The sequence below is a fragment of the Pantherophis guttatus genome, chromosome 7 (genome assembly GCF_059756535.1).
Source record: "Pantherophis guttatus breed Tessera chromosome 7, ASM5975653v1, whole genome shotgun sequence".
Taxonomy (NCBI): domain Eukaryota; kingdom Metazoa; phylum Chordata; class Lepidosauria; order Squamata; family Colubridae; genus Pantherophis; species Pantherophis guttatus.
The window spans coordinates 52,928,159-53,000,247 of NC_142069.1; the positions used below are offsets into that span (position 1 = coordinate 52,928,159).

General features: G+C 40.0%; 1 long non-coding RNA gene across 1 annotated transcript; it reads left to right on the forward strand.

Moving 5' to 3' along the window:
- The first annotated feature begins 30,452 nt into the window (after nt 1–30,452).
- Nucleotides 30,453–31,291, forward strand: LOC148112847 (uncharacterized). The gene is made up of 2 exons (XR_015728809.1): nt 30,453–30,580; nt 31,109–31,291. It is a non-coding gene; the product is annotated as an uncharacterized LOC148112847 (long non-coding RNA).
- The last annotated feature ends 40,798 nt before the right edge of the window (nt 31,292–72,089 follow it).

Below are 72,089 nucleotides of genomic sequence, written 5' to 3' on the forward strand. Positions count from 1 at the left end.
AATGACCATTTATGGCAAAGGACTATTCATAGAGGCCTCTCTGTTTTGAGGCCTCTATAGAGTTGAAAACATTTCCTTAGTTGCAGAGAGAACTGCTCCAGTTAGGTACTGTTTATCACACATTAGTGCTTTCTTCTTGTGAAGAGTAATATAAAAAATAGTTCTAGGCACGCATTCCTACTCCATTTTCCATTAATGAACTGACTACACCTGGTTTTCATAATGCACAATAAGGGCTTTTCTGTATATAGATGAATGTCTATGTGTGAACAAGTGAATCTATAGATACATACATAGATACATACATACACATACCATGTTTCCCTGAAAATAAGACCCTGTCTTATATTTTTTTGAACCCTGAAATAAGCGCTTGGCCTTATTGCCATGCACTCAAAAGCCCAATTGGGCTTATTATCAGGAGATGTCTTATTTTGGGGGAAACAGGATAGAACTATACCTATACCGTCTTTTCCAATATCCTCATTTTTTTCCTTCTGTATTGATAGACTCATGTTATTCCTAAACAAAATTCAAAATTCTTTTAGATGTTGAGTTCAGACTGCTGAAAAAACAGCATTAATATTTCACCCTGTGTTTATACACTTGTAATTTCTTTGAAAATAAATCTCAAGATAACAAAAACAAAAAAGTGAAATCAGAACAGCTAAAATACAAAATTATGGATAGAAAATTAATACAACTTGTTCTAAAATAAATTTAGTAGCACACAGTAAATCCCACAGAAACAAACTGATTCTATGCAGATATGGGAATGCAAATACCCTTTTAAATACCTTATATCCAAGTAATAATTCCAAGATGGGCAGAAAATTGAATAATCATTAATATGTACAAATACTAGTTATTATTTGTAGAATTTATGAAAAAAATATTATTTATATTAATATAAGTAATAATAGACACCCAGAGTTGCTTGCTAGTGAAATAGATGGCACAAAAATAAAATAAAATAAAATAATAAACATTATATGATATTCATAAAACAGTAATTATATGTTATTGCTGTATATGAAAACTTTATTCATTCATTCCAAAGTGTCAGCTTTTGAGGGTCAAAAATATTATACCAGTTCTATATTTAGGCAATGCAACCTAGTGGTTATTTAAAGAATGACTATAAACAAACTGCGACAACCAAAGAAATGTATTCTTTCCCTTTGTTGCTAAGACTGCAACTATTTTAATAATATGGAAGTTTGAATATTCTCTTATTATTGTAAAACTTGACAACATTTAATTAATATGTGCATGTCATTTGAAAAAATGCAGCCCATTTCCATAGAAATAACTATGGCAAAATGAAATCTTAAATATGAGGCATTTTAATCTGTCAGAGACATCATGGTAATTACTTCTCATTGACATCTCATTGACAACTCAATATGTTTTTGCCAACTGAGATTTTCACTAGTAGATGAGATGCATGGACATATTTTTCCAATGCCCCCTAATAATTAGTAAAAAATCATTAATCAGTGTTTGCTTAAAATCCAGCAAAATAAGCTTGTAATAATTTATAGCTCAGAGCTAGGTAAATATTTGATGTGATGGTTGTGAATCAGCCGCTAGTGATAGAAGGGTCAACCAACCACATTTTCTTTAGCCTTTTTTTAGCCACAAGGAGAAGGACTCATCTATCATCCATTGTCTTTCCGTACTACCAACAGATGGTACAAAATACAGTGCCAATCGGAAAGAAATACTCAGCTAATGAATCCTCTGGGGAATAAATCTCCAAATGCAATTGTTTTAGCAAAATATTAAGAGATCATCCTATTTACAATTTCTTGGGAGATTTATTGGAGCAGAACTGAAGAATCCTAAATACGAATACGAATACAAATATTGAAGGAAATGTGATACAATAGGGAAGAAAATGTGATTTTATAATGTATATTTATTCCTTCTCTTACTGTGTTCTCACATAATCAGAAATCATATCATAATGGTGGTGTTACATGAATGTCCTGCAGTGGATAGTTTAATAATTGAAGCATATTTTTCCCCATTGGTAGCTAGAAGTCCATTCCAGATTAGTTCAAGGAATTCAAAATGAAAAATAAATTGAAGATATTCTATGTTCATCAATGCCTCATAGAAACGTAAAAGAAATTATGAAGAATAGTTTTGTTTCTTAATGTAAGAATACATTAATACAACATACTGTATGTTGCTTCTCCCCTCAGTGATGCAATTGACTGTAAGCTTGCCCTTTAAATCTCCAACTTTGTCCTTGGTTGATTTAGACATAAGCAATTTGACAGTATGGGAATGTGGTAACAAATATAGCAATACTGGATGCATTAGTTTGTACACAACATTTCTTCTAAAACATTCAGATGTCATGACCAACTATAATGACCATGGGAATAGAAGGGATTAGTAGAATGGTATTTCAGAAAAAAATAGAAGAATCAAAACCCAAGATGCTATATAAACAATAATTTGTTTTCTCCAAGCAAAATTTCAATTTTTTCTTGTCTTTCTAATTATGTTAGTTATTTATTTGAATTATTAGTTATTAAATTTAATAGTGCTGGCTACTGTTGGAAGTTGAATTCTGGGCTTGTTCTTCCAGCCAGGAAACTAGCAGCAGAAATAAGCAGCCATTAAGTGGAAATCCTTGAGTCTAGTAAAATTTTGGATGGCCTATGGATATGTGGCTACCCTTATGAGGAAGTTTGGTAAAATATTCTTAACCAATGATCCAATGGTGATGCTTTGTGCCCCTTTTCTGCCAGTAAGTGACAGGTATCAGTTCTGCAGTCATCCTCTGTCTCTGAGGCTAATAACAGGCCATTCACATACTGGACAAAGGTTGATTTTCATGGCAGAAGGATGGATGACAGCTCAGTCCTTAGGATCTGGGAGAACAGGGTAGGTGACTCTATAACCCTAGGGAAGATGAGTCCAGGTGTATTGCTGGTCTTCCCATGTGAAAGTAAACAGGTATTAGGAAACCAGGTCTACTGGAAGGCTAAAGAACACTGTGCAGAGATCTATTATTATGAAAATGGTTGCTGAAGCTGGTATTCCAGTGATGATGGTGATGGGTTTGGTACCACTAGAGCCCTAGGTATTATGCGTTTATGAACCTCAAATCATGCAAAAAAAAAAAAAATAGGGTTGCTTTCTGAGTCAGTCCAGGGCTTTCAGATTCAGAAGATCGAAGTATTACAGGGAGAGGTGAACTTTTGAAGGACCCCTTGCACCAGTGGTAGGTTTCACTTACCTTTGATACTGGTTTGCTCGCACACGTGGGCTCACTTCACTCACACACGCGCCACTTCTGCACATGCACAGAAGCTTCTGCAAATGCTCAGAACGTATTTGATGACATTTGGGTGGGTGGGCAGAGCCTCCCGCCACCACTGCTACTGGTTCTCCTGAACTGGGGTGAACCGGTAGCAACCCACCACTGCCTTGCACCATATATGCTTTGATTAATTTTCTAATTGGTTCAATTGCCTCAGCGATGATTCTCTACTGGGAGATGCAGGGTGGTGGTCATGTTTGGACCTGTATCTTGACCAGAGTGGCTTCCTTAAAGAAGCCCACCTCAGTAGAGTCCCAACCCCATAATGAAGGGGGCAGGTCCTGTAGGTCGGGGTGTAGTTGATTTGAGGAGGCTGGACATATCTATCCAAACATATCTATTGCTATTGTGCAATAGATATGTTTGGCCAGGATGTCTAAAGTGAGCCCATCAGGGAAGCACTTGATAGTGGCTCCAAGCTTGCATAAGAGATCCCTGCCTAGTAGTGACAGGGGTGACTGGGGGCAAATGGTGAAAGAATGGTCCAGGGAGAAAGGTCCTATCTCAACCTGCATATCATGGGGAGTATTTTACCCCCTACTCCAATTATATTGTCCCTGGGTCCTGGCACTACCGACCCTCTAAACAGGGGTTCTGTGATTAATGATGAGGTGACTCTGGTATCCACCAGGCATTCATATGTTTTCCCCCCTATCATGAGGAAAAGAAGAGGCTTGCCTTCAGGACCATTCCTTAGGGGAATGGAAAGGCTAGTGAAGGGGACCTGAATTCTGCTGGTTCCAAGCAGAAGGTACTTAAGCCATACTCAAATTGTACATGATGAGGAAGCCTGGGGTTCTCTCTCCCATTTCAGGTGGCAGATCCCTTGGGGAATGAAGCTCTCGGAGGGAGGAAATAATTCCTAGGTCCTGGAAAAATTTTCCCTGCAGGCCCTTTTTAGATGTCCCCTCCTCCCACACCTGAAGCATCTCATTCCCAACTCCCCTGTTTCTTTGTACCAGGGGCATCTGGACTGATTATCTGATGGAGGTGTGTTCAGATGCCTCCTGTCATTTTGCATAGCTGCAAATATTTTTAAATCTTCCATTCTCTCTGTTCTTCTTTTCCTATTCCTTTCTTTTTCTGCTTCCTTTTTCTCTTTCTTTTCTCTCTTACTCTTTCCCTTTGATCAAATACAAATTTTGTTATTCTACATAGTGTAGTTCTGATATCTCCAAACTGGACCAGTTGGATAAAAGTTGGTGGAAATGGTCCCAGATATCATTGGCCAACTGGTCAATGAATGCCGAGGCAAGGATCTGCTGGTCCTTAAGGGTATTCACATCTAAGTGGAGAAAATCAACCCCCACCTCTAGGAGGTGGACCCAGAAGGCATCTGGGATCTTGCTTTCCCTCTGCACTGTGTGCTGAAACTCAGGCCAGTTTAGCAGCTTTTGCCCTATCTTATTTAGTGCTTCTAACAAGTTCTCCTTTACCCTGCCATATTCATCCCAATTGGTAGCTGCATTCTAATCCCAGGAAGGAGTTTAGGGACCAGGCATCTCTCACTGAGGCTACCTGTCCCAGTGTGGTAAAAATTGGCTGTTTTGCAATTTCTTCAGTTTTCTCAAATAATTAATTTAAGATCTCATCCTTTATGAAGAAAATATGAAGCAGTTAGATCATATCTCTCTAGGAGGGATTGTGGCTCTTAATAATGGACTGGAGAGTTTTGATAATAGTTTGGGAATCTGATTGGAAGAAAGGGGGGGTTCTTCTTCCAGATCACCAAATCAGAGGGAGAGAAAGAGGTATGGGTAAGGACATATTCAAACAGGCCCCTACTTTGCCCAAGGATGGGCTTTTGCAGCAGGGGGGCATAAGTTTAGCTTCAGGGTTGTTTTTCGAGGGTGTGTTATCTGTATCTAGATGGGACTCCTCATTCTTCCCAGCCTTAAGACTTTCTGGATTTGACAGTTCCCAACCAGCAGTACCAGTATGATAAATGTGAGGGCTTCATTTTAGACCTAAATGTTTTTAGGACTTTACAATCAAAAGTACCACCTTAAAGCCAAATTTGCTTCCTGGCTTTGTCACTGAGCAGAATCCACTTTTCACATAATCTGCACACATGCCTCTTTTTCCATTCCTGGCTGGATGGACAATTTCTCACATTCCCAGGCTTCCATCAATCTCTCTAATGGAGTTCTGTGTGGGATCCTTGATTCTGAGCTCCCCATATTTTGGGGATTCTCTTCCTACCGTCCATAATGAGACTCCAAGGTTCCTTTCTTGGGTTTCCCACAATCTGTGGATTTTTCTGCACCATGAGGTGATAATACCTTTCAGCCTGAGGTCCATACTCTGAGAAATTGAGAAAACCTTTGGGTTTTCAGGCAAATGGCATGGGAGGGCTCTGTTAGCCAAAATTTCTCAGAGTATGGACCTGTCAGGTATGCCTCCATTCAAAACCCAAGAAAGGAAATTCCCAACTCCATGTTTGTAGAGAAGAGGTACTTTTACTGAGTTTGAAATGATAGCAACAAAAGAAAAGCAAGATCTGAAGCAAAAGGCATGAAAGTTACATATTGAAAGTATCCTCAAATCCCTCCCCCAAGGACCCAGGGTAAATGTCCAATCCCCAACCCATATGATGTCATGTGAGGCATATCTTCAGGTGTTTTCGCCCATCTGGGTTTTTTTTTTAATTATTTGATTTGATTTATATGCCGCCCTTCTCCAGAGACTCAGGGCGGCTTACAATGCGTTAAGCAATAGCCTTCATACTTTTACATATTTTATACAAAGTCAGCTTATTGCCCCCACAAACTGGGTCCTCATTTCACCTACCTTAGAAAGGATGGAAGGCTGAGTCAACCTTGAGCCTGGTGAGATTTGAACTTGAAGTAATTGCAGGCAGCTGATGTTAATAACAGTGCTTTAGTTTGCTGCAATACCAGAGCTCCTAGTATTCATCCAGTATTCCAGAACTGTTGACCTTGACTGAGTATAAACAAGTCCATTCAGCTGCACAGTAGATCATGGGAACAATCCTCCCTTTTGGTTCATACAGAGCATCTCTCTCCAGCTCACATCCCCCCACCCAAATGCCAATCCTTCCCCCCATTACTATGGCAGCCAATAGCAAGCAAACATCATAGAGGCTGACAAGAACTCTCCTTTTTGATCAGAATGCTGCCCTGTGATTCCCAGGTGACCTCCCAGGGTTAGGGTTAGGGTTGAGAGTGAGGTTCTCACTCTCTTTATCAGTGTCCCTTCCACTCAGTCCCTGTCTTTCCCTCATACAAGGTCTTGTGCTCCAACCAAACCCCTTGCTTTCCAGAGCCCTTTGGTCATTGTCCGGTGGGACTGTTGTGGTCCGCCAGCCCTGTGGAGCTGGCAGAGGAGTCGGACAGCAATGAGGCTGAGGAAGAACATGGGCCAGTCCTGGAGTCTGGGGAAGGCCCGGATGGGGGCTCTGCGTCAGAGGCAGAGATGGGGCCAGGGCCATCGGGGAGTGAGGTGCGGAGTCCAGAGCCTCCAGAGACTGATAGGAGTGAGGCAGAGGAACAGGAGGAGCCTGTTCCTAATGCACGCATGAGAAGAGCTGCCAGAAGGCAAGAGCAGCTCAAGCAAAGAGGACAACTCAGGAGTAAGGCCAAGAGATGATTGGCCCTCCCATAAGGCTTAAAACAGACCAGCCACAGCATTTGGGCTTTGCCAGAAAACAACATTGGTAGCTTCATCTTCTTCTTCATCATCTAAGTCTTGTATTTATTTTTGTATCTGTGACTTCTGAACGTTTGCCAAGAAAAGCCTTTGGCAGTTTCCCTAATTGGACCAAGGTTTGAGATAGGACTGAGGAATTTGTGTTGGGAGGAATTTGCTTTAATTTAGTTGAATGATGCTGGGAATGAAGTAATTCTCAGCTGTTCGAATAAAGTTTGTTTTTTCACTGAATCAGTAATCCTGGGGTTAGCCTGGTTGGACAAATGGTGGGAAGGTTGGTACTGGAAGTTAAGGGTAGGAATGGGTCCTAGACCACCCCTGCACGAACAGGTGAGGGGGGACATGGACAATCCACTTCTGACCAGTCCCCACCCTGAGCCACATTTCCACTGGTCTACACAAGTCTACAGACTGCAGCCATCCCAGCCCCCCCGATACTGGTGCTCCTTGGTTGCTGCTATGGCATTCCCGACACCCTCCTTCACCCATGCTCCTTTCTGCCTCAATGTGGCAAGCCCCAGGCCTCGCAGTTTGACGTTAGTGATACTTATGTCCTTTCGAGCAGCCATTGAGTTCAAAGTCCCACAATTCCCTTTATTATCCTTATCCAATTGGGCAGGGTCCAGGGAGCCCAGACAAAGAAGCCTGTTGTCAGCTAGGTGAAGGCTCACCCGGGCTCGGTCCATCAGCTAGTTAGCTGAAAGTCCCTTTGTGATCACCAAAATGGTTGGAAGTTGAATTCTGGGCTCATCCTTCCAGGCAGGAAATGTGCGACAGAAATGTTGCCTTAATAAAAATAAAGAGATTGAAGCCAGCTGTTTGAAAGGAGGTTCAGTTTATTCAGAAGTGAAGTGACAGCATTTAGTTCATGGAAAGCTGACAAAAGGATCTGATGAGTGGATGGATTTTTATGTAGGTCTGGGACATTGAGATTGAGCTATCTGGGTCAATTGTACCATAGAATTGAATGCATTTATTTTACTATTCTAATTGTGGTGAGTTGGCTCCTATTATGATTAGGGATCATGTTCTGCCCTTCAGGTTAGGTGGGGGAATGTAGATTTAAAGCTTATTTTTTATGTTTTAATCCAATTGGTCTTTGGCTTCTTGAGAAACCTTCAGCAGACAACATTCTGTTTATAAATAGGCTATAGCTGGCAACGCTTTCTCCTCCTGAATTGAACTGTTCTGGATACTTGGTATCCGCTCTCAATAAGAGCTCTGCTATGTGAATGGATACAAAGTATCTCATTTATGGATACTTGACTTATTGCAAAAACCCACTTTGGGCTTCTTTCTTAGGCAGTGAGAGTGTGCAGCTTGATTTTTATTTTGTGGGAAGTTTTTCTGTTTCTTGGGGTGACTTTCTTCCCACCTGATTTCCTTTGGGGAGGAGAGGATCTCTACAGTACCATAACCACACAATGACTTTTCACTAAAGAATAACCCCAACTACACCAAAGTGTTATAAAATATTAACATACACTTTCAAATATCATTTTAATTCTTACTGTGAATTGTGTCACATATTTTAGTGACTAAATATTGAAATAAAAAGACAAGGAGACAGACAAATTAAGGTAATGCCTTCTCTTCCTCCACAGTAAGACTGTGAAATCTATATACTAGATTCCAAAAGAATGGATTTTCAGGATCTCCAAGGAAAGTTCAGATTCAATGGCTTGAAATTCTGGGGGAAAAAAATCATGAGAAGAATGGAAATGCTATGAAATAAGTCATTGAAGGTACAATTGCAAACAATCCCTTAATACTGTAAGTTAAATGAGAGAAATCTTGGCACAGTTTTCCAGGGATGTTCTGGTTTGGGTAGCAAACATACTCAGTTCTTCTCCTGCCTCCCTTGCAAGGACTGGCATCTCTCTTTGCCAGACCTGTAGTTTGGCCAGATGGGAGTTGACAAGGCACTGAAGAGGGAATATGCTAAAATGTGAGATAAACCTGCTCACCACAAAGCTTGTCAGGTCTTTACTGAACTGCTTTTAAACACATGTTGACTTGTATTTTGGAACCACACTAGATCAATGTTTTAAAATAACATAAAGCCACTAGCAGCTGGATCAGATTGATCAGATTTTGACAGATGACTTATACCTATGTATTTAGCCATCTATCAAAACTTGTCTGCTTCCCCACATTAGGGATATTCATCATTTCCCTTAATTTGTCCCATATTAAAGCACCACTTGCAAACCTTGTTACTGAGACAAATTAGAGTTAGCCATCAAAGCAATGAATTTATGCTGGCATACTATTCTGGCAACCCAGGGACTGCAGGAAGGCATATTAATGCAGCCATGAATGAGAGCCCATAAAAGTGAGATGGATTACCCCATATCAGTTTTAATTTTTCTAATGACTTTAAAAAAAAAAAAGGGATGAAAGCAAAAGGTTTATAGATTATTTTTTCTTTCTACAGTCAAAGGAAATAGCAATGGTAGATATTTTTAAGACCAACTGTGCAAGCATATATTTTGATTCAGGAATAACTTTAATTCAATTGATACCAAAAGTCTACTCAAAAACCCATTGTTTTAGGTTAATTGGAATCATTCTCCAATCCAAACTGACAGATTTGCTTATTTTAGTAAATGATTTTGTATGCTTTGTTAAGACCAGTTTTCTTTGAGCATCCCTTAAAAGAAAAATGTTCCCTTCTATGTTTAAATTGGTCATGATTTAATTCTGTGGGGTTATGCATTATACATCAAACATTCATTTACTAGCAAGTAGCCTCTGTAATCAGTGTGATAGTTAGGATTGGCAGGACATGGATTTATGAAGGATGGCATTGCTATTGGCAATACTGTTTACCTGCATGACACTGCATGTCACTTTTGAACTTCAGCTTGACATCCTTAAAATTGTATTTTCATCAATCTAAAAGATCAAGCTTCCTCAACTGACTCACTTGGGTCAACATTTTGCAACTGATTGGATTTACCATTTGAACTATAAACCTTTTGTGAATAATTTTATGTACTGATGTATGATAGCCCTAGGGCACAAATCATGGTTTTGAAGCCAAAGAAAAAAACTCAAAGCAACACGATCTCTCCTTCTGCATACAGAATCAGTTATCCCAATGGTTGATTTTTAGCTTGCCTGCTGAAAAATTGAGCTGTTGAATTTTAGGCATCTTCAACAACATACTGGGAACATTTCCATACTTTATTTTTTTTTTATTCATAATTTTAAAACTTCAAGCTTCAACTGTCTGAGATGCCTAACAAGTTTAATTGATACCAGGGATAATTTTTCAGTGCGGAAGTTTCAGGACTGATTCCCAGGTATCACTTATATGGTCAGCTGTGACAGGAATTTCAGATGAAGAAACAGTATATAAAAATGCTGTTTGCTACAGATGACTATGGTGATTAATGAGTTTCACATGTTGTAATACCTGCTGCTTAAAGATGGATAGGAGGAAGACAGAGTTGGATATTTCATTTTGAAAACCATGATACTGACATGCTGAGCTAGAACTTGATATAGAAGTTTTTGCTGGAGATAGTGCTTTGAATCAAATCTACTGTACTGTTAGTCAGACAAGACTCAAAATAGTTTATTGCCAGAAACACCTTTTCCCCAGTTCAAATGCAATTACTGACTGGACTGTAATTTAAATCTTTCTTCAATATGAGCATTGGTATAGTATCTTCTGCCATAGCCATAGCAATAAATTCATTTAGGGAAGGCTGGAAAAATGTGGCATTACCATCACTACTACCACTACAAATATTACTAACCTACCTTTCATTCAGAAGTTCAAGAGGATTTATAGGGGTGTCAGCCTCAGCTTTGCCTGCTTCAGCTGCCATAAGAAACGGGGGAGGGATTAGTTATGGGGCGAAGGGTGGGAAGATGCAGGAGGTGTTTTTTTTTCCTTATAGGACGTGTCTTCATAAGAAATGAAAGTGAATCTTCAAAGGGGACGGCTGACCAACTGCCCTACATTCCTGATGAATGACGCTGCCAGACGTGATGCCACCTGACCTTTGGAAGACCTTTGGATTGGCTGATGATCAATGGACACGGGGGGGGGGAGAAGCTTAGTAGATGCATTTCGCGCGTTTTGCTCACTTCCAGCTTTACCTGGGTTGCGATCATTTCATATTCAGTAAAAGTACTAATCTCTTCAAAATGTTTGAGTTTGGGTTTTCCTTTCCTGGATATTGAAGGAAGCATACCTGACATTAAGCTGGAAGACACATCCAGTCATCCCGGACAAAAACCGAGGGGACTGTAAATCCAAATTATGTCAGATCGAGGGAGTGATGGAGAAGAGAAAATGGGGGAAGCGAGTTCAACGGCAGCCGCCCTCCAAACGGAGAAAGAGACTGCAGAATGGTTGGAACGACTCCGTTTAGAGCCGGAGGAAGCTACATGGTTGAAAGGAGTGGGGAGACTGCCGGACTGGGGGGAGGACCCCCCGGGGAGTGACGACTTCCAGACCCCGTAAAAAGGAGGCAATGTGGATGCAAGAGCAAAAGGAACGTCTCATGATAGAACAAGCCTTGCAGCTTATCCGTGATGTAGAAGAAAGCAGAAAAAACCGTGAGTCTTTTGGAATTCCTGTGGAGAAGGGGGGAGCAGGCCCCAGGGAGGAGCCAGAAGAGACAGCCTGCGGGGGAGAGGAAGAGTTTGAGGAGGAAACATCCCAGGCTTCGGCAGCTCGAGGGAGAGATGCAGCCGGCCAGAGAACCCCAGCCTTGCAGCCCCCCCCCCCGCAGACGAAAAAAGCCAAAAATCCCCCCCCCTTCCTGGGAAGTTTGATGGGAATCCTAAAGCCTTGGGATTTTTCCTGACTCAAGTGTGGAACCACATGCAGGATTGGGGGGAGGACTACGAAACAGAGGCGGCTAAAGTCAGAAGCGTCGCGAATGCCCTAGAGGGAGTAGCTGCTGAGTGGATGGTGGTTCTCCACAATAACCACTCCCTCTTGCTGAGAAATTACAACCAGTTCATGAGGGCCCTTAGGAGGTGTTTTGAAGACCATTTAGCTGAAAGAAAGGCGAGACTCAGAATGAAGAGCATTCAGCAGGGCTGGAGGCCGGTGGCAGAGTATATCCAAGAGTTTCGTGAACTGGCACCCTATATGACAGGCTGGTCAGAGATGGCTCTTTTGGAGAGTTTCAAGGATGGGTTGAATGAAGAGATATATCGAGACTGCAGAAGCATGGGGGTCCCCGATGATTTGGATAGATGGTACATAGTAGCTGAGGATGTAGAGATCGAGCTGAGACGGAGCGAACTCCGAGGAAGGCGGATGGGGGACCAGTCATCCTCTTTCCACCATAAGGGGGCACCCAAGATGACTGGCGGGAAGACCGAATTCAAACCCAAGTCAAAGCCCTTCACCTGTTTCAAATGTGGGAAGGAGGGTCACCGGGCTGCCGAATGTTTCTCCAAGCCACTGCCAAAAGCTACCGGGGCCGACCAAAAGAAAGGTGACAAAATACCCGCCAAAACCCGCGGCACCGCCCTGAAAGGAGAAGTTGTTGAGTTCACTCCCCGAAACCAGGGTGAGTTGGGAACTCCGACCAACGATGACGACAGCGAGACGGACTCCAACTCCGACACCGACGATCGGGTGAGTCACATGGAAGAACCCTTACTCATCCCTGTAGAAATAAGGGTGCCCTCCACAGGGACTCAAGCGCAATTGTTAGCCCTGTTGGACTTGGGGTGCACTAGGTGCATAATTAGCCCCAAAGTAGTGGAGGAAATGGGACTGAGACTAAAAACTTTAAAAAGACCCATTGCATTCTGTCAATTAGACGGGTCGATTGCAGGAGGGGGCCCAGCTAGCTTTATGACCGAACCCCTTGAACTGCAGTTGGGGAATCATGTAGAAAATCTCAGATTTATTGTAGCCCCTGGGATGGAGAGACCCCTCATTCTAGGACTGCCCTGGCTTCGAAAATGGAACCCACAGGTAAATTGGAAGACGGGGGTCCTGCGCATCCGCACAGCAGAACCAACTCCGGAAAAGGAAAGCCCCCCCCCGAGAGACAACATAAAATCAGAAAGGGTGGCAGTAGCCATTAGCCATATTGAGGGAGAAGAGAAAATTCCAAAGGAATATTGGGATCTCAAGGAAGTTTTTAGCGAAAAGGCATCGGATGCTCTACCTCCCCACAGGGCCACCGATTGCACCATTGAAATCCTTCCTGGGGTGAAGCTTCCCAAACCAAAAATTTACCCCATGACACCTCGAGAATTGGGGGAATTGCGAAATTTTATTGACAAAAACTTAGAACGGGGATTCATCGAACGAGCCAAACCCAAGGTGGCGGCGCCAGTAATGTTCCGTGAAAAGAAGGATGGATCCTTTCGTCTCGTAGTTGATTATAGAAATATGAATATGATTTGCGTAGAAAACGTCTACCCCTCCCACTCATGAAGGACATGTTAGCCCATTTAGGGAAGGGAAAAATTTTCACCAAACTTGATTTAAGAGAGGCATACTACCAAGTGAGAATAAAAGAGGGGGATGAATGGAAGACAGCATTTAATTGCCCTCTGGGATGTTTCCAGTTTAGAGTACTCCCTTTTGGACTACCGGGAGCCCCGGCTGTATTCATGCAGCTGATCAACGAAGTATTGCATGAGCATCTGTATAAGGTGGTGTTGGTCTATTTGGATGACATTCTGATCTATTCTGACAACATGGCTGACCATGTAAAGTTGGTATGGATGGTCTTGAAGAAACTCAGAGCAGCTGAACTCTATGCCAAGCTTTCTAAATGTGAATTTCACCAAGACAAAATCGACTATCTTGGATATCGTATCTCGCATGAGGCAATAGAGATGGACCCTGAAAAGGTCCGGGCAGTGCTGGAATGGGCCGCACCGCGCACCCGTAAACAGTTACAGAGTTCCTTAGGGTTTGCTAACTTTTATAGACAATTTATGCCCTCTTTCGCGAAAATCGCACTACCAATTACAGACTTGCTAAAAACCAGAGGGGAAGTTAAGCCCAAACTCTCGAAACCACTAGAATGGACTATGGACTGTCAAGCCGCTTTCGAAAAATTGAAATGACTTTTTGCGGCTGAACCTGGAGATGGGCCATATGGGAGAAAGAGGCGTTTGCAGTCAGATGGGCGCTGTTGACATGGAGACAATTTTTAGAAAGGGCGAAACACCCTTTCGAAGTGTGGACTGATCATAAGAATCTAGAAGCATTAAAAACACCCCGCAAACTATCACCAAAACAGGCTCGTTGGGCCCAACATTTCAAGCGATTCAATTTCACTCTACGTTACCTTCCTGGTGGAAAAAACTTCATGGCAGACGCACTTTCCAGATTGCCGCAGTACAACAGCATCAAGAAGGAAGTGGTTCAACCAATGATCCCCTTGACACAATTGGCTGTCCTCTAAATTATCTCTTCCTTCCAACTATGTAAATCTGTTAAATCTGTTAAATCTTAAATTTATTAATTTTAGAGCCACAGTGGTGCAGTGGTGAGAATACAGAACTGCAGGCTACTTCTGCTGACTGCCAGCTGCCTACAATTCAGCAGATCGAATCTCACCAGGCTCAAGGTTGACTCAGCCTTCCATCCTTCAAAGGTCAGTAAAATGAGGACCCAGATTGTTGGGGGAAATATGCTGACTCTGTAAACTGCTTAGAGAGGGCTGTAAAGCACTGTGAAGTGGCATTTGTCTAAGTGCTATTGCTAAGTGCTAGTGACAACATTGAGAAGTGTATTAAGCTGAGAAATCACCCACCCAGTGAGTTTTCAATAACTTAAGGTAGACTTGAGCCCAGTTTTTCCAAGCCTAGCCCAACACTTCCACCAGTACACTAAGTTCTCCGTTATGAGAAACAGCTAGAGAGTTAATGAAAGTTGCCAGTACTGCTGCACCCTAAAACATCCAATATGGGGTAGTTCTGTCATTCTGTCTAACAGTAGGACCAGGTCTGTACACACTACAAAAACTGCATGATCACTAGGTACCAGCAAAGATTTTCTGTATGTCTTTACTACCATCCAGTGGTCAGCTGGATTTTTAAAAATCAGGCTTCACAGTCGCCTCCTTCTCCTCCTGCAATGTCACAAATGTTCCTCATATTTCAACTAAGACATATTGGCTACAGATTTAGTTGCCTTTCCCATTCAGCAATGGTCAAAGGTGGGGACCATGAAGTATCAGTCAGAATAATGAAGTTTCTTCAAGACACTAAGCTGGAGTAGGTAGTATAAACTCTAAGTCTATATTTAACTTTCACTGTTTTGCAAAGCTTGAAGTCAGACGCCTGAAGGACTGCTCATCTCCATATGCAAATACATTAGTCTCCTATTAAAATATTATGGTCAAATAATCTATACTTATTAAAGAAGTTAATAGCCAAGATTCTAGACCATGACATATTGCAAATATTAATTTAAAACACTTATATATCCCTCCTGTTCCAAAGTACTCTACTGTGCATCTGATTCAGGAGAATGCTCTTTTTTTCTTTTACTTTTTTAAAAAATATATTTTTATTGTTTACATATAAATATATTGAATACATTGTAATTGTCCTGGCATTCCAGTTGCCATGAAACAAAGGTAAAAACAAAATAACATATATACTATTTTAAACAGTGCTAGTGTTGTACAGTTATTTCTGATCATCATATTCTAGAACTGTGATGGCAAACTATGGCACGTATGCCACAGGTGGCACACAGAGCCTTCTCTGCTGGCATGCCAGTCACTGCCCCAACCCAGCTTCACTGTGCATGCACGCGCGCCTCCCACTGGCCAGCTGGTTTTCGGGTCCCTGCCACGCATGCGCAGGGGGTGGGGTTTTCCCCAATCTCTGCAGGTTCCACCCTCTGCAGGTCCCACTCGGTGGCAGATATGCAGGAGAAAGCTAGGGCACGTTGGGAAGGAAACTGTGTAGATTGGGGAAGCCAAAATGGTGCACAGGGGCACCACATGAGGCTCCCCGTGTCCCATTTTGGACCTGGAAAGCCTCCTGCAACAGCCTCCTTCCCTCATTTTGGCTTCTCCAAAACGGGGGCCGGGAGGGGTGTGGCGCATGCGTGGGGGCAGGGGGCATGTGCAGGGGGTGTTTGCACTGCATTTTGGGGATTGGGGCATTCGTGTGTGCATTTGCATGCACAGGTGCACTTTTTGGCACTTAAAAGGTTAACCATCACTGTCCTAGAATGTCAACTTATCTATCATTCTAATACCTACATTCTAATACATACATAGTATCTCTTTCCATGTCCATCTAGCCTGATTCTTTCACATTCCAACTTCTACCTCATGTTTCTAATCAATGGTTTAGAAATGGTTTTTCTTTTCCTTTTTTGTTTAGACAGAGCTATGCACAATAAAAAAAATATCTGCAAGCTCAAGCAGTACCTCAGAAAGAGACCTAGAAGTTTAAAGGCATAAAGATACTAGCAACATTTATTCTCTGCTACTATATGGTGATGATGATGATAATGATGATGATAATTTATTATTTGACCTTTGAGGCAGTACTGAATCCTAGCAGCTACATGAAGAAGTCCTTGACAAGAACTTTTCAAGAGCTACATGAGAAGGAATTTATTTTTTCAGAATTGCAACAGGTTTACATTATTCTTTCTTCTTTGGATGAAAGTTACAATGACTATGTTTCTTCACTGGAGGTTTTGACCAGAGATGAACTAACATTGACTGGCATAACCGGAAGATTGTTGGAAGAGTCCAGAAGAAGGAAAGACAGAGAACAACTTAGAGAGAGACAAGCACAGGAAGAAAAATTGTCTTCAACTGCCTATATTGTTAAAAGATGTTTTTCTTGTGGGGCTAAGGGTCATATAGCTAAATATTGTACTAAGGGAAAGAAAATGACCGTTGGTGATCAAAAGAGAACCAAAAAGAATGTTAATTTAGCTATATCAAGTTCTACAAATGTTAACCATGATTTGTGGGTAGTTGATAGTGATGCATCACAATCCATCACTAGAAAGGTTTATTAAACTGAATAATAGCAAACAACATGTTATATTAGCCAATGGATGGAGAATGAAAGTAGCTGGAGAAGGTATTGCACATTGTTCATTTATTACCAAACAATTACCAATGTTGTATATACCTAGACTGAAATTCAACTTGTTTGTCAGGTGTGCTTCCTTCAAAGTCCAGGAAAGAATGAGCTAAACTCCATATTTATAAAGTAATGTACTTTTACTGGAAGATGAAATGAACGCAACCAAAGGAAAGCTGAAACTAAAGCAATAGGCACGAAAGTTGCATATAGAAAGCATCCCCTCCCACTGTCCATCATCAACCACCCAATCCAAAGGTCTCCCAGAGGTCAGGTGGAAGCACGTCTGGCATCGTCATCAATCAGGAACGCGATGACGGTTGACCCGATAGCCACTTCGGTGCTTAGGTTTCGTTTCTTCAAAATCCACCAGCTTGCTTCCCTCCCCCACGCTCTTCCCTCCCCCGTTTCTTATGGCAGCCAAAGCAGAAAGTCGGAGGCTGACATTGTTATCTGTTAAATCATTATTACAGGTTGGATTTAACCTTCAGAGGAGATAAATGTTTAATCAAAAAGGATGGAAAATGTGTTACTGCAATGTTATAAAATGATTTATTTGTATTAAGAGATAACCTAGCAATAGTGGCTAATACTAACTCAGTTTATGATAATAAGAAGCCACACGATGAATGTATTCATTTACTTCATCGACGATTAGGACATATGAATTTTAAGGTATTGAAAAAGACAGTAGAATTATCTGAAGGGATAAAGTTAAAATCATGTACTAAATATCTGAACTGTAATGCCTGTAATCAGGAGAAAAGCAAAGTAACCCCAGCAAACTGAGTCAATGGATTCAAAACCAAAAGATCATTAGAAATGGTTTTTGCTGATCTAATTGGACCTAAACAACCCAGTTTAGGGGGACCCTGCTATATACTAAGCATTGTTGATCATTTCTCTAGATATGGTTTCTGTTACTTGATGAAAACAAAATCTGAAACATTTCAGCGTATTAACAACTGGCTAAGATTTGTAGAGAGAAAACAGAAACATAAAGTAGTTTGCTTGGTAACAGACAACTGTACCGAGTTTACTAATCCAAGGTTAGAGAATATGTTGCAGGAGGCAGGTATTGAGCATAAACATTCTGCCCCGTATAGACCACAACATAACGTTTATGTAGAATGCAGAGGTCAAACACTGCAAGCTATGGCTAAAGCTATGTTAGCAGATTCTAGTTTGCCAGAAACTCTATGGGGTGAAGCCATAATGTGTGCTAACTATGTTTTAAACAACGTAGTAAATTCATCTACTGGTGAATTACCATTTAAACTATGGCATGGTAGAAAACCTAATCTTAATTATTTGCATACATTTGGTACTCCTGCTTGGATTCATATTCCCTCTCCATTAAGACGAAAAGGACAACAGAGAGCTAGAAAAATGTTTTTTGTAGGATATGAATCAAACCACAGATCATTTAGATTCTGGCGCCAGGAACCACTAGTATCTATTGTAGCGCTAATGCAAAATTCCTGGAACATGTAGGTTGGGATAAGCTTGAGCAAGCTGATTACAGAAATGGTGATAATGTTATTATTGATAATCAAATGTTCAATAATACCCCTGATGAAGATGATATAGATGATGTAGAATCTACTGTAAAAGAAGAAGGTTTAGGGAAGGAGTCAGATTAAATACCACTTATGAGTCCTGTATTGCCTAGAAGATCTACTTGGGTAAGAAATCCGCCCGACAGGTATCAAGCAAGTGTGGTTTGTCAAGTAAATGTAGAACCTTCCAATTATGATGATATCAAAATGTATCCTGAAAAGGATCGAATGGCATGGAAGGAGGCTATGAATAGAGAACTCAAATCTTTAACAGAGTTAGATGTATATGAAAATGTTCAGTTACCACCAGGAGAAAGGTAATAGGTTGTAAACGGGTTTATAAATCAAAGACAGGTATTGATGGAACTGTAACCCATAAAGCATGTTTAGTCGCTCAAGGTTTCGTGCAGTCTGAAAGAGACTACAATGAAGTTTTTGCTCCCAGTTTAAGAGCAACCACATTGAGAACAATGCTAGTGTGGGCAGCAAAGAATAACTATCAGATTACTCATATAGATGTTGAGACAGCATATTTACATGCACCTTTACGTCACAACATTTATATGAAGAAGCCGTTAGGTGTAAGAACGGATGAGTGAACTGATTGCTGGAAATTAAAAAAGAGCCTTTATGGCTTGAAGCAATCAGGGTTTGAGTAGAATAAGTGTATAGTTAAAGAACTGAATGCTATGGGGTTTATGGAAGGTGTAGCAGACAAATGTCTCTTTAAACAGGAGAAAGATGGTTTGATTTCATTTTTACTCTTGTTTACAGACGACATTGCTATCGTAATGAAGATTGAACAGGAAGCAATAGAAATTATTAATTTGTTACAGGATAAGTTTAGGATAAGAAATCTAGGTAATATTAAACATTATTTAGGTCTTGATATTATAAGAACTGCTAGAGGATATAAACTGTCTCAATCTAGCAAGATTAGCCAAGTGTTAAAGTGCTATAATATGGAGTTATGTAAGCCAGCAAAAATGCCTATGAGTCAGGATTTCAAACATGGAGATATACAAAGTCCTGTATTTAGCAAAGAGATTTATCAATCTTTAACAGGAAGTCTATCATATATCAGTAATTGGTCGAGGCCAGATATTTCCTATTGTGTTAATCAATTAGCAAGATATAATGCAGAACCAACAGAGAGGCATTGGCAAACTGCAAAGCGAATATTAAGATATTTAAAACTAACAATGCATTACACATTATATTTAGAACCTAACTATGATCTGATATTGACTGCATATGCTGATGCTAGTTTCGCTACTGATTTATCTACAAGAAAATCTACATCAGGTTTAGTTTAGTTTAGTTTATTTGATTTGTATACCGCCCTACTCCCGAAGGACTCAGGGCGGTGAACAGCCAAACAATAAAATACATAGATACAAAAAATTTAAAAACCAGATAAAATCAAATTAAATACTTTTGGCCCAGACAGATTAAAACACCCCAATAATTTAAAAACAGATTAAAATTTACATATTTAAAAAAGGGAAGAGATTAGGCCAAGCCCGCCTGATGGAATAAAAAGGTCTTCACAGCGCGGCGGAAGGTGCGCAGATCCGGGATCCTTCGTATCTCCGGGGGAAGTTCATTCCAGACAGTAGGTGCCCCCACAGAGAAGGCTGTCCCCCTAGGGACCGCCAGTCGACACTGTTTGGCTGACGGCACCCGGAGGAGTCCCTCTCTATGAGAGCGTACTGGCCGGGGGGAGGCTATTGGTGGTAGTAGGCGGTCCCGTAGATAACCAGGTCCTAAGCCATGGAGCACTTTAAAGGTGGTAACCAAAACCTTGAAGCGCACCCGGAAGACCACCGGGAGCCAGCGCAGCTCGCGCAGGAGAGGTGTTACATGGGAGCGCCATGTCGCTCCCATTACCACCCGCGTGGCCACACTCTGCGCCAGTTGGAGCCTCCGGGTGCTCCTCAAGGGGAGCCTCATGTAGAGAGCATTGCAATAGTCCAGGCGGGAGGTGACGAGGGCATGAGTGACCGTGCATAATGAGTCCCGATCCAGAAAGGGGCGAAACTGGCGAATCAGGCGAACCTGATGAAAAATCCTCCCGGTCACGGCCATCAAATGCTCTTCTAAAGACAGCCATGAATCCAGGAGGACGCCCAAGTTGCGAGCCCTCTCCGTGGGGGCCAATAATTCACCCCCAATAGTCAGTGATGGCATCAACTGACTATATCGGGACGTCGGAAACCACAGCCACTCGGTCTTGGATGGGTTGAGCCTGAGCCTGTTCCTCCCCATCCAGATCCGTACGGCCTCCAGGCACCAGGACATCACTTCAAGGGCATCGTTGGGGTGATCCAGGGTGGAGATGTGCAGCTGGGTGTCGTCAGCATACTGATGGTACTCCACCCTGAAACCATGGATGATCTCGCCCAGCGGCTTTACATAAATGTTGAACAAAATGGGCGAGAGGACCAACCCTTGTGGCACCCCACATATGAGGGGCCTCGGGGTCGACCTCTGTCCCCCTGTCAACACAGACTGCGACTGGTCAGAGAGAAAGGGGGAGAACCGCCGTAACACAGTGCCTCCCACCCCTAACTCTTCCAACCGGTGCAGCATGATACCATGGTCGATGGTATCAAAAGCCGCTGAGAGATCTAACAGGACCAGGACAGAGGAGCACCCACTGTCCCGAGCCCTCCAGAGATCATCAACCAATGCGGCCAATGCCGTTTCCGTGCTGTACCCGGGCCTGAAGCCCGACTGGAACGGGTCCAGATATGTCGTTTCATCCAGGTGCTGGGGGAGCTGTTGCGCAACCACACTCTCAACAACCTTCGCCACAAAACGAAGGTTGGAGACCGGACAATAATTTACCAATATTGCCGGGTCCAGGGAAGGCTTCTTGAGGAGAGGCCTCACCACCACCTCTTTCAAGGCAGCAGGAAAGACACCCTCACCCAACGAAGCATTTATAATCCCCTGGAACCAGCCTCGTGTCACCTCCCGAGAAGCCAGCACTAACCAGGAGGGACACGGGTCCAATAAACAAGTGGTCACGTTCAGTCTACCCAGAATCCTGTCCACGTCCTCAGGGGTCACAGGATCAAACTCATCCCAGATAACATTCTCAAGACCTGCCCCAGTCCCTCCCCCTGAGACTACCCAGTCAGTGTCCAGATCTTCCCGAATCTGAGTGATTTTGTCATACAGATATTGAACAAAATCCTCAGCTCTACCCTCCAAGGGGTCCTCCCGCGCTTCCTGGTGGAGCAGGGAGCGGGTCACCCTAAACAGGGCGGCCGGGCGATTATCTGATGACGCATTAAGAGCAGCAAAATAGCTACATTTCGCTGCTTTTATCGCCACTAGGTAATTCCTAATATGAGATCTCACCAGTGTCCGGTCAGATTCAGAAAGACTGGCCCTCCAACTACTCTCTAGGCGTCTTTTCCGGCGCTTCAACTCCCTCAGCTCCTCAGTGAACCAAGGAGCTAAATGAGATCGGCGCCGGGTCAGAGGCCGCAAAGGCACGACCCGGTCCAGAGCTCCAGCGGCCACCCTATCCCAGCGGCCACTAGGTCTCCAGTCGAGGTGTGTGCCAGAGCCTCAGGAAATGGCCCAAGCTCCATCTGGAACCTGTCAGGTTCCATCAGGTGCCTGGGGCGGAACCATCTTACTGGCTCCGCCTCCCTGCGTCGGGGTGTAGCAGTTCGAAGGTCGAGACAAAGGAGAGAGTGATCAGACCATGACAAGGGCTCAGTGACTATATCCCCTATATCGAGATCACTCAACCACTGTCCAGAGACAAAAACCAGATCCAGCGTGTTTCCCCCCATGTGGGTAGGGCCTTGAATTAACTGGGTCAGGTCCATGGCTGTCATGAAAGCCATGAACTCCTGAGCCACCTCTGGCGCCTCACCCACGGACGGCAGGTTGAAATCCCCCATGACCATAAGCCTAGGGGTATCAACCGCCACCGTGGCGATGACGTTGAGTAGCTCAGGCAGGGCTGCTGCCAGGGAGCCAGGTACGTGATCAGCAAACCCCTCTGAACCCTGTGACCCCATTTCACAAGGAGGGATTCACAGCCGGCCGTCTGAGGAACAGTGGCCTCCCTCGGTCTCAGACCATCTTTAATGATAACCGCTACCCCACCCCCACCCCTCCCCTGTGACCTTGGCTGATGGAATGCGTGGAAACCTGGTGGGCACATTTCAATGAGGGGAACCCCCCTCCTGGCCCAACCAGGTCTCCGTAATACCTGCCAGGTCCGCACCCCCCTCCTGAATAAGATCACAAATGAGGGGGGCTTTATTTACTATGGACCTGGCATTGCATAGCATCAGCCAAAGGCCTGGGCCCTGAGGGTCTATGCAACCTGGAGAACGGGTGGAGCCTTGGGGGCCGGAGCATGCCATCGCTCGTAAACAGCAAGTGCGCGCTCCCCTAACACGATATGGCCCCCTGCTCCCACCATATCTACCCCTCCCACCCACAGTATTGAGCTCTGACACCCCATCAACCCCAGGTCCCCCACCCCCCTTGAGCCAGGCTAAGATTCGATATTGGGATAAAACTTAAATATTAGAAATCCAAATCTTTGGTCAAGGCAGAAGGGCCTCTTCCGTGCCAAAGTGCTGTATTGACAAACGGTATTTGACGTAGGTACAGCACTGTAAAAGGGCAAACTGACCCTAAACAGATACATCCTGTTGTTTACTGTTTATTACACCCCAAATGTCATGTAGATTCTAGAGAAGAAATACTGCTTCCCTTACTGTCCTCTTTACTGCTCTTGAGGCGCCTTTGAGCCCCTTATCTCCTCTTTTGTTATGTCTTGAGCCCCGGAACTGAAAGCCTGAGCCTGTGGGAACCAGGTTGTTATGCCTTTCCTAGAGATAGATTAAAGGGTAACTTCTACGTGTGAAATGTTGCACTCTTCGTAATAACTTTGTCTTTATACTGTATAAATATCTGATTGAAATCAGCCATCACTGTTCAGACCCTTCGCTGTCTTTGGACTGTTTGAACCTTGCGCAAATAAACTCTTTCCTGCACTGAAGAGCTTGTTCTAGTCCGTCATTTTTCCTGTAACACCTTCACTGCACTTCAAGGCCAGACCCGCACTTCGAGGCCAGACCCGACCCTCCCCCTTGTGGGTTTTCCCCCAAACCCACAACCCAAGTTCTAATTCGACCCTCCCCCTCCCTGCGACCCCTTAAAAGTTTAATTTAAAAATTTGATAAAAAACCCCTCAACCCCCTGGTTTTCACATGCCACCTCTCTGGGTCCCAAAACCCATCCTTGAGGTAGGCCCTCGATAATGTGGAGGGCCAGATCTGTGAGAGGGGGGAATCTCGCAGCGCAAGAAGATCACAGGTAGTATACATCTTAGGTTACAACGAGGGAGGCGGAGATCGTAATCAGGGGTCCATTAGATAATCCCGAAATCAGATGTAACACACAGCCATGAGGCTCCACTGGTAAATACACTGTCCTCTCACGACAGTTTGAGGGGTATTGCAATAATGTTAGGGAATTTGTTAATTGGATGGAAATCGATCAGGCAGAAGCATATTAATTTATCCACCATGGAGGCGGAATTTTCTTGTTTGTTGTTAATGTGCACAGACCTAATATATTACAAAGAACTAATGATAGATATTGGCTTAACTGTGAATTATCCAATTGTAGTTTTTGAAGACAATCAACCCACTATAAAAATGGCAACTAATTTGGCTGTGAAGACGAGGTCTAAATATACTGACATTGGATACTTAAATGTACGGCAGAGTATACAGAGTAATATGATAAAATTGGAATATTGTATTTCGGAGAACAATATTGCTGACAATTTTACCAAAGCGCAGGGTGTAATCAAACATAGGACATGTTGTGAGAGTTACGGGTTAAGATTGTGAACCATTATATATTGTCCTGTCCTAAGGGGAGTATGTTAGGAAATGGTTATTGCCTAATTGGTTGGCCAGGAAATATATAAGCCAACATTGTATGTTTGTATTATGTGAATGTATTATGTAGCTTTAAGAACTGTGCTGAGTCATTCTACATCCTGATTGGCTGAGCTCTGTAGCCAATGTATTTAAGGAGAGCTAAATTATGGTTAGTGTGGACACTACACCATTTTTACCTGCTGCTATGCTGTAACTCTTTTTGATCTCTCTATTTGGTAAATTGTTTGATCATGATTATTTATTTACTGCTTTCTGATATTTATTGAACTGTTTTTATATTGTTCCTGATTGTTCCTTGTATTTTTCTACAAACTGGTAAGAAGATTTTATATCTCTGGATTGATCTTATATTACACTTTATATGGCTAAGACTTGGATTATTAAAGGACTATGATTTTGCTTTTCCCTAAAAGTAAAATACTATAAAACCCAGTTTATCTGTACGTTATTCACAATTACTCTCAAAACATTTCCGTGCATAAAACTCTAAGATGTACTCTGCTTTATAAACAACAACTTTGGGTGTAACTCAACAATATCCTTAACAGTTTCCTTGGCAATATTTGCCAAAGTGGATTGCTGCCCCTTCCTAAGGCTAAGAGAGAGTGACTGGCCCAAAGCTGTTCAGCTGGCTTCGTGCCCAAGGCAGGACTAGAATTCATAGTCATCAGGTTTATAGCTCACTACGTAAGAAAAAATTTCATTTACTTCATTAGCTGAGTTGAATATTTTGAGGAAAAAGAGAATTGTAGCAAGAAAGCAGTTTATGAGAGCCACTCAGAGTTTGTTATAAGATGGGTGCCTATATACAGTAAATGAGATGAATAATAACTTTTATTTGCAGTCACAGACCAAAATACAAGTATAATTGCAAAAGGACATGGGGAAAGTAACATCATAAACAGTTGGCTACCAGAAGCCTTGGCTGAGAGGAATTACAGTGTTCTCCTCTAATAGTTACAGCTCTTTAAAAAAAATTAGAAATCTGAAAAGTAATGTGTGAGGAGCCATTCCCTAAACAATATAAGGTCAAATTGCTAGCATTGGATCCAGAGAGATCTGTTTCTAGGAAAGACAATAATTTAGTCCTGCCTGCGTTATACATAGGGTAGTATAAAAGAACATGCTCCACAGTTTCAACCTCAGCTCTATCACAGGGGCATAACCGCTCACTTATCGGGAGCCTCTTAAATCATCTGTCCAGCAATGCTGAGGGCAAGACGTTGAAACGAGCAAGGGAGAAGATTCTTCTATACTTAGGGATGGTTAAAGTGTAAAAATATGAGGCCATCCTCAGTCCATAATTGTTAAATTGGCTGAAGATCAGAGGGGAGCAGGTTTTATTAGCTCTAGCTCTTAGATATTGCAAGTCTATGTCCACAAGCCATTGGACTATCCTAGATTGAGCGTCCTTAAGTCCATAGTCTCCCAAGGCATCCTCCGAAAAACCTAGCAGGTGGAGTTTTTTTGTCAGCTCCCTCTCCCATCGAGAAGTATAGGAGTCAGCTAACACCAGGGAGAGGTAGCTACCAGGGACTGCCAAAAAGAGCGCCTGAAACCACCATTTAAAGGTGTTAATCCATGCCATGCATTCGACTGATCAAAGGCCCAATTCCAGGTACATCGGAGCAAAGCCAACACAGGGAGGGAGACCCAAAAGTTTCCTAAAAAAAACAGCCTGAGTTCTTTCAATACACTCCTTGAAGCCCCGTATCCATATAGGAATTCCGTAAAGAATTTGGGCCAAAGTTTTGGCTTTGTAAATACGCAGAGCAGAAGGGATAAACTGGCCTCCTTGGGTATAGAAAAATCTTAGAATCTGCTGATGGCTACAGGAGGCCGAATTCAGCACCAGAGTTTGATATCTAGTCCAAGCACTGGTGTTCTGAAAATGGATACCTAAATACTTAAAATGGAAAACCTGCTTAACAGCATTACTCTTAATAGCCCAGTTGTATAGCTTCCGGGCACTAGAGAACACCAATACTTTTGATTTGTCATAATTAATGGACAAGTGGTTCTCAGCACGGTATGACCCAAATGCAGAAAGTAGCCTTTTCAGACCAAGCCTTGACAATGATAGGAGGACCGCATCGTCAGCATAAAGGAGAAGCGGGATCTTCGTAGTTGACAACTTTGGGGCGTGGGACTTAGTACGTCCAATGTAAGAGGCCAAGTCAGATAAGAATAAGTTAAACAAAAGAGGAGCCAGGACACAGCCCTGCCTTACTCCACTCTTTATCGGGATAGGATTTGAGAGTTCTCCCTGCAAACTGCACCTGACTTGACTAAAAGTCTGATTATGTAGGGATCTAATTAAGAACAGAAGATGTCTATCAATGGAACTTTTGAGCAATTTTGACCACAACAATTCCCTTGGGATTGAATCAAACGCTGCCTTTAGATCAATAAAAGCAGTAAAAAGTTTACCACCTGGTATGATGGCGTATTTATCAACCAGATGCACTAGGACAAAGGAGTGGTCCAATGTGGCACAGCCCACTTTAAACCCAATCTGTTCAGCACCAATGATGTTGGATTTCTCGACCCAGGAGAGGAGTCTGCATTAGAGATATTTACCATACAATTTTCCAAAGGTGGAGAGCAGACTTATAGGACAATAATCGGCTGAGTTGTTCCTATTTCCTCGTTTAAAAACAGGAACAATGATTGCTAGACTCCAGGAGGTAGGGATCCTGCCAGAGGTATTAATGTGGGTGAAGAGTGTTGCTAAAAGGAATCCACCACTCGGGATTAGATTTTAGCAAATCAGGGGGTATAGCATCAGGGCCAGGGGCTTTGCCTGACTTGAGTTCAGAGATGAGCTCATTAACCTCAGCGTGAGTCATGGGATGCCAGTCCGGAATTGCAGGGGGAAGTTGTGGTCCAAGTCCGGTCGTGACTATTGAAGCCTGGAAGATTGACCCAAAATGGTTTTCCCAATCTCTGTTGGAGATACAACAGAGAGGGAGTTTTTGATGACCAGGCAACAAGCTGGCAACAATTTGCCAAAATAATCGAGTGTTCTTCTGCTGGATGGAGAGGAGAAGTAGATCCCACTTCTCATTTTCTTTAGCCCTCTTTTTCTTAACAATTAATCCTTTATACTCCCACTTCAGGCGATAATAGTCCTCAGGTGGGCGTTTATCCCCACAATTACGATAAAGCAGGTAAACCTGACTAATCTTGTTCCTAAGCAGCAGACATTCTTCATCAAATCAGGGATTGCTTCTTGGATGATATGGGCCACTTGGCCTACAATCACCTCCTAGCTCCCTTTGGACACTATTAATTAGTGATTCGAAGGACGAGATTGTCTCTGAGTCACTGCATGTTAGGGCCTGATTGTATAGGCTAAGACACTCCGGAGATGATAAAAGAGAGTGGAACTTTCTTTCAGTCTTGGAAGACCATTTGATCCTCCTTGAATAAGAGGCCACATAGGGATCCAGTATTTGGGGGCCCCTAGGCAGCTGTATATTTGAAAAGAGCCCAATGATTGTAACCAGGGGGTAGTGGTTGCTCTCTGTGAGGCAGTCCACAAAAAAGACATGGACTGCCTGTCTTAGTAGCTGGCAAACCAGCACAAAATCGATAACACTACTCCCCCATGAGGAACTGAAAGTAAATTCACCCACTAGATTGCCTGGGGTACTCCCATTAAGGAGTATCTTATTATGTTGGGATGCTAAAAGGGCTAGCTGAACGCCAGCAAAATTTGTTAATTCATCCTTAGAATGTCTGGCTGAAATCTGGTGTCCTATGGCCTGGCAGATTTCTTGGGAGTAGAGTGCCTCAATCGATGGGGGAACTTGGCCTCCCAATCGGGCATTAAAGTCACCCCCTATAAAAATATGCAACGCTGGAAATTTGGTTTCAATACAAGTAATATAACTCTCCAGTTCGCCCCATTGAGCCTTAGTGTTGGCTTGCCTCACCGTCGGGGGGAGGTAGACATTGAACACTAACATTTTGCTGTGATCTCTCTTAATTAGGAGTGTCATAGCTAAGGAGCCACAGGGGGGGCAGCTCCACTTTTAAAGAGGTAGAGACCAAGCAAGCTAAGCCACCCTTAGGTCTTCCCATCGTAGATTGTTTGGTAGCAGCCAAAGAAATGGCCGTAAATCCTGTAAGGGATATCTTATCACATGCCCAGGTCTCCTGAAGCAGGACCACATCAAATGACTGAATTTAGTTGATAAATTCTGTGGTGCCACACCTTCTCCCCCAACCTGCTATGTTCCACGAGAGGCATTTAAATGTGCAAGGGGGGAATGCCAGGTTTGCTAGTCATTCTGTATGATTAATTTTTTCCAGAGAGCCCTTCAGATACACCCGTTATTAGATGGGAGTGTCACCCTCTTGGGAGACAAAGGCAGGGAAGAGGGGAAGGGAGGTGAGCCTTGTTCATGAGGCTGTAGGGCTCTGAACACAGTCCAGTTTGTGCTTGTAACATTAGTTGGTTACTTACCTGGCAGGCATTTAGTGACATCAGCAGATGGGGTTTGAAGTAGCCCTGGATCTTCAAATTTACGAATTGGACATTCTGGAGAAAGGGCCAAGGGAACTGCCTCTGGTAAATTGGTGTGGACTCTCTGAAGTCCAAGGGGATCCTTATCAGGTAGTGAAAGACTCCAAAGCTTGGATTTAACTGCAGTCAGATGCTTTATAATTTGGGCCCTTTCTGATTGTGGGAGTGCACGAAAGGAGTCAAAAAGCAGTATCTCCTCCAGATTCCAGAAATTGTCTGGAGATGAATCGATTTCATGGATGGATGGAATCCCAGAGGCACTGGCCTGAGGCTTTTTCACTAAAGAGCCTTGGAAGCCCTGGGCTGGTGTCGCTTCCTTTGGAGCCATTTCTTCCAGGGGTGAAATGCTCCTGGTTCCGACCGGCTCAGGCAAGTAGGTAGTGATGGCGGCGGGCAGTTCGGAGAACCGGTAGCAAAAATCCCTGCCCCCGCCCCCCATGCCCAGCTGAGCTGTGCGATCATCAGAGCTTTTTTTTCCTTTTAAATGGCTCTGACGAGTTGCTAATCAGGCAACTCAGCTTGGATCGCCAGAGCCATGTAAAAAAAAAAAGTTTCTTTTTTTCTCCCCCTGCCCCCCCAGCCTCCAGCTTGCTTACTTTAGCTGCTGATCGCAACGCTGAATACCTGCAATCTATTGCATCAGCAAGCAACTGAATCTCCCTGCCTGCAATCGAGCTCATCGGTGAGCAGCTCTATCTGCAACTCTCAGACTTGTGGACTTCAACTCCCAGCAAAGCTGGCTGAGGAATTCTGGGAGTTGAAGTCCACAAGTCTTAAAGTTGCCAAGGTTGGAGACCCCTGTTCTATTGGGTAAGTTTTTTCCCCCTTTGGGAGCTTTAAAAAAAATAGTTAATTGGGGGGTTTTTTAGTTGTTCTTTTTTTAGATCTAGCCATTTAAAGTTTAGGAAGTTTTAAATTTAGCTGCTTTTATACAAAAATAAAAATAAAATAAAACAAAATAATATTTGTGCAGCTTTCTGAGATTTACACTAGTGTGTTTCTGTAGTGTTTCACTCTAACTACACAAACACACAAAATCTCACAAAGCTGTATGTGGAATTTTGTGTGTGGAAAGTGTGAAAGTTGGTTTTGGGGGCTTTTTGTGGCTGTGTGAGGTTCCTGCTTGTTGCAGGGGCCATTTTGGGTCTAGCACAGCTGCTTTTACATTGTGGGTGAGCCAGTTGTGTTGTGTTGTGTTTTGTAGGTTAAAAAAGGGCAAAGAAGTGACATTGACTTGGCCATGCCCACCCAGTCACTTTACCACCAAGCCACGCCCACTAATTAAGCCACACCCACAGAACCGGTAGCAAAAAAATTTAGATTTCACCCCTAATTTCTTCCCAGCTGATCAAATCATGGCAAACTTCCTGATGAGATGTACCTTGCTGAGGGGTGTTGATTTGACCGGCTGTAGGAGGAACAGCCAAAATATCATCTGACAGGACGCCATCAGGAGGTCTTACAGGTATGGATGAGTATTTAGTAGATGGACTAGTATCGGGGATGGCATTCAAAATTGGCACATTAATATGTGATGCTAAGGGTCTTTTGGGGGCTATAAATTTCCTGATGCTCACAGGTTATCGATTTCTTAAAAGTGGCTTAATCGACATGTCTTTGAAGATTCTACTTGGCAAGATGCTGAAAACTCTTAGCAGAGATCTTCTCCTGAAGAATAGTTTAGGGGTGTTGGGGTTATCAAAATTGAGTAACACTCTGGTACAATATACAGGGGAGGATAAAAGTTCAACCTCCTTCAAATCATCAGCAGTCAACCCCAGTAACTGTAATATATGGCCCCTTGCCAGCTGTATTGAACCCCATTGAGGCAAATTGCCATTAACACTCACACAGAAAATAAACTTCTTGGATCCATTCTTTTAGTAGCAAGCATCAATTTCAGCTCTACTATGTATTGTGCTTGTACAATATTCAATTCTCTATCCAAGAACGAGAGGTAATTCAGTTTGCTTCTTTTCATCATTCCATTCAGGCAAACCTGACTCAGCTCAGAAGAACTAAGATTGGTCAGACTTGGTTAATGCTTGGAGAGAAGACTATCCAGGAGACCCAGGCCTATGGACTAGACTCAGAAGGCAAAATTGGAGGAAATGATAAACATCACAGAAGAATGCAACAGAAAATTATACCTTGCCAATAAAACTACTTGATTTATGACCACTATTGGGATCTATATTTCTGTTGCTAAGTGTGGTTCTCAAGTGAGTCATGTCCAATTTTACAACCTTTTATGCCACAGATGTTAAGTGAATCACTGCAGACATTAAGCGAATAATGCAGTTGTTAAATGACTCCATCTTCCCACATTGACTTTGCTTGTTGGATACAAGTTGGGAAGGTCAAAAATGGTGAGCATAGGCTCCTGGAATCATTACAACCATCATAAATTCATGATGGTTGCCACACATGGAAATTTTCATCACAATTGTGGGGATGCCACAATGATTGTAAGAGGAGGGACAGATCACGAGTCACTTTTTTTAGAGTTCTGTAACTTCAAAAGATCACTAAACAAATGGCTGTAAGTCATTCATTTATTTGGTCTGTGTAATCATCAGAAGTTAAATTGAAATTGAAGAAAGGTTTATTTTACTTTAGTTAAGGACAGTATGCACTTCCTAGATGTTTAGATATGTAGGTGACACTGTCCTTAAAAGAATAAAGAAATCCAGATCAGTTCAGTATACCAATTATAGTAAAGGCGTGTTAAATAAAAATAAAAAGAAGATAAGAGAGAAACAAAATTCTATGCAAAAATTCTCTCTAACTAAATCAGTATTTTACTGGACCTACTTTATCCCTTGAAATTTACTCTATGTCACATAATTGGATGGTCCAGTAAGGAGCCAAGAAGAACCCAAAAGAAAGGATACTTCATGCTTGCACTGATTTCCCTCCCTCAGAAACAATTTGAAGGCAATCATAATTGTCTTCAGTTCTGTTGGTTTGAAATAGAAAAACAAAAAGCTATAATCAACTTTCCAGAACTGAGTAATTACAAGTCCTATAGGAATATTATCTGTTCAAAATTACAGAAATTAAGAAGACAAACTTCCTGATAATTGTCATAGTTGCAGTGATCAATCTAGAAGGTATCCAGATTGGAGAATGCTGCCAAAGATGACCTTATCTCAGTAAGAGTCTGGTCTCAGTCCTCTTTTCCATCTTATCATAGTATCTTATGTTTTTAAAATTGTCTACCAAAAAAATCTTTAAGGTAGAATACCTTTACTCTGGCTGAATCAGAATATAAGATTTGGGTCTTGATAATTTAGATCTAGATAATTATGTAATTAATATATATATTTTAGGGTTTCCCCCCCCTTTCAATATGTCCCTAGAATGAAGTGCAATATAAGATCATCTGGGCTATCCAAAAGTGAATGTTATGTTCCTAGAATTTGTCCAGTGATCTGAATTTAAAATAAGAATGAACCAATCCATTCAATGTCTTTAGTCCCAATAGCTCTGAGAAGTGATTGCAAACGTTTGTACTTTTATCAATAACTATGAACAGTTCTCATTCTCTGAATCTGGAAAAACCTTGCTGGAGAAAAAATAAATCCCCTCCACAAAGAGTGAATTAACGTTTTTCTTCAAGTCTGAGAACCCATGCTATGAGAAAACTTAGTAGTTTGCAAATAGTTTTTCAATGTCACATTTCAGTTACAGAGTTATGGAACAAAGTTAATTGCTGTCTGTAGCGGATGCAATTTTATTCACAGTAAGATAAATTGGATTTCTAAGCTGTGATTTCCATTGTATTACCTCCATGTATCACAAGAGCTATCCTGATGCGCACAGCAGTAGAGCTGCAGTACACTTTATGTTGAATTCATCATCTTGCTCTGTGATCCAGGATAGTCAAAAGAAAAATCTAAATTTAATTATGGTATACACTGCCACCTACTTGAAGGGGTTAATGATTACACCAGCTATTTCAGGTTCAAGTTCATGATATCAGAAACTGGGAGTAACCATTTGTTGTACGGGATATGAAAATAAAACATCCCGTTAAAAAATTGGGTATTTTTTAAAAGTAATCCATGTGGTTTTTTAGTTCGTTCTGAGAGGTTTTGACTGCTAATGTGGAAGAATATGAAATAAAATAAACCTTTCAGCTCATATTCTTGTAATTTTATCTTATAATATTGCTATCTTCTACAAAAAGTCCCTACATCTAAAAAATATTCAAGTTGCACTCGAATTTCTTCTTCCTGAGACCATCGTCTGCAACCTGTCCTTAAATACCACACTTCGATTCTTACATGAGAACAAGTTAACTTCACTACTAACCTGGGCAGCCTCCTACCCACACCCAATAATCTTTCTTGGTGACCTTAACTAACCACTTATTGATTGGACCCTAAATGAATGTACAACTGAACCTATACATGCAACCCTGTACAATACTGTAACTAATCTGGGACTTGATCAACTAGTAACTAACAACACTAGACTCAACAACTGCCTTGATCTCATCTTCTGCAACAGTTTAAATTCTACTTATGCACTACAAATAAAAGAACCATTCTCCAACAGCGACCACAACATGATTGACTTTTGTCTCAACTTATGCCCTCTCAAAAATCATCATAATGATGGGATTCCCAGTTATAACTTTAAAAAAGCCAATTATGATCTCATAGACAATGAACTCTCTTATCTTGATTGGCAAAATCTATTCTCTGGCTGTAATACTGCTGATGACCATTACAACATTTTCTTGCACGAATTCAAAAGAATCATTAAACTTTACGTACCACTAATACCCCCCAAACCAGAAAAAATAAACTAGCAATAACAATAAGGAAATTACAATCCAGAAAAAAAATCTCTTTGGCGAAAAAACAAAACACACTACGTAGCTAACTTCAAAAACCGCTACAAAAACTTATGCCAACAAATAAAGATTGAATGCACCAATTATCACATCAAGCAAGAAGAAAACCTTCTATGCACAAAATCCACCCGTGCCTTCTCTAATTTTGTAAACAACAAACTTAAAGACTCAAGATCCATCCCACCCCTAAAAGGACCAAACAATGAAGATTGTATTGACGAAACCGTTAAAGCCAATCTCTTTAACACATTCTTCAGCTCAGTCTTTGTAAACAGCAACAACACATACCCAATATTTCCCAGTCAATTACAATGATTACGGTGATCTTATACATATTTATTTTACAGAAGACAATGTTGAAAATGCACTACGCAATCTAAAACCATCTCTATCTATTGGACCTGATGGACTATGCACATACTTTTTAAAAAAGCTTTCCACTGCAATTGCAGAACCTCTAAGCATAATTTTTGAAAAATCTTTCAGTACCAGCACCTTGCCCTACCAATGGTCACAAGCCAGGATCATCCCTATCCTTAAAAACGGAGACCCTAACCTAGTTGAAAATTACAGACCAACCTCTTTATGTTGCGTCACCTGTAAAGTCATGGAATCAATCATTATCCAATCTATTACCCGCCACCTAGAGACAAACAATCTACTTTCTAACAAACAATTCAGTTTCAGAAAAAAAAATATCCTGTAATCTACAACTACTACATTGCAAAAACATATGGACTGCACATCTCGATCAGGGCAAAACAATAGATGCAGTTTACATAGACTTCTGTAAAGCATTTGTTTCAGTGGTACACAACAAATTACTTCTAAAACTAAAATCCTATGGCATTTCTGGACTCCTACATAAATGGATAGCTGCCTTCCTGTCAAACAGACAACACGTAGTCAAAATAGGAAGCGCTCTATCAAATCCTGTACATGTTTTTTTTTTAATTTGATTTATATGCTGCCCTTCTCCGGAGACTCAGGGTGGCTTACAATGCGCTAAGCAATAGCCTTCATACTTTTTGTATATTTATACAAAGTCAGCTTATTGCCCCCACAAACTGGGTCCTCATTTAACCTACCTTAGAAAGGATGGAAGGCTGAGTCAACCTTGAGCCTGGTAAGATTCAAACTTGCAGAAATTGCAGGCAGCTGTGTTAATAACAGGGTGCATTAAACCACTTTACTACCAAGGCTATGTTAATAGAGGTGTTCCCCAAGGCAGCGTCTTAGGTCCAACGCTCTTCATACTTTACATAAATGACCTTTGTGATCATATTAAAAGCAACTGTGTTCTCTTCGCTGATGATGTTAAACTATTCAACACCACCGACAATGCAACTACCCTTCAAAAAGACCTTGACTATGTGTCAGATTGGTCTAACAAGTGACAACTTCCAATCTCAACCAACAAAAGCTCTGTCTTGCACATTGGCAAAAAAATCAAAACATAAAATACAAATTAGATGGACATGACCTTGTAGATGACCCTCACTCTGTCAAGGACCTTGGAGTACTCATTTCTAAAGATCTAAGTGCCTGAGCCCACTGTAACAACATTGCCAAAAAGGTTTCTTTTAAATCCAATTCTAAGTCCTTTTCAAGTCAGGGTGTTGTTATTTAAATTAAGAGTCTCTCACCGCATCGGCTTACTGTTATTTCTCTTCCTCTTCCGGAGCTTGTCCCAGCTTCAGCAGCTCAATAGCTGCTACTCCGCTGCTAGAAAAAGGGCTTCTCCTGGATCAATCAGGGACTTTGCGATGTCCCTGAGATCCACAGGATGTGTTCTGTCCCCGCACCAAGCACACACCCAACCAGCCAGCCGAGGGTTAAATAAACTCTTCAAACACACAACGTCAGTGATAAGGAACTTGGCAGCAACTCCGTGGCTGCCTGCCAAGAGCTTTTACTCCGATAACACAGACAAAAATACACAAAGTTTGAATTAAATCCACGGCAAATAGATGTTGTGTCCGAAGGTGCAAGTGCCTCGCCAGAGATTAGCTTTGTCTGTCACAGAGTCGGAATGGCCACCACACTCCCTTTTATAGCCTGTGGGGTGTGGTCCAGTGACTCAGCTAATCTCTGGCACGCCTTCCCCTCTGCTGCGCACGTTTCTCCCTGCACCTCTGGCAAGGGTCCAGCCAGCACTTATTTTCCTCGTCGCTGTCCACCTGTGGCTGCGGGGACGTGTTTGGCTCTGAGCCTATCATTTGGCCTTCGGTGTCCTCCGGAGGCATTGCCAGAGAGGAGGGTCCTGGAGAGGGAGGCCTGGCCGTCTCCTCTCCTTCATGTTCGGAGCCTTCTTCCTCCGATAAGATAGGCTCGGAGGACGGAGCCACAACAGGATGTGCCCTCTGCTAACACAGTCAAAATGAGACTGTGTGGTCCAAAATGGACCGTCCAGCAGCAGAGGTTTCGGCCCAGGAATCACACGTCCATTTCGCCATGACGTCAAGCCCCTCCCCTAAAAGAAACCAAGTGGCAAATTTAACCAGGAACTATTTTTTCTATCTTCTACTTAGTTAAGTTGGTGAGTTTTAAAGTTTTGTTTTACTTCTGACTGGGACTGGACTGAGAGAACTAACTGAATTGAGACTTGTAAGCCTTTGTGTTTTTAAAAGTGAATATTTTTTTTCTCTTGGAGTTAACTTTTTATTTGGACTTAATTCTCTTATTTTTTTTTCTTTTCTTCTTTCTTTTGGGGACTGTTTTGTTAAGAATTTTTGTTTTTTTTTAACAAAGAATTGTCGGACTATAAAAGGGAACTAGGAGAGTGTGTAACATTGCTATTTACTACCATCTGCTGGAAGGAAACGTTGCTAACTTTCCCTTTTTATTAAAGTAACAAGCAAACAATTATATAACATTGTTGCCAACCAGAGACTCCAAACCTTTACTGCTGATAAGAAGTCTGGGAAGAACATCTGAGAGAGCTGGAGCTATCGGTTTTGTTTATTCAGGTGTTTTTTGAAACAGGAGTCTGAAGCAAATGATAGAGGCTTGTTAATGTCTGGGCACAAGTATTATCGTAGAGAGTGAGATACGTTTTCCTTTGACCTGCTAACATTTGGTTTTCTTTTTTCTTTTTTCAATATTTTGGTTAAATGATAACTCTCTGTAAATTCCCTTAGTTTAAGTATTTTTGATGGTACTTTTCTTCACTCTTCCTTTAATTGGTTCCAAATAACTGTAGTGGATTAGGACATACAAGAGTCTGAAGATGAAATATTGATTCCTTTTTCTTTTTTCTTTCTGCTGTTTCCTCAAGTTGGCTATTTGGGTTTTTTTAATCTCCCCTCATTTTGATTTTTTTCTTTTTATTCTTTTTTGAAATTGACTGAAGCTTTGGCGCAATTTTGCTACTATTTGGATTAATTTTTCTTTTTGGTTGCTGATTTTTACATTTTGATTTTTTTTGATGTTTTTCCCCCCTTTCTCTCGCCTATGTTTTTTTTTAAAGTGGATTAGGGTATTGAAGAACCTGAAGAATTGATTTTTCTCTCTTACATTTTCCTTTTTTAAAAAAATTATTATTGCTTATTTTTTTGGATTTTTTCCCTGGCTGTTGGTGTTTTCAACGTTTGGATAAAATGAGTAGAAAAGTAGCAACAGTTGGATCTGCATCAACTAGATCCAATAAAGAGCCTTGGTAGTACAGTGGTCTAAAGCACCCTGTTATTAAAGAACAGCTGCCTGCAATTACTGCAGGTTCGAATCTCACCAAGGCTCAAGGTTGACTCAGCCTTCCATCCTTTCTAAAGTAGGTAAATTGAGGACCCAGTTGTGGGGGCAATAAGCTGACTTTGTATAAATATACAAAAGAATGAAGGCTATTGCTTAGCGCATTGTAAGCTGCCCTGAGTCTCCGGAGAAGGGCGGCATATAAATCAAATTTTAAAAAAAAAACTACACTGGCCTCATCTCCAGCTGGAGGACAGTGATCAATTCAGTTGATGCTTCAGCAGGAGAAGGAGAAGGAAAAGGATAAAGACAAAGAAGTAACATTACAAATGATTTTTCAAACAATGCAGAGGATGGAACAACAAATACTCAAAATAGATGAAAAAGTAGAGAGAATACAAGCAAATGATGGTGAAATATGACGAGAGGTTGCAAAAGCTTGAGAAAAGAGAGGAGCAAAAAGAGGAAAAAATTAAAGTTATAGATAACAGATTAGGTGAAGTTGAATGGGACAGGAGATGATTAATTGGATGGGAGATGGATAAATCCAATTTTTACCTCAGATTTCAAAATGTGGAAGAAGATAAAGGAGAAAATTTGGCGGAAATAATAATTGAAATTTTGCCTGAGGCATTAGAAATTACCAAAGAGAAGATGATGGACGGGGTTGATGAGATATATCGAGTTTATACAAAATATGCAATGCGGAATAAACTACCATGAGAAGTGCATATAAGATTAACTAAGAAATCAATTAAAACACAAATACTGCAAATTGCCAGAGAAAAACCATTGAAGTATAAGGAGAAAGAAATTGTGGTCTTGAAACAAATACCCAGAAGAGTGAGAGAGATGCGGAGAGAATATCAATTTTTGACCAAAGTATTACTCCAAAAAGGCGTGAGTTATAGATGGCTGGTACCAGAGGGTCTTGTATTAATGTGGCAACTTCAAAGATATAGAATTGATACAATAGACAAGGCAAAAGTATTTTATACTGATTTTTTTTAAAAGAGAAAGAAACAGAAATGGAATTTCAATCAACAGTTGTTCCAATTAAATTTCAAGAAGAGGAATTGGCAATGATGGAAAAAGTAAAAGGGACAGTAGGAGGGGCTGTGGAACAAAAAGAACAGCGGGAATTAAGATCAACTAGATCAACAAAGCCTATATATAAAGTATGAATATGGAAGAAAGAAAATTAATTTCAATAAATATAAATGGACTTAACTCAGCAGTAAAAAGAAGAAAGATATTTCACAAATTAGAAAAATTAAAATGTGACATAGTTTGCCTGCAAGAAGTATATATCAAAAAACAATTGAACAGATACTTGCACATTCTAAATTAGAGAAAATCTTTACATCATTGCCACAATGTACAAAAAGAGGAGTGGCTTTATACATCAAAAAAACAATACCAACCAAGCAAGTATATGTGGATGATGAAGGAAGAATTTTGATGATGGAGATTATGGACAATAAAATGAAAATCCTCTTAGTAGCAATATATGCCCCAAATAATAATCAAAGTGATTTTTATAGAAAATTACATATGAAAATAATAGAATTGGAATATGATAATATTTGCATGATGGGAGACTTCAATGGTGTAGTAGATGGAGACTTGGATTATAAAACACACAAAACAAGATATAGCAGAAAGATATTACCGAAATCTTTTTTTAAGATGACCGAGGAAATAAATCTAAAAGACGTACGGAGAGACAGAAATGGTAAAAATTGACAATACACTTTTTATTCGCATAGACATACATCCTGGTCGAGGTTAGATATGATATGGACAACATCAGAATTGACCTTGAATATAGATCAAATTGAGATAGAAACAAGTACTTGGGCAGATCATAACCCAGTGACAGTGAAATGGAAAGGACAAAAAAGAAAATTTAGATGGACTCTAAACAATACTATATTAAAAGAAAAAGACTTTGTACAAAAAATGGAGAGAGAATTGGCTTTCTTTTTTAAGGAGAATAGGAAAGAAGATACCTCGACACAAAATCTTTGGGATACAATGAAAGCCTATGCCAGAGGATTGATAATGGACTATACAAAAAAGAGAAATGTGAAGAAAAGGCGAACACAGAAAACTTTACAAGAGGATTATAAGAGATTTGAAAAAGAGTTTCAGAAATGTCCTTATAAAAAAGATCTTAAAGTAAAATTGGATATAATAAAACATAAAATGGATCTACTGGAGAAAGAAGAATTAGCTCAAAAAATCAGAAGTTCTAAACAGAATTATTTTGAGAATGCGAATAAACCAGGAAGATGATTAGCATATAAATTGAAAAAGAGAGAGAGAATCAAAGAAAACAACACAGTTAATTGATGACTATGGTCAAAGTAAATTTGGAAATATAGAAAAGAAAAAAATTATACAGGATTTCTATAGACAATTGTACGAGAAAGAAAAGATAGAGGACGAAGAAGTGATACGATATCTCCAAAATGCAAATTTACCTAGGATCCCCAAAGAAGTTGAGGAGATGTTAGAGGAAAATATAACAATGATGGAATTAAATGAAGCAATTAAGAAACAAAAAAATGGGAAAGCACCAGGGCCAGATGGTTTGCCAGCGGAATTCTATAGGACATTGCAGGAATCACTGAGTCTCCCATTACTAGAAGTTATGAATGAAGTGATGATAAAGAAGGAAATACCCCAATCATGGTCTGAGGCTTATAACAAATTGATACCGAAGGAGGATACAGACCCACAACAAATAAAAAACTAAAGACCAATTTCCCTGCTAAATTCTGTTTTAAAAAATTCTAAAATCTTCACTTCGATACTGGCAGAAAGACTTAAAAGATATTTAAATAACTTTATACATTCAGATCAAAATGGGTTTCTGCCTAAAAGACAAATTAGAGACAATATGAGAATAATTCTGGACACTTTGGAATATCACCTTTAAAGTGCTCCATGGACACTGTTGGTTATCACCTTTAAAGCGCTCCATGGCATAGGGCCTAGCTATCTTCGAGACCGCCTGCTGCTACCGACGACCTCTCATCGATCCGTGCGCTCCCACAGAGAGGGCCTCCTCGGGGTGCCATCAGCCAAACAGTGCAGCTGGTGACCCCCAGGGGGAGGGCCTTCTCTGTGGGGGCACCTACCCTCTGGAATCAGCTGCCCCCAGAGATAAGGAGAATCCAAGACCTCAGTGCCTTCCGTCGTGCCCTTAAAACCCATTTTTTCAAGCAAGCCGGGCTGGCTTAAGAAGAAATTTTTAAATGTTTTAAATGTTTTAATTGGTAGTGAGTTTTAATTGGGCCAAATTTATATATCTTTTAATTGTTTTTTAATATTTGTATTGCATGTTTTTTAATTCTGGCTGTACACCGCCCTGAGTCCTCAGGGAGAAGGGCGGTATAGAAATTCAATAAAAATAAAAAAAATTTTAAAAAATTAAAAAAAAAACTATGAAGCACATCTGGAAAAGCAAATGGCTTTGATATTCTTAGATGTGCAGAAAGCTTTTGATAATGTAAATTGGCATTTTATGTTGCTTCAAATGGAACAGATGGGTTTTGGAAGAAAATTTATTCAAGCAATTGATGCTAAACAAACAGCAAAAGTAATGATAAATGGAGAACTGACAGATTCCATTGAGATAAAAAAAGGCACTAGACGAGGCTGTTCATTATCCCCTCTGTTGTTTATACTAACTTTAAAAGTGCTAAATAGATGCATAAGAGAAGAAAAAGATATAAAAGGAATGAAAATTTGAAAAGAAGAATATAAATTGCAAGCATTTGCTGATGACCTAGTTTTTATTCTTGAAGATCCACTAACATCAATAACTACATTGATAGATAAAATTGGAGAATTTGGGAAGGTGGCCGGTTTGAAAATTAATAAAGACAAAACGAAAATATTGACTAAAAATATGTTGATAAAGCAGAAAGAAGAGTTGGCGGATATTTCAAAAATGCAGGTCACAAATAAAGTTAAATATTTGGGGATATATCTGACAGCAAGATGTAGCACACTTAAAGAAAATAATTAAAATAAACTTAAACAACAGATACGGATAGATTTAGCAAAATGGGAAAACTTACAACTTTCTTTGATTGGAAGGATATCTACTATTAAGATGAATATTTTGCCCAGAATTGTATATCTGTTCCAGACAATTCCAATTAGATTGGGGAAAGACTTTATCGAAGAATTGAATAAAATGGTGTTAAAATATATTTGGCAGGGAAAGAAGGCGAGGATAAAACTAAAGTTGCTGCAAGATGCTAGAATGAGTGGGGGTTTCGGTCTACCGAATTGGGAACTTTACTATCAGGCGACAAGTTTGATGTGGATCAAAGAATGGGTAACATTAAGAAATACTAGACTATTGAATTTAGAATGTCATGATTTGTTGATGGGGTGGCATGCTTATCTATGGTATAAGGGAATAAAAATACAGGGGTATTTTAGAAGACATTATATACGTGAGGCTTTATTGTTGAATTGGGAGAAGATTAAAAAACAGCATTATTTGAAAATTCCAGTCTGGATCTCAACGATTGAAGCCTTTTCATATTCTGTAATATTTAGAAGAGAACAAATTGTTAGAAATAGTGAATTAATGGATGAAAAGGGTGAACTTAAGTCGAAACAGGAAATGGAAGAACAAGGTTTTCAGATGGATTGGTTTTCTTATTGGCAAATACGTTCTAGATATGAAGATGTTAAACAAGAAGGTTTTTATAATATTATGATTAATTTAGATAAGATTTTATTTTATTTTATTTTATTTTTTTAAATACTTTATTGAATTTTCCAAAATAAAAAGAAAATATATATACAATCTCTATCTCCATCAGAGGTACAGTGTTTATACAATTTGGTGAATCATACGTTAAACAAACTTCATCCTTAGCTATAGAATATTCTATGCAATATAACTCAAATTCAAGTGCATAACAAGTCATATCCTAAAGTCATGTTTTGGTTTTGTTCTTCAACCAATTATACCAATTTCCCCATACTTCATCATATTTCGATTTCTCCTCATTCTTTAACTCACTCGTCAATTTTGCCATTTCTGCGCACTCTAGGATTTTGTTTATTAATGTTTCTTCTGAGGGTGTAGATTTATTTTTCCAGCATTTCACAAAGGCTAGTCTAGCCGCGGTTGTAATCTGGATTATGAGTTGCGTTTTGTTGTTGTTAAGGCCATCTTCAGTCATACCCAGGAGGAAGGATTCTGGGGCTAGGACTATCTCCTGTCCCGTTATTTCACACAGCCAGTGTCGAATTTTTGACCAGAACTTTTTAGTCTCAGGACAGGTCCACCATAGATGATAGAAGGTGCTGACCGTTTTTCCATATTTCCAACATGTGGCTGAGAGATTTGGAAATATTTTCGCTAACCTAGCCAGGGCTAGGTACCACCTGTGTAACATTTTGTAATGGTTTTCTCTAAATGTTGCCGATTTCGTTATTTTATAGTTCCTATTCCAGGCCATCTCCCAGTCGTTAAAATTTAGTCTATATCCCAGGTTTTTTTCCCAAATAGTTAGCTGATTTTTTGCTATGGTCAATGCTTTATCCTCATCTAATAGGAAGTTATAAATTTTCGTTAGCATTTTCTTGTCTATTCCCCAAATAATTTTATCAAAGTTTCCGTGTTTAGCTTCTATACCAAATTTGTCTCTATCTTTTTGGAATCTAGAGTTAATCTGAAGATAGTTCCACCAATCCAAGTTGAAACCCTGGTCCCTCAATAAATCCAAGGGTTTAAGCTTCCCTTCTTCATCAAGAATATCCTTATATGTGCCCAATTTATAATCGTCTCTTCTATTTGGGGCCGCCAACGCTTCCATAATAGATAGCCAGTTGGGTACCTTAGTATAGATCCTCTGTCTAATTTCCTCCCACGTGCGAATAAGAGTCTCCCTAATTTTGTGTTTGTGAAAGTAGGATTTTTTCTGGTGAGCATGCCATCCTTCTAGAAGATCGTGTCCTTCTAATGTCAAGATTCTCCTATCTTGTAGCTTGATACACTCCTTGATCCAGATTATTTTTGCCGCCTTTTGATATATTTCCCAATCAGGGAGCCCAAATCCTCCCAGATTTCTTTTCCCTTGGAGTATCTTAAAAGAAATCCTCGATTTCTTACCTTCCCATAGGAAGTTTCTAATATGTTTGTTCAAATCCAGAAAGAATTTTTTATCTAGAGATAACGGGATATTTTGAAAAAGGAACAGAATTTTAGGTAAGATGTTCATTTTAATCGCTGCTATTTTACCAATCAGGGACAATTTTAGCCTTTTCCATCTTTTCAGGTCTTGATATATATTCTGCAGTAGGGGGATATAATTATCGTCTTTCAGTGAGAAGAATCTCGCAGTAATCCATATTCCCAAATATTTTATTTTCTTAACTGCCTGGAGGCCTAATAAATCTTCCAATTCTTTCTTTTGTGGGTCTGTCATGTTTTTCACTATTATTTTAGTTTTATTCCTATTGAGTTTGAGGCCCGCCACTTCTCCATAATCCTGAATTTCCTTCATTAATTTTAAACCAGTTTCTAATGGATCTTCTATTATGAGGGCTACGTCGTCTGCAAAAGCTTGGGTTTTGAATGTTTCCTTCCTGATCTTTAATCCTTTAATTTCTTTATTAGCTCTGATCTTTCTAAGTAGCACCTCTAACGCCAAAATATAAAGTAGGGGGGATAGGGGGCAACCCTGCCTCACTCCTTTTTGGATCTGAAATACCTGAGTTTTGTCTCCATTCACTAATATGTTTGCCCTCTGATTATGGTATATATTCTCAATCATCTTCCTAAAGTTGGTCCCAAATCCCATTAAGTCGATTTGATTAGTCATAAAAGTCCAATTCAAATTGTCGAATGCCTTTTGGGCATCGACAAACATTAGGGCCAGCTGTTTTTCAGGGTGTTGTTCATAGAATTCTATGGTGTTCAAAACAATTCTCAAGTTGTCTCTGATCTGTCTCCCTGGAAGAAAACCATTTTGATCTTTATGGATCCACCGATTTAAAATTTTTTTAAGCCTCTCCGCAATTATGTTCATGAACAGTTTGTAATCTGCATTCAACAATGAGATGGGTCTGTAATTTGATATCTGCTTCGGGTCGGCACCTTCTTTCAGAATGAGCGTCAAATACGCTTCCCTCCAAGAATCTGGAATTGTTATACCAGCTAGGGCCTCATTAAATATTTCTAGTAATTCTAGTTTCAGGACTTCATCAAATTTTTGATATATTTCCCCAGGGAGACCATCTGGGCCTGGGGTTTTGTTCTTTTTTATTTTAGAGAGGGCAGTTTTTAATTCCTCTATAGTGATCTTTTCGTTTAACATTTCCTTTTCTTCTTCAGAGATTAGAGGTAAGCTGGCTTCCAACAAATACTGCTCTACCTTGTTTGACTCAATTCCTTCATTTTTGTATAGGCATTTGCAAAATTTTCTTATACTTTCTAATTTATCTTCTTCCTTCGTCAGAAGGTTACCCTGAGAGTCTTCTAATACTAGTATTTGATTTTTTTCCTTCTCTTTTTTTAATTTATACGCCAGCCATCTCCCCGACTTATTAGCGTTCTCAAAACAATAATGTTTGGATCTTATTATTTTTTGTGCCATCTCCTCCTGGTCCAATAAATTCAATCTATGTCTCGCCATCAACCACTGTTGTTTAATCGCCTCATCTCCCGGGCATTTCTGGAGTTCATCTTCAGCTTGTAATAGGTTTTTGGTAAGCTCTTCCCTGATCTTTCTTTTTTCTTTATTTTGGAAGGCAGTATATGAGATGGCTACCCCTCTCACATAAGCCTTCATGGTGTCCCACATGATTTCTTTGGCTATCTCTTGGTTCCCGTTTTCTATGAAGAAGCGTTTGACTTCTTCATTCAGTTTCAGTGTAAACTCTTTATCATTTAGTAGATTGGTCCTTAGGCTCCATCTCTGATGTTTTCTCTTGGTATCGTGGTGCCAGCTAATTTCAAGAAACTTGTGGTCTGCCCAGGCATTTGTGCACATATTAACCTTTTTAATTTCTAGGCCCAGTTTTCTGGTAGCCCAGACCATGTCTATTCTAGACCAAGAGTTCTGTGGCATTGAGTAAAAAGTAAATTGTCTATCCTGGGGGTGTAGAGTACACCACATATCTATCAAATTTATCTCATCCACCAAGTCAAAAAAGGTCTTTGGTAAGGGAGCTCTTTTATTCTTTTTAATTTTATCACATTTATAATCTTTGTTTGGGTCAACAATTCCATTAAAGTCCCCTAGCATGCATATTTCGTTATGGGCCCATTTTGCCAGCTGTTCATGCAATTTCCGATAAAATTTCCCTTGTTTTTTGTTCGGGGCGTAAACCCCTACCAATAACACCTTAGATTTACCTCTCGTTATTTCTACTATAAGTATTCTCCCTTTTTCATCTTTATATTTACATTCTGCCTCTGTTCCTTTCTTGACATAAATAGCAACCCCCCTTTTTCTTTTCTCAGCTAATGAAAGAAATACTTTACCAAATTTAGAATAATTTAGATAGTTGGCTTCATCTTTTTTTATGTGGACCTCCTGAATACAGATTATATCAGGATTCTGTTTCACCAATTTTGACAATATTATCTTTCTTTTTTTATAGTCATTTAAGCCATTCACATTTAACGATATGATCTTTGTATCGTTCATTCCTGTGGTTGGTCTCTGATCTCTAGTTCTTATTTACCTTTAAGGTTACTGCTCTTACTGGTCTAGTTTTTTTCCCTTTTTCTTCTGTGTCTTCCTTTTTCTTCTCCTCTTCTATATCTTCCCTTGTGATTTGTTCTTGAGATGTCTCTTCTTCCGTATTCACTATTTCAATTTCCTCCTTACTAGTTTGTTCCTCTTCTCCTCCCCTTAATTGATCTAGGAAGTCTTGGGCATCACTTAAACAGTCGATTTTAATTTTCCTCCCTTGCCATGATATTAACATTCCTTCTGGCAAGAGCCACCTAAATATTATACTTCTATTTAATTGGTTTGTCAGAAATCTGTAGTTTTTCCTCCTTTCCCTCACTCTCCTTGGAATTTGTTTTAAGATATTCACTTCTTTTCCCCCATAGATAATTTTTTCCTCCCGGGCTATATTGTACAGAATGTCTCTCACTTTTTTTCTAGCGAAGCGAACGTGAACCTCTCTTGGGAGCCTGTTTCTTCTCACGTAATTTGTTTGGACTCTGTACACCTCGTCAATCTCTCGAATTATTTCCTGCTTGTCTTGTTGGAGGGTCTCTGCAATCAACTCGGCCATCTTATCTCCTAGGTCCTCTTCTTTATCTTCCAATATATTTTGGAATCGAAGGTAAAACGAGGCCTTATCCATCTTGAGTTGTATCAGGGCGTCTTCTGTTTCTTTGTTCTGCGCCAACAAAGTTTGATCGACTATATCCAATTTCTTCTCGTTTTTTTCAATCCTTTGTTCTGCTTTCTGAATTCTATTCTCATTGCTGGCAATAGCAGTTTGAATCTCGTTCATTTTTGAGTCAAGTGCATGTATGTCTGATTTTAGTTCAGAATGACTGTTCAAGAGTTTCTCTTGCATCGCAAGCATGGTTTCTTGTATTGATAGCAGAGACGATTGTACCGTTTGCAGCGTTGGGGTTACTGGGGGTTTGTCTGTTTTCTGGAGACCTTCTACTGATTTCTGGGTGGCTGGGGATGACATTGCTAAGGTGGGAACAGATGGTGCTTTTTTACCGGTTTTTGCAATTGTTGATGTCAGACTTGCCATTTCTTTCAAAAGCAATTTTTGGTCTCTTATTATATCCTCTATCTTTTTCCAAATAGTCATCCAGTGGCACTTGCCACATTTTGCTCCGGGGTGCTATCTTAAATCCTTATTAAGCTCCTTTATTAATTCCCAATACACTCTTAATAAATTTCAATTTATACTTAATTTCTAAATTACTAAAATAGGATAGTTCAACGCTTCCAACAAACAACAGTCACTACCTATGTAATTCTTATATAGCTAAGTTCAGTCTTAAAATAAGTATTAATAAAGATGAATTAATAAGTTAATAAGTTCTCTCTATAGTTTTTATATATCTAAATTCAAACCTTAATATAAAATATTAATATAAATAACTTACTAAGTGCTACCCGTAAAAATAAATATTCTAGATTAAATAAATTGATAAATATGACTAGATAGATATATATAGGTATAATATATGATATAATAGGTTAATTCATTAAATACAAATCTAAGTTCTTAATTGTAAATATGTCTAATGGCTATTGGATATAATCAATTTTTGAATTTTTATAATTCTTAACAATCAACAGGTTTAATTAATAGTAGTTATAAAAATATTTTTAAAAATCAAAGTTTAAGTGTTAGAATCACAGATGCTCCAAAAGAGGAGAGGGAGAATAGATATAAGTGTATATATGTTATATTATAGTGTTTACGAAGTTGTAGATTTCCACCTCGCCACTCTACTGGGCTCCAGCACTTCTCGATGATAAATCTTCCTGCTAGAGCGTCTTCTTGTTCGTCCTCTGCTGTCTCACTCTTTCCGTTCAATGGGCGCACTTCCTGTTTCACTGAAGCTCTCAGAAAACAAATCACAGATTTCTCCTGCTTCCTTTCCACCTCGTTCACGAAACACAATGCCAGCCACACCGAGAATCTTTTCTTTTCTTTTCCCTCTCACTGCCCCGTCCGGAGCTCTTTGTAGAGGCGATCTACTCCCTCTGTATCTCACGTCAGCTCGCCGGCTTGTCGGGTCTCCGTAATTTCAATCTGCTCTACCCTCTCCGTCACCGCCTCACACCGAGCCAAGCACTCCTCTCCCGACTCCACCGACCTCCTCTTTCAGCGCTCAATCACTCCAGGGTATGGGAAAAAGGCTTTAAATCTGACACGGCACCTCCGATCTCCTTCTTAGCTTCCCGTCTTTTGCTGGCTATTGCAGCTTCAAGCCCGCCATCAATGGCCGGCTCACCGCGTTGGATCGACAGAGCTGCCCGATCAAGCGGGGAGTGGTCGCGCCCCACTTTCCCACTTGCCTGGCTTCCTCTTTTGTCCGCAGGACTCTCCGGGTCCCACGCCCCCAAACAGATCCCCAAAACGCAGTGATAAGAGGTGTTGAGGAGCAGCGAGCACTCACTCAACACCTTATCGCTGCAAATCACCAACCGGAAGTCCATAATTTAGATAAGATTTTAATGGGTTCTGATGATTATGTGATTAAAAAATTATATGGATATTTGTTAGAGGTAAAATGGGAAGAAGAACAAGTTAAAGAGTCAATGTTAGCATGGGGGAAAAATTTGGGGTATGGGATTGATCTAGAAAAATGGCAAAAATTATGGTTACAAAACTATAAAATGACAATGTCTACAGCATGTAAGGAAAATTTGTATAAGATGTTTTACAGGTGGCATCTACCCCCGACGAGAATAGCCAGAATGTTCAAGAATAAATCGGAGAAATGTTGGAAATGTCATCAGACCCCAGGATCATATTACCATATGTGGTGGACATGTGTAGAAGCTAAAAGATATTGGACTAAAATCCACACATGGTTGGAAAAAATGACAAAGAAACATATTGACTTTAAACCAGAGATATTTTTATTAGGGATTTTACCAGAAATATACAAGAGAAATGAGATATTTAATTGTGAATGTTTTAACGGCAGCTAGAATTGTTTTTGCTAAAAATTGGAAAGGTGAGGAGATACCTACTGAAGATGAAATTATTAAGAAAATTATGGACTGTGCTGAAATGAATAAATTGACACTTGAAATTAGGGAACAGGAAGATAAACAATATTACTTAATTTGGGATCTGTTTTATCAATCACTAGATAATAAAGCATGGAGATAAAAAATGAAATAGGAATTAATGTAAAGATAAAAATATATGAAGTGATCTTCTTTTTGTTGCTATTCACTTTTCTTTCTGTTCAATAATGGCTAAGTGAACATAAATATTTAAAAAAAATCTGTTAAATGAGAGAAATTAAATAACTGGAAATTTGGGATAAGGGACTGAGCACAAAAGAATTTTAACCGATCGGCATACTGTTTGTAATTGTATTTGAATGATGGAGATTTTATGTTTTGTTTTGTGTTTTGTGTTTGTTATAAATAAAAAAATTCTTTAAAAAAAAAAAACATTGCCAAAAAGGCATTAAGAGTTGTTAACCTAATTTTGCATAGCTTCTTTTCTGGTAATGTTTTACTACTAACTAGAGCATACAAAACATTTGCTAGACCTTAGCAAAAATTTTATAATCAGTGTTCAAAAGTGAAATTGGCCTAAAATTTTCAGGTTTGATATAATTTTGATCTTCCTTGGGAATCAATGAAACAAAAGCTGTTCTCCAAGAGAGTGGAACTCCTCCCCCTAATTGAATTTTATAAAATAAAGCTCTAAGCGGTTCTACCATTTCAAGCTGTAAATTCTTATAATAAACAGCTGTTAATCCATCTTTTCCCAGAGTTTTCCCTACTTTTAATTGCTTAATTGCAGCAATGATCTCCTCAGAAGTTATTGGTTGATTCAATCCTTCCCTCTGTTCCAACGTTAATTCCGGAGTATTCCCTTCCTTTAAGTATCTATCTATATCTATACCTTGTATTGAGTCACTAGCATATAATTTTGTATAAAATTCTAAAAAAGCCTTTTTAATCATATTCTGTTGGTAAACTTCCTTACCTCTATATTCTATCTTACCAATGACTCGTGATTTCTGTTTTTTCCTCAGCATGTAGGCCAACCACCTACCTGGTTTATTGGCATTACAAAATGCATTATGTTTAGCATATTGTAAGCTAGTTGCCACCTGATCAGCCATTAACATATTAAATATATTTATATTTAATATATTTATTGTTTATATTAACATATAAACAATATATTTATTGTTTCTTTTACCTTCTTATCTCCTGGATTAAGTATAAGTAATTGTTCTTTCTTTTTTATTTCTTCCTCTATCTCTTTCCGCTTCTTTTGTTGTTTTAGTCTATGTTTATTATTCATATGTATTAACGTACCCCTCATATAAGCCTGACTAGCATCCCAAACCATTTCCATAGAGGTACTCTTGTTCATATTAATAGCAAAAAATTCTTTCATTTGTTTTTTAAGCTCTTTCACATTTTCTTCGTATCTAAATAAATTTTCATTTAACCTCCAAGACCTCCTTTCTCCCCTCTCCTGTTCAAATTCCACCCAAACCGGACTATGATCAGTTAAAATTCTTGGACATATCTTCGTCTTCTTTACCCTAGAAATAAAATCATTTGTGGTTAGTATAAAATCAATCCTGGAGAAGGATTGATGTCTATCAGAAAAGAAGGTGAAGTCTCTTTCCTCCATATTGCGTTCTCTCCAAATATCTCTCAGTTCCATATCTTCCATCATATCAAAAAAAGATTTAGGTAATTTTGCACGTGTTGGAATCTTGGATAAACTTTTTTTATCTCTCTGTGTGTCTATTACTCCATTCCAGTCACCCATTAATATAAAAGATTTATAATCCCATTGTGTTATTTTAGTGTGTAAAAATTTATAAAATTTGTCTTGTTGCTGATTAGGGGCATATATTCCAATTAAAAGCATTTTTCCAGTCTGTGTTAATAATTCAATTGCGATATATCTTCCTTGATCATCTGCCTCAATTAAATTAACTGATAATCCCTTCTTTACTTATACAACTAACCCATTTTTCTTCTCTGGCGCTGATGCCACAAAGTGTATACCTAATCTTGAATTTATCAAATATTTTTGGTCTAATAACCTAATATGTGTTTCTTGCAGACAAATAACATCATTGTTAAATTGTTTCAAGTAATGAAATACTTTTTTTCTTTTTTTGTGGTGAATTTAAGCCATTAACATTCCAAGATAGAAATTTAGTTGCCATCTTTAGCTTTTCGAAGCCGCATAAGCATCAGCTGAAGATCCTCCTCCACCTTGCTCTTCGGCCTAGCCAACCCCCCCCCCTCCACTGCTTCTGTTTTCTGAACTTCTTGAGATAGATCTTGAGATTATTGCATTTTTGACTGTTGTTGAAGTTTATAAGTTGATCGGGTCAGCCGTTGTGCTTTCGGTTCTCCCTTCTTGAGTGGTTCCAGAGTTGGGGGTAAACCCCCAAGATCCAGATCTTCTTCCATGATGATTCCTCCAGCTGCAACTTTGGCATAAGTTTGTATCTGCTTTCCATCTTTTTCTTGTTGTATCATCTCCATTTTCTTTCTGCTCCCCCCTGGTGAGGGTTGGTATCCAGCCTTTAAAACATTAACATAGAAATCTTTTGCCTTCCAGACTGTGTTTAACCAGTATCTTTCTCCATTATAAGTCACTATTAGACCAGTTGGAACGTCCCATCTGTATGCCACCTGTTGATTTCTCAGCTCATTTACCAAAAAGCCAAAGTCCTTTCTACTTCTCAACATCTTTGGAGGGATCTCTGTCAAAACCACCACTTCTTGCCCAGCCACCTGAACCTTATTCTTGTAGGAAGCTTGTAAAATATCATTTCTGATCCTCCTGGTTGTAAAATAAATCACCACATCTCTTGGCAACTGTCTTTGTCTTGCCAACCAGGAGTTAACCCTGTAGATTTTATCAATTCGGCTTGCCACCTCTTCTGGTCTTTCTTTAATTATCTCTGCAATAGCATCAGCACAGATATCCTTTAAATTTTCTTTACTGTTTTCTTTCAGGCCTCTCAATCTCAAAGCAAATTCCATGGACCTGTATTGTAACATTACCAATTCATCATCAACTTTCTCTGTTTTGGTCATGACATCTCCAATTTTGCTTTCCAAATTTAAATTGGCTTCATTAATTTCTTCCACTTTCTCATCCAACTGAATAACAAGTTTTGACAATCCTGATACTACAAAAACAATATCATCTCTTTATTTCATCATATTTTTCTGCAACCACTTCCTTAATTGATTTTATATCCTCCTCAACTTTCTTTAATTTCCCTTCCACAAGTACTGTTAAATTATTCATTGCTGTGGCTTGATTATTCATAGCTTCTTTCATTGCTGTTGCTTGATTATTCATGGCTTCTTTCATAAACTCTTTGAAATCATTGAGAGCAGCCTCCTGACTCTGTGAATCAGCTGGAAGTTGTGCTTTCTGTGTCACCACTGACACAACTGGGGAACCTCCCCCTCCTTTAACAACTCCTGGCTTAACTTATTTAGAAGCCATCTTTTTTTTTCCTTTTTAAAAAGATCTTTTTTTCCCCCAAAGCCACAAAGTCCCTTGAACAGCTTTAAAGTGCTTGTAATTTATAGTTTCTGATTTATCAGGCAAAATAGTCTTTTCTCCACAAGCTCTCACTTCCCAGCAGCTTTAATCCACTCCCCCAGCGCAAAGTTCTCAATAAGCACTTTTGTTTCTGACTTTCACTTTCAAAACCATAACAAAGACACCATCTTCAGCCTCCAGCTCAAAGAAATTCAGTTTGAAACAAAGTAACTCTGGAGTTAAGCGCTGTTACTTTCTCCTGTTTCTGCTCTGCCTGTGCTTGTAATCAATCAGACTCACTTTTTGATAGCAGGATCGGATCGCGGCTTCTAGCTGTGTTTACACAGAGTCGTCCTGGCTTCGGAGCTTCTTGGTGGGCTGACTGGGGAGCTCTCACCCTCCAAGCCTCTGGAATTATTCCAGAGGACTTTTGGGGAGCTCTACCAGCTTTTGGGGAGTCCCACCGGCTCTCCTCTCCTTCTTTTCCCGAAGGGGAGGTTTTTCAGCCGCCAGACAGCCAATTTGCGCTTTCAAAGCGGCTTTTACGAAGACACAGGGCTGGCGGTCTAAGGAGACCGTCCACGAAGCCTGCGGTGCTAAGATATTAGTGAACAGATTAATGCCAGTTATGCAACAAACAATTCATAATGATCAATCGGGTTTTATAAAAGGGAGGAAAATGAAATATAATGTTAGACAAATTATTAACTTATTGGAATATTTGGAAAAAAATAACCAGGTCCCTGCAGCGTTCATATTTTTGGATGCAGAGAAAGCATTTGATCGATTGAATTGGCAATTTTTGTTTAAGATAATAGAAAAAATGCATTTTGAGGAGTATTTTATACATTCAATTAGAGCAATATATCAGGAACAAACAGCACAAATAATAGTTAATGGAGGCCTAATGGAAGTCTTTAAAATTGAGAAATGGAATTGGTTAAGGATTGTATGATAAAATGGGCACAAAACTTTCAGGAACCAGTGATGATGGAAACATGGGAAAAGATCTGGGTCAGAAATATTAAATTTACGCAAAATTGGGTGAAGCAGAACATTTTGAAAAAAAGGTTGAAATTTACTCCTCAATTGTTTTTACTGGGTATAACAATGGATTGTACAGTATTAGAGACTAAATTGATTTTGAACTTAATATCAGCAGCAAGGCTGTTGGTAGCGCAATACTGGAAGAACGACTTTTTGCCTACTATTGAAGAGTGGATACTGAAAGTAACGAATTTAGCAGAAATGGCGAAAATCTCAGCGTATTTGAAGGACTATACACAAGAAAGATACGTATTGGAATGGAGAAGATGGATTGATTATATTCAAAATAAGTATCAGACAAGAAAATATCAAATAGCTTATGAATGAACGTTAAGTATTAGAAGTATTATGTTATCTATAGTGGAGTTAAGGTTTCAGGGGGGGATTTAGTAGTCTGAGGATAGATAGGTTAATTTAGCTTATGATTGTTAATTGAAGTACCCTGTATTTTGCTCTGGGAAGTCTCGGAGGGGAGGGGAGGGAAAGGGTGGGGGGAATATTGGGGGGGGGGAATTCTTTTTTTTTTTTTTTTGTAAAACTTTTCAATAATAAAAAAACATATGTTTGCTAGACCAATTCTTGCATACTGCTCATCTGTCTGGAACCCACACTGTATATCAGACATAAATATAATCAAGAGAGTCCAGAGATATTTTACGAGAAGAGTCCTCCATTCCTCTAACCCGAGTCGATTAATGTAAATGTAAAGGCAAATACCCATGTATATGCTGTAAAACATTGTTTTAATTGTGGCAAGAAGGGTCATATAGCCAGGTTTTGCAGAAGGCTGAAATAAACAACCATGGTTAAAGATTAAAAAAAATGTAATGTAGCTATGTCTGATAAGAAACGGTTAACCACGATTTGTGGGTTATTGATAGCGGGGCGTTGCTATGCATTGTCAGAACACAAAACTATTTTGTGAAAATGTTGCCTAGTAATAATAAGGTTTCTTTAGCAAATGGGTGGAAGCTAAAAGCATGTGGTGAGGGAACGGCAATATGTCCATATGTAAAAGAAAAAATGCATATGTTATATGTTCCAAATCTAAACTTTAATTTGATTTCGGTTAGAGTATTGGTTAAGCTAGGATATACAGTAACGTTTAGAACCAATGATTGTTTAATTGAAAAAGGTGAAACCAAGATTATTGGAAAACTGAAAGATGGTTTATATGTATTATCTAGTAACCATGTTACAAATATTGTATACTCAAATGTCAAACCACATGATGAATGTGTTCACTTGCTTCACAGACGTATGGGGCATATCAGTTTTAAGATGTTACAGAAAACTGTAAAATTAGTTGATGGGTTGAAGCTGAAACCATGTAACCAGTATTTAAATTGTAATATTTGTAATCAGCAGAAAAGTAGAACAATCCCTGCTAATAGGTTTGATGGGTTTAAAATGAAGAGACCACTGGAAGTGGTATTTGCTGATTTAATAGGGCTAATGAAGGCTAGTTTAGGGGGTGCTTGCTATGTTCTCAGTATAGTTGACCATTATTCCAGGTATGGTTTTTGCTACCTATTGAAGACTAAGGTAGATACTTTTCGGTATTTTGTTCAATGGATTAAGTTTGTGGAGAGAAAAACAAATCAAAAAATAGTTACCATTGTAACTGACAATGGTACTGAGTTTGTAAACAGAAGGTTTAAAGCAATGTTAGATAATGCTGGTATAAAGCACAAATGTTCAGCTCCATATCGCCCACAGCATAACTCATATGTTGAAAGGAGAGGACAAACCCTACAAGCAATGATGAGATCAATGTTAGCTGATGCAGGTTTACCGGCTAATTTATGGGGAGAAGCAATTATGTGTGCAAATACACTCTTAAACAACGCCATAAATACAACCACTAACAAAATTCCATATACCGTATGGCATGGAAGGAAGCTGGATTTGAGCTACATACACACATTTGGGTCACCTGCATGGGTACATATTCCATCGCAGTTAAGGCGTAAGGGCCAGAGTAGGGCACAACAATTAATATTTGTTGGTTATAATTCAAACCACAGATCCTACAGATTTTGAGTAAAAGAAACAGCAACGGTAGTTAACAGTGCAAATGCCAGGTTTATGGAGCATGTAGGGTGGAATAAATTAGGTACTGAAAATGAGGTTATCGTTGAAACTCAGACTGAAGCTACCAATGAAATGCCAGAGATCCAGAGCGAAGAGGTAGAGAAAGACATAGTACAGGAAGAGGTAAAGGTGGAGAGGCAATCTGTAAGTCCTGAACTCCCAAGAAGGTCGAGTAGAGTAACAAGACCACCTGATAGGTATCAGGCAACTACAGTCTATCAAGTAAATAAAGTCCCTACTACATTTAATGAGTTGACCACGTTTCCACCTGAAGACCAGAAAGTGTGGAGAGGTGCAATGACTAAAGAACTACAATCTTTGCAGAATTTGAAAGTGTATGAGTCTGTAACAATTCCAAAAGGGAAAACTATACTCGGTAGTAAGTGGATATATAAATTAAAGACTGGGATAGATGGAATACCAATATATAAAGCTAGGTTAGTAGCTCAAGGATTTAATCAGTCTCCTAATGATTATGATGAAGTATTCGCTCCAAGCTTAAAAGCCATTACATTAAGAGCAGCGTTGGTATGGGCAGCTAGAAATAAATATATAGTTAACCATTTAGATGTAGAGACTGCATATCTGCATGCACGATTACAGCATGAAATTTATTTAAAGAAACCCTCAGGATTTGAGGAAAATGGGAAGGCTGACTGTTGGTTATTAAAGAAAAGTCTGTATGGGTTAAAACAGTCAGGTTATGAATGGAACCAGTGCATTGTAAAAACATTGAAGAATATCGGATTTAAAGCAGGATTAGCAAATCCATGTTTATTTAAAATGGAAAGGGATGGTATAGTATCATTATTACTTCTTTTTACGGACGATATAGCTCTGATTACAAAGAATGAGCAAGAGGCCAACAGGATTGTTGATGAATTAAAAGCTCATGTCAGGATTAAAAATCTAGGGGAGATACAACAATACCTAGGTGTAAGGATCGAAAAAACTAGGGGAGGATTTAAATTATCCCAAACTGATAAAATTAATAATCTATTAAAACAGTTCAGAATGGAATTGTGTAAACCATCAAAGACACCTATGGTTCAAGATTATTGCAACACTGATGTGAAAAGTCCGGTGTTTGATAAAGGGATATACCAATCGTTGATTGGCAGTTTATCATACATTAGCAATTGGTCTAGACCCGATATTTCTTATAGCGTGAACCAATTAGCTAGATTCAACACGGAACCTACAGAAAGACACTGGCAAGGAGCAAAACGTATTCTTAGATATCTAAAATATACCATGCATCATGCATTATATCTACAACCATCAGAAGAATTGCATGTAACTGCTTATGCAGATGCTAGTTTCGCAACAGATGTGAATACAAGAAAATCAACCTCAGGAATCACTGTATTTCTGGGAAAATCTTTGATATGGTGGCATTCAATAAGACAGCAGCATTTAAGTATGTCTACAATGGAAGCAGAGTTTTCTTGTTTATCTTTGTTATGTACAGATTTGCTCAGTATTAAGCAGCTGATGCTAGATTTAGGAATAGATATACAAGATCCTATAATGGTATACGAAGATAATCAGGCAGCAATAAAAATGGTGACAAATATAGCTGTAAAGATGAGAACAAAACATACAGGTCTTCGGTATCTCAATGTAAGAGAATGTATAATGAACAAGATGATAGAACTTGTATAGTGTGAATCAGAAGACAATGTGGCTGATCATTTCACAAAAGCACAGGGAAGTAGGAAACATATAGATACATGTGAACAGTATGGTTTAAGATTGTAAATATATTAGTCTACCCAAAGGGGAGAATGTTGGATGCTTATCCTATGGTTGGGTAGATAATATATAGAAAATTGTGTTCTGTAACTTTAACTGCTACAAAAATGACTAATTGGCTGTGCTAAGCAGACATAAAAGAAGGCAGGAAGTTCATTCACTTCTGCTCCTGCTATTAGAAGGTTGAACTGCTGAAAGGAACTGTGTCTGTATTACTGAAGAGAACTGGAATTGTAAGCAAACTATGTTTTTGTGTTGAACCGTGATTGTTTGAAGAAGTGTTATCTTTGTTTTAAGAAGCCAAGTTTGTTTTTTACTACAAGTAAAGACTGTTTATTTTTCTTTAAGCGTTCAGAATCTGTGAGTATCTGTGTGTTTTGCTAAGCAACGTATCTATTCGCTGTCTGGTCCGTTGCACCACTTTGTGGAGGGCAGTTTTACCCTCAACAATACACTTTATTTACAGGTAAGTATACATAAAGATGCAAATTTAGTATTGTAAATAACAATACTAGTAGTAGAGAATCATTGGAGATGATGGTTTTGTAGCTGGAAAGGAAGACATTGAAAATTAGCCACAATGATAACATTCAAAGGATTATAATACATGTTTAGGATCATGTAACAGAAGTCTGAAGGCTTTTATTTTAAATTATAAATAAATCAACAAAGCAGAACATTTCTCATAAAGAGAAAAAAATACATATTCATTTCTGTGGGTTGAACAAAGTATATATTTTACAATCTATGAATTGCAGTACCATTTGAGTGATTCAGGGTACTAAAGGAATCTCTTTCAATATAAAACAAAATAGATCAATATGGCTAATTATGCAAAAAACAAAATAGTTGGAATTGCACAGATCAAAATACCAGTGTCAAAGAAAACACATCCTTACAACTTTATTGGCTGGCCAAAATAATATTAATTAAACTACCATAACTATATTATTAGTGCAATTGCAAGTAGTAAAACAGCATCAACTTTCCAGTTCAGTAAACTTCTAGGAAATTTGGAATGGTTGCTTCCAAATAGGAGTAATACTTTATTCTGTTCTTGAGTTATTATCCAGTTGTAAGCTCACTGTCCTTGTCTCCAACCTTCTGTTGATAGGCAATAGTTATCTATCTTCTAATGAGAAGTTATTTCATTAGGTATAATTGAAAATAGATAGCTTTTATTTTAACTGTATTTCTAAATCTACGTAAAATATTATCTGACTTCTATTTTCCTCCTTAACCATACTCTGGATCTCTGGATCATGTTACTTTGACCAAAAGTCTTAAGTCTGTATATCAGAACTTCTTTCTTTTGGAGTCAAATTACTTGCATGAGAGATAATTAATAGGGATTTATTCAAATGTTTCTTCTCAGTAATCAGAAACATGTTCTTCATCTCAAAGTCAAATTGCATTTATTTATTTTGTTTGTGCAATAACTTTTACAGTTGTTAACACTCAAATTAATCAAAAAATGTTAAATCAGCCATATTAAACATTTCCACAGAGGCCTCTTCTTGCTCACCCCTCCTGCCTAAGAGCAAATTCTTACAACATTGATCAGGTTTTATCATTTGCCTAGACCTGGCTTCCTGTACACAAACAAGGAAAATAGTGTATGAATTAAGTCCCCAGATTATCTGCTAATACACTTTCTCAGGATTCAGAGGTCCAAACTATTTCCAGATTACATTATTAAGCATTACCCTTGCTACCTTTTCAGTCCATCTGCCTTAGCTCTGCCCAACTGCAAATGATTTTGGATGCAACAGACACTAATAGTTCACAGTGGCTCACTAATGACTCTTCCAGCCTATCTTTTCTTTAAAAAAAAAAAAAGCCCACTGCTGAATGCAATAAATGTGCAAAAGTAATTCTACTTTGCTTCCCTTGTCATTATGATGTAGGCCTGAATCTGTGTATGAATTGTGGTCTCTCTGACCTTGATTGTTATCTTGGAAACATTTCATTACCCAAACTAGGTAACATCATCATATCACTGATAATGTTACCTAGTTTGGGTAATGAAACATCTGCAAGGAAACAAGCTTAGAGAGCACAAAAGACCCCTCATTTTAACCCTGAGATACAAATATTTTCATTTATTGGTAAGATTCTAGATTGGTATACAAGGCCATTCAGAAGCAATCCTGTTAAATGGTTCTTAAACTGTTTGATCCAATAATCTTTTTCCCAGTCAAAATGTCATTCCCTTCCCCTTCCCAAAAGACTCATACTTGCTTTATAGAAGCCTCTTGGCAGTGGAAATTCCAAATGTAATCCTCAACTCATAAATAAGCAATTACTAATTGCTTTATTACCCTGAGGATATGCCCAAATTACTCCATTGGAATAATCCTCCTTGGTTCAAGAACCACTGTTCTTCATTATCTTTTAATTTCCTGCAAATATACCTAAATACCATCTGGAAAAACGTTGTATCATCAAGCCTCCAATCTAGTTGGTCTCATTTCCCTGTGGAGTTTGCATCAGTCAGCCTCATGGTTAACAGAATGTGAATTTGTTAGATATACAATTCTTACATTTCCCATGGCCAACTGCAAGCCAGCATGCTGTTGTATGGTACCTATTAACCATTATGCTGACATACACCCAGGATGCTTTATATGAATTAATGAACATTAATCATGGGAAGAACGAGGGCTTATATTTATGCAATATGATACAAGGTTAAGAAAAGGTGAGGATTGATTGGAATAAATTAAAAAAACTAAAGCAAAAAGGCAAGCATGCAATCATTTCTGAACTTTATCCACAGATCTAAGGGAGCAACAGTTGTGTTAATAATTTAATTAATATAATGCATAAAATTAATAACTGAATATCATTGATTTTAAATATAAATATTTCAGTTATAATATTAATTATACATACAGTATATAATATGCTAGATCTTTGAGTTAAAAGCTTATGATTTAACGCTATTTTACTGTAATTCATCCTCTCATTTACGATTATTCATTAACAAACTACTGGAAGCAAAAACTTAATTGTTATTTGTGTAAAACTTGATTATAGTTTGACCTCTTGATATCTTTTAGAGAGATTTCTTGTCTGGATATTTAAAATATTTCCATGTGAAATAGCCATAATATACATATTTGAATTTGATCAAAAGCCTTTTTCCTGAATGTGATTTTCCCCTTTAGCAGAACTTAAAGTTCACTTCACCTCCCTTATTATTTTAATTACATATTCTACAGCATAATGGCATTAGGGAGTTCAAATGTACAGTATATTGAATATCAAATGTTCCCAACCTGTAGCTTCAGGTCCACAGTCATTCTCCTAAACATTATGGGGTTATCCCTTAGATAACCTTCAAGTTTTGCCACCAAATTGAAATTTTTGGTGTGGCAAAAGGAAAGTTTACTAAATACATGGAAAAATAACCAGAGAATCATAGACCAAATGAGTTGAAAGGATAACAGATCTTGAAATCCAGTCCACCCTCCACCCAGTGCAGGAATCCACTATATCAGGGGTGTCAAACTCAAGAGGTAGTTAGATCCAGCCTGCAGGGCTGTTCTAAAAACAGCGAAGGACTGGCCCATGGTGCCTCAGCCTGGCTTAGGCTGACCGGGCACTGTCTGCAACCTGGTGGCAACCATCCAGGCCAGAATGTGGTCAGCCTTTGAACTGTGGCACAGCCTTGGCCCCTGGGCGTGCCCAAAGGAGGCAGGAAGGATGTGTGGGTACCAGCATCTCTGAGGACTTCATGCTGAGCGCTTCCCTTTCACGCAGGATGTCAGACTCATGCACTCGCTGCCTCCTATGAGCACGCCCAGGAGGTGGGGCCGAGGTGGCACCATGGATCTAAGCCTGGCCATGGTCCAGCCCGAATGGACACCACCAGGTTGCAGATCAGTGTGCGGCTGCACCAGCATCTCCATACCCTGCTTGCCGGCCTTTCACTGGAACCACCCCACCACTGTGTAGGAAAGCCATGCTGCCAATCTCTCTCCCTGCCCTCATCCCTTCCTGACCATGGAGGAAGGAGGAAGATGGGAAGGAGACAGAATGGGATCTTTAGGCCATGGGGCTTCTGCCTGCCAGGTGCAATGGGTGATATGCAATTGCCAGGGTTGTGGGTGGGATGCGGCAGGCAACAGCGGTGGCATGCAGCTTCTGGCATTGCAGGGGTGGGGGCAGAAGCAGAAATCAGGAGCAGAACAGAGGCAACAGAGGGGAGGGTGGACAAAAAGGGAAGCCGCTGCTCCACAAGTTTTTTTATTTTTAGCTGCCAGAGGCTCTGGAGGGATCAATATGGCTTCCCAGTGCAGTCCATAGTACCTTGAGCACACACCATTAAAGTGGTAATAGGTGAGAAAAAGAAACAAGCACTCCATAAAAACAGCTTTCATTAGTTTATAGCCTGCCATCACAGAAGGTCTCTATCAGGTCTCTGTCCCCTCCTTGTGTGCAAACAGCCATCTCCAGTGGGGAAAACAGGACAAAGCAGAGTAGGGGAAAATATTTTCCTTTGCTATATTTCCAGTCTGAATTAGACCATGGCAGGGTTCCTACAGGAGAGCCCTTTTAAGGATTATGTATTAATAGAAAAGCAACTAATTTACCTCTGTTCCTAAGTGCTAAAGGTGTTGCACATAAAAAACAGAGGAGCTCTGATCAACTATCACAGTACAGCCACAGCTGTACTGTTGTCTGTGGACTCTTCCACTAAATGCAAGCACAGGATAAACTGAGCCTGGTTTGTTCTCAGTCTTTTACTAGCAAAAGTGGCATTTGATCACAGCAAGGAGGCATCAAAAATGTTTCCCATTCATATTTGAGCATCAAGAAGGGACAGGAAAGGAGAAAGGGAAAGAAGAAAGACAAAGAAAAAATAAGGAAAGAAGGAAAGAGACAAGGAAGGAAAAAGAAGGAAAGAGGGGAAGGAAGAAGAAAGAAAGGAGAATGAAGAGGGAATGGGAAAAAAGAAAAGGAAGGAAGGAAGGAAGGAAGGAAGGAAGGAAGGAAGGAAGGAAGGAAGGAAGGAAGGAAGGAAGGAAATTATAATGAGAGGGAGGGTCTGAGGAAAATCCTGCCTTAGCACTTGGTCATCTGCAGCCCTGCTGCCTTTTTGCCATCCCCTTGTCCCCTCTTCCTGACCTTTCTTGGTGGTCTCCCATCCTATTGCTGAGGATGCTTTGGTTACAAAGTTGGCCTCCTCACATGGAGTGGGCCTCCCTCTGACCCACACACTTTACCCTCCTGTACACACCATGAGCAATCTGGCCAAGGAGAGTGAGCACAGCAGCAGCAGCAGCAGCAGGCCTCATAGAGGAGGTAAGTGCAGCTGGGTGGCCCCTTGGAGAAGGCTGGGCATTTGCACTCCACTGGCCAGGGCTCCAGGCAGCCTGCATCACCATCTGGAGGTCCTCCGCGTGGCCTGAAAAGAATGGCAATGTTCCTCTTGTGGACAAGGGTTTGGCACTCGTCCTGGTCTCGCCTTCCTCTTCTGGAGACAATGCATCCCCTAAGCCCCACATGGCCATCACAGGTGCCCCCAGCCATGAGCAATGTTGAGCTGGACATGCCTACCATGGCCATACCCACCACAGCCATGCCCACCCGACCCCCCCAAAGACAACCACAAGCTTGATGCGGTCTACAATGAAATCAAGTTTGACACCCCTGCATTATATCATTCTGGCCATCTCACTCCCATATGAAAACCAAATCACCATTGAATATTATCCTTTCATGTTTGGACCAGTATTCAAACCAAGAGTGGGTTCTACTTACCTTTATTACCGGTTCACAGCAGGGCTGCACACGCTCTTCTGCGCAAGTGCAGAAGCATTTTGATGATGTCAGGGTCGGTGGGCGGAGCCTCCTGCCAGTTTTACTACTGGTTCTATAGAACTGGTGCGAACCAGGAGCAACCCACCACTGGTTCAAATATATTTGAACTGATCATTTTGAATTGTGATTTTATTGTCCAAATGGTAGCTGATCTCCTTATTTGATGCATATAGACAATGTGAGCTCTATCACTGTCTTAGGCAGGAGTTAATGGAAAGGATGCCAGATTTCTACCAAAGTGTAAAAACCAAAACAGAAAAATAGGGTGTGTAAATCTGTGACAGCCACATCATTCAAAAACATCTGTTCATCATAATTGCATATCAAACCTAGCTATGAATTACAATAGCATATATACAGTATGCTTTGTGCAGTGTTGAAATTATTGTCATGTACTGGCTACATGGTTAAATTCAGGACTGAGCAATAAACTTCAAGAACCCATCCATGTGTTTAGGCATGGAAGCCATTAACTATCATTTATTCTGTCTCACAGAGTTGTGAGTAAAAATTTAGGATAGAATGTATGTATAGCATTCATAGTGCTTCAAATACCTAGAAAAACAGCCAGTTATAAATCTTACTATCTAACTACCTAACATAGTTTATTTATTAATTCCTCCATTTAGTTTATTTTGCTAAAAATTTGTAAACACAATCAGCCTAATCTCCAATTTTATAACTATTGACTAAAATTAATTGGCTATAAAATAAGTTATTTTATTTATAGCATTAATTTATCCAGATTTGCATATGCCATTGTCTCTCTCTTACACATGTACATACCATTCTCACACAGACAAATATAAAAGTTTATATATAGTACATATATGTGCATGCATAGAGGCAAAGAGAAGATTCAATAATACTTGGAAGGAGAGGGGAGGAGAGGAGAGGAGAGGAGAGGAAAGGAAAGGAAAGGAAAGGAAAGGAAAGGAAAGTTCTTTAGACACTACAGAAAGGATTGCATCAAGGAAACAGTCACTCAAGCACGTAAGCTTGCAGCAGTAATATGTATTGTTACTTGCACTTCTTGATCACTTCCTTAGTTTTAGTAGTATCTATTCTTAATAGAGAATATCAAATCTCATTTAAAGATTTTAAAAAATAACTGAAACTGTTTGTCAGCTAGCCTGATGCTTACTGCCATAAAATAAGGGGGTGGGGGGAGGGAGAGAACTGTGGATAATTTTACATTGCAGCTTTGCAATTGCAGTTAACTTCAAGGCCATGTTGTCAGTTGGCTCTGGTATGCAGTGGCCTCTGGTTGCCTAGCTACAAGGGGGCTGGGCTGTATACTGTATCTTTATCTGTGGTGTTTCTGCTCTGGTGCCTGGTTGAAACTTGGTTAAAACTGTCTGCTTTTGGTTTGTCCTAGTAAAAGTACTTTTCTCTAAATCTATGGAGTCAAGGATCATTCTTTCCTAGGAAATGAACAGAAGCAGCCTTGACATGAAGCAAGCTCTGCTTTAATGGTCAACCAGGAGACAGCAGTCTACCGTGGGGGACCAAACATCCAATGTCTAACCACAGGTGTGAGCTGGAGGAAATTGGAACTATGGCTGGCTCCCCCACTAAACCACACCAGACTCAAGGTGAGGCAGAATGGCAAGAGGAGCTGGACTTCAGCGAGAAGCCCATAAGGGTCAGGTGGGTGAGGGATGTGGGGCAAAGGGAAGACACCCCCCCCCCGAGAGAAGCCCAGAGGAAGCCATGCTGACCCAGGCCCTGTTCCTGATACAACAGGTTAGCGGGAGTTGAAGAGCCCAAGAGCCTCTTATACAAGGTCCCTGGGTCGCCCCAGACCATGCTGTGCAAGCCACTCCACGTGCAGGGACTATTCCTCAAAGGCACCAGGCCCCAAAGGTCCCAGCCTTGGGTGTTAAATATGGGGGAGACCCTGAGCAATTGGGGTTCTTCCTGGTGCAAGTCTGCAACTACATGCAGGAGTATGGGGCCAAACTGGAGATGGCAGAAGCCCAGATAAGAGAGTAACCATGGCCCTGGAGGGGCAGCGGTGAAGTGGATGGTCTCCCTCCACAATGGCAATGCCCCCCAATTGCAGAACTATGACCAATTTATGACAGCCCTTCACCAATGGTTCGCAGACCCACTAGTCTGCTAGTATCCAGATGAAGACCATCACCCAAGGGCAACGGTCGGTGCCCACATACACCCAGGAGTTTCAAGAGTTGGCCAGTTGGTCACATGGTCTGAAAAAATCCTCATTGACTGCTTCAAAGATGGCCTCAATGATGACCACACCTGTGTCTTGTGCGGGATCCCATGAATCCTACAATGCTGTTATGTGTTGCCCTATTTTATGGCAGAAATGGAGATTGACCTCACCCGGGACTGACACTGGGGGCCCAGCAGATGAAGTGAGTCCTTCCCTCCCATGTGTAAGAAACACCCTAGGAGCATGATGTGCCTCAGACGTCGGGGGGAGAGGCACCAAGTTGCAGCATACCAATCCAGAAGACCCAACCTCAATACCATGGCAACCCTTAGGGAGGAGGCAACAAAACCAGCTCCAAGGACCCAAGAGACAGTGCTGAAAGGTCTGGAGGTCATAGAGTTCACCCTTCCTGGCTCTGATGGGTTGAGAACTGTGACCAACTTGGGTGAGGCTAACAGCGACAGTGATGATGATCCCTGGGTAAGTCAGCGGGTGACCCCTGTAACTCTCCCTGTGAATGGTGCCCTCTTCAAGGGGCCAAGGGAGGATGCTAGCTTTATTGAACTCGGGCTGCACTAGGTGCATAGTCAGCCCTGAAGTCATTGAAAAGCTGGGACTGACACTCAAATAGCTGAGAGTACCCTTAGTGTTTTGCTAGCTAGATGGGACTGTAGCTGGAGGGGGCCCAGCTCACTTTATAACTGAACCAGTAGAGATGAGAATGGGAAAGCATAAAGAGACTCTGAGTTTTATAGTGGTGCCAGGGATGGAAAGGCTCCTCCTTCTTGGACTGTCTTGGCTGCAGAAATGGAACCCTGAAGTGAATTGGAGGAGGGGGCTCTTAAAGATTCAGCAGAAAGAGCCAAGGAAGAGGAAAAGATCCCAAAACCCAGCAGTGAGAGAAACAAAGGGCAAAGGGATCTGGGGGCAGCAGCTTGGCACCACTCAATAAGCAAATCCAAAATCCCAAAGGAATACTGGGACTTGAGAGATGTGTTTAGTGAGAAAGGCTCTGACGTCCCGCCCCATCACTGTTCTGACCTAGGCTTCACCAAATCACGAAACAGACTCCTTGTCCAAAAAAAACCCTATTTATTTGGCTAATGTGAATTCCTAACATTCCAGCAAAGTCCCAGCAAACAATATTTCAAGGGTGAATTGCAACAACAGACCTTATTAGTCCTTGGTTAGTTGCCAGGTTGATAGCTTCCAGACACAATGCTGTTCAATGAAATACTTGGCAAGGAGTCTCTGTGAGGCACGAACTCAGATAAGCAAATCTTCACACTAATAAATGAACTAATTGTCTCTGCAAATACCATTCCCCTTTTGCTCCTATTTATTCCCTATGGGAGGGGTCATTCAGCATCCCCTTATGCCTTTACTCCCAAGTCGACCCCTGTTCCTTAATTGTTCCCTTCTCCTGACAGCTCTGCACATGCACACATCAGAAACAGGCTCCAGCTGTTCTTCTGCTCCACTTATCTCCGACTTCAAAGGTAGTTGATAACTGTCAGAGGGCCCTGGCCCCATCTCTGCCTCTGACGCAGAGCACTCATCAGAGCCTTCCCCAGACTCCAGGACTGGCCCATGTTCCTCCCCAACCTCTTCACTGTCTGAGTCTGCTGCCAGCTCCATTGGCCACTGGCAGGCCACAACAATCGCCCCACGGACTACAGTATTGAAATTCTTCCTGGAGCTAACTCCCGAAGCCTAAACTTTACCTGATGACTCCATGTGAGCTAGGAGAGCTTCAAATCTTCAGAGACAAGAACTTAAAATGTGAATTTATCCAACGAGTAAGGCCACAAGTGGCAGCCCCAGTTTTGTTCTGGGAGAAGAAAGATGGTACTCTTTGTCTATGTATTGATTATAGGGGGCTAAATACAGTGTGCGTAGAAAATGTCTACCCATTGCTGCTGCTGAAGGATATGTTGGCACATCTAGCCAAAGGAAAAATCTTCCCTAAGTTAGACTTGCAGGAAGCTTACTACTAGGTGCAAATCAAGGAAGGCAATGAATGGAAAATGGTGTTTAATTGCCTCCTGGGATGTTTCCAGTTCCAAGGTGCTCCCTTTTGGCTTACAGGGGGGCCCTGTGATGTTCATGCAGCTTATCAATGAGGTGCAACTTATCAATGAGGTACATGACTTTTTGTACAAGGGAGTGTTGGTGTATCTGAATGATATTTTAATATACATTGAAATGAGGGAGGAACATATTAAATTCTAAAAAGGCTCTGAGCCATTGACCTGTATGCAAAACTTTCAAAGTGTGAATTTCACCAAGATAAGATTGATTACCTCAGTTATTGTATCTCAAATGAAGGCATGGAAATGGTAAAGGCAGTGTGGGGCCCTCCCTGCACTAGGAGGCAATTGCAAAGCTTCCTGGGTTTTGCCAATTTCTACTGACAGTTCATCCTCTCCTTTACAAAGATTGCATTGCCAATCATCAACCTTTTAAAAACTAAGGATAAGGGGAAGCTGAAATCCAACCAGCCATTTAAGTGTACCATGGAGTGCCAAGCAGCATTTGAAAAGCTCAAATGACTGTTCGCAGCAGAACCTGTGCTGAAGCACCCCGACCCAGACACCCCATTTGTAATTCAAGCTGACGCAAGTGATGTAGCTGTGGGGACAGTGTTATTGCAGAGGATTATCCGGGGTTTGCTACAGCCATGCACATACACTTCTAAGAAACTCACCAAAACTGAACAGAAGTGGGTGATATGGAGAAGGAGGCACATTCAGTGCGGTGGGCCCTACTCACTTGGTGGCATTTCCTGGAAGGGGCAAGGATGCCATTTGAGGTATGGACTGACCATAAAAATCTGGAAGCCCTGAAAACTCTCCACAGGCTATCTCCTAAACAAATCCATTGGGCTCAACACTTTAATCATTTCAACTTCACCCTGCCTTATGTCACCTGCCAAATTGATGGAAGAAAAAATTCCAGGTTCAGTTCCAAGCTGGAAGAAAGATGCTGGAAATAAAATGGAGGTTGGAGGCTGATTGGAAAGAAGGTCCATTTATTGATAAAGCAAAACCACCAACCACATGTGATTCTGGGACAGCTGATAAAATGGAGTTTAGAGTGGATTTTATATCTTCTGGATTCCCATGGGGCCATGTAGGGGTCATGGCTGGCTCTACAGGTAAAAGGAGAAATGCAAATCCTAGGTTAAATTTATATTTACTGACAAAGAAATAAAGGAGGACTAGTATAGATCTATTTCAAGCTATTTAGCTCTCATCAGCTAGCCATACCCTTCTGGGATTCAAACCCAAAAATGGAAGCAGTATGCTGTGTCCCATATTTGGATAGACCAGGTATAAAATAAAAACCAGGCAAACAAGGTGTTTGTCTGAGCTAATTTTTGTTTGTTGCTTATCTGAGTTTCTGTCTTGACCCAGTATTTCTGAATGGATTACTAAAATTGGTAATTTACCAAAATTTATAAAAGTTGGCCTCCTCAGTTTCAAAAGGAAAGAACGAGTTTACCAATAACATCTGAGGAGATTATTGTTGCTATTAAACAACTGAAAACAGCTAAAGCTCCAGGAACGGATAATATAAAACTTTACAAGCAGAAATGATTGAACATCTTAAAGACTTATTTTGTAGCATACAACAAGGGGGGAAAATACCCCCTTCATGGAAAGCAGCTTTTGTCTCTTTGATACCGAAAGAGGAGGCAGGCTCTACAAAACCGGAAAATTTTAGACCAATATCTCTCCTGAATATGGATTATAAAATTTTTGCGAAAGTATTAGTCAACAGATTAATGCCAGTTATTCAAGAGGTGATTCATCATGATCAAGCAGGATTTATAGAAGGCAGATACATGAAGGATAATGTGAGGCAAATTATAGACTTATTGGAATATCTTGAGAAGAATAAACAGATCTCTGCAGTGCTGGCATTTTTGGATGCGGAGAAGGCCTTTGATCGAGTGAATTGGAACTTTCTATTAAAGACTTTAAAAAAGATGGACTTTGGGGATCAGTTTATACAGGCGGTTTCAGCAATTTATCAAGAACAAACAGCACAAATTATTATTAATGGAAGCTTAACTACAAACTTTAGTATAGAAAAAGGCACAAGACAAGGTTGTCCGTTATCCCCGTTGTTGTTTATTCTAACCTTAGAAGTCTTGTTGAATACAATACGGGACTCAAGCACTTTGAAGGGAATAGTGATAAGGCAAGAGGATTACAGAACAAGGGCATTTGCAGATGATCTGGTTGTTACCCTAACGCAGCCGATGGAATCAATAATTCAGATGAAAGACATTATAGAAGAATATGGTATGGTATCAGGATTTAGACTGAATCAGAAAAAACCCAAGATGATAGTTAAAAATATGACAGTTGATCAAAAGAAGGAACTGGAAAGGAAGGAAAGCTTTGAAATAGTATCAAAAGTGAGATATCTAGGAGTTCAAGTTGCAGATTCAAATATAAAATTGTTTCAAAATAACTATGAGGTGTTGTGGCGAAAGGTACAAAAGGATATGGAAACCTGGAAAAAACTGCAGCTGTCTTTACTTGGAAGAATAGCAGCAGTTAAAATGAATGTTCTACCTAGATTTTTATTTTTGTTCCAAATGATTCCGGTGCTTAAAAGTGATAAATATTTGACTGAATGGCAAAAAGGAGTGAATAAGTTTGTTTGGAATGAGAAAAAGCCAAGAGTTAAACTGAAAATTATGCAAGATGTTCGTGAAAGGGGTGGTCTTAAACTTCCAAACCTGAGATTATATTATGAAGCTGCAGCGTTTACACAAGCAAGTGATTGGTTTGGAAGGATAAAGACTGGAATATTGAATATAGAAAGCCACGATCTTGAATTTGGTTGGCATGCATATTTATTTTATGAAAACAAGGTGGACAAAGTATTTAATAGCCATATACTTAGAAGCTCCTTGATGAGAGTATGGAAGAAGCACTGATTCAAACGGGATTACAAAATACCGTTGTGGTTGGATCTTGGTCACATTATACGGAATATAAATATAAAGTCACTCGGGGGGTTTTCATACAAAGAAGTACTTTTTAATGATGGGGGCAGATGGCAACTAAAGACATTGAACACACTGTTGGAAGAAGGGATTAATTTAACTTGGTTACAGTATAATCAACTTCAATTGAGATGGAGAGCAGATCAAAAAACCGGTTTAATGTTGCATGAAGAAGAATTGGTTAGACAGATAAAAGAGAAAGGCCCAATGCATATTAAGAGGATTTATAATGTTTTGTTAGAAAGAGATTCAGAAAATGAATTGCTTAAAGATTGTATGATAAAATGGGCGCAAAATTTTGGAGAACCAGTTATGATGGAAACATGGGAAAAAATATGGGTTCAGAATGTTAAGTTTACACAGTCGCAGAATTTAAGGGAAAATTTTTATAAAATGTTTTATAGGTGGCATTTAGATCCTAAGAAATTGTCATGTATGTACCCTAATGTTCAACCGAAATGTTGGAGATGTGATTGTTTAGATGCTACATATTATCATATATGGTGGACATGCAAGAAAGCCAAGGCTTTTTGGATAAAAAATTTGGTGGGTCATGCAAAATGTTTTAAAGAAAAAAATTCAATTTTCTCCTCATTTGTTTTTACTGGGTATAGTTAAGGGTTTTTCAGTGGGTGAAACAAAATTGATATTGTATATGGTGACAGCAGCCAGGTTACTGATTGGTCAATATTGGAAAAGGGTTGATATGCCTACAATTCAAGAATGGACTTTGAAGATGGCCAGTTTTGCAGAAATGGCGAAGATATCAGCATACTTAAAAGACCGGACTCAAGAGACTTATGCATGGGAGTGGAAGAATTGGCTAGATTATGTGCAGAATAAATACCAAACCAGGAAGTACCAGATAGCTTTTAGCTAAATGTTGTGTAGAAATGTGGGGGCAAAATAGTTTATTGTTATGTAGAAATTTATAGTGCACAGGGAGGAGAATAGAGGGGTGGTAAAGTATGATATAATACAATGTGGATGGATTTCACCTTGGGGAAGTCATGGGGAGGGAGGGTTTGGGGGGGTTAGGGAGGGATGGGGGGGGAATGGGGGAAAATTGATGTTTGTAAAACTTTTTCAATTAAAAAAAAAAACAGGCAAACAAAGTGTTTGTCTGAGCTAATTTTTGTTTGTTGCTTATCTGAGTTTCTGTCTTGACCCAGTATTTCTGAATGGATTACTAAAATTGGTAATTTACCAAAATTTATAAAAGTTAGCCT